Source organism: Heteronotia binoei, chromosome 15, assembly GCF_032191835.1.
Source record: "Heteronotia binoei isolate CCM8104 ecotype False Entrance Well chromosome 15, APGP_CSIRO_Hbin_v1, whole genome shotgun sequence".
NCBI lineage: Eukaryota > Metazoa > Chordata > Lepidosauria > Squamata > Gekkonidae > Heteronotia > Heteronotia binoei.
The window spans coordinates 56,918,061-56,988,289 of NC_083237.1; the positions used below are offsets into that span (position 1 = coordinate 56,918,061).

The 70,229-nt window shown below is 46.5% G+C and overlaps 1 protein-coding gene across 1 annotated transcript; it reads left to right on the top strand.

Moving 5' to 3' along the window:
• The first annotated feature begins 30,330 nt into the window (after positions 1–30,330).
• Positions 30,331–60,743, top strand: TNS4 (tensin 4). Its single transcript, XM_060256458.1, has 12 exons — positions 30,331–30,843; positions 41,051–41,492; positions 42,887–43,299; positions 44,100–44,186; positions 44,901–45,008; positions 46,824–46,919; positions 48,379–48,456; positions 53,019–53,090; positions 54,723–54,891; positions 56,307–56,375; positions 59,515–59,541; positions 60,553–60,743. Exons 1-12 carry the CDS (start codon positions 30,375–30,377, stop codon positions 60,680–60,682), a joined length of 2,160 nt encoding a protein of 719 aa, XP_060112441.1. The 5' UTR covers positions 30,331–30,374; the 3' UTR covers positions 60,683–60,743.
• Positions 60,744–70,229: the final 9,486 nt, after the last annotated feature.

The window sequence follows — 70,229 nt, forward strand, 5'->3', positions numbered from 1 at the left end:
CACAAATGACAAATAATTTCAAATAATCCTGTGCTTTGTGATATATTGCAAGCTCAATATCAGCAGGGTGGGGGGAGGGGGCGACCCGTTGGTGAGGTGGCGCCCTAGACAGCTGCCAACCTCGCCTACTCTCACGCACCAGCCATACCCCAGCAAGTGATTAAATAGAGGTGGTTGGCCATTGCCTTCCTCTGCAGTGTCTTCCTTGGTGGTTTCCATAGGGAATCATTGCATCCCCAGCAGACATTTCCCTTCCCCTACCCTGCTTTCTGATGACCCTAAATTGGGGGGAGGGCCTCCAAAATGGGGGATGCCCTGCCTCCATCTGGGGATTGAGAACCCTAACTATTATTTATGCCCCCAACGTTTGAAATCCTGGCTATAGGCCTGGGCAAGGCTGTGTAAGCAGGCAGGCTCTCTCTCCTTGCTGAGGGGTTGTTTGGAAGCAAGCACCCTTCAGTTAATACTACCCCAGGAGTTCATATGCCAGGCAGTTTGGACTAAATGTACCCAAGATGGATGCCAGGATGACAGGCTTCACATATCTCTCTAGGCAAAGCCCCTGGGAAGGTGTAAAATCCTGGTCTGACTAGGGTTGCCAAGTCCCCCGCAGCTTCTAGGCACCATAGAGTTTTCCCTCCCAAATTGCTAGAGCATCCGGGAAAACAATAGAGTTTTCCAGAAGCTCCTAGAGTGGGCAGCATGCAATGTTGCTGACACAATGATGTCACTGCGAGTGGCATCATCGCACCTGCGACATCGGGGGAGGATCCCCTCCCCCAGCCCAATGCGGATTGGCGGGTTGGGAACCTCCTTGGCGGGGGAATCCCCGCCCAGCATGGGAACTTTGCAGCCCTAGGTCTGACCATGCTCCTAACCCTCCCTTTACCCTAAGACAGGGCTTTTTGGGGGGGAGGGGGACACACGGAGGAATGGAGTTCTGGAACCTCTTTGTGGAAACAAAATTCTCAAAAAATGTTTAAAAGTTCATGGGGGCGCCCATATGTTTCTCCTTCATTTCCCTCTTGAGAGTTCCGGTGCCTCTTTTATTCAGAAGAAAAACCCTGCCCTAAGGTATACATAAACTGGAACAATAGGCTTGCCTCACCCTACAGCTAACGCTATCTACCTGGATAGTTCATCCCATCAGCCTTACATCACCTTTCCCTCTACCCACCTTTCCCTCACAATAGCATCCCTTCACACATACAGATTTCTCATCCCACACAAAAGAAGGGGCATCAAGCAATTTTTTTAAACTTCTGATTAATTTAATTAGACAACACAGAAGATAGCGATCAGAGTTTCAACTCAAACTTTGTTTTACATCAAGAAATCCTCTCAAATGTCTCGGGGGGGGGGGTTGTAGAAAAAGACCACCAGGAACTCATTTGCATATTAGGCCACAACCCCTGATGTCACCATTGTTTCACACGGTGCTTTTTTGGGTAGAAAAAGCCCACCAGGAGCTCATTTGCATATTAGGCCACACCCCTTGGTGCCACGCCAGCTGGAATTGCATTCCTGCTCAAAAAAAGCCCTGAATGTCTCCCATTTCTTTATCCATGTTGTGGGAGAAACATTAAACCCTCCTATTTCCTGCAACTTCCTGTTTTCCTGTCGGCTTGTGTGTTTGTTTTTCCAGTGTGTACCCATCCCTATATAGGTGTGCATTATTTTACTAGCATTTCCTCTTTCAACGAAACAACCTTTCTTGGTTAAGCAACCACCTGTTTATGTCTGAGAGATTCTCTAAGGGAGGAGGGCCTTGCTAGATTGCTCCCTCTTGCAAGCTCTCTGTCTCCTTGCTAATCCCACCCCCCAAACAAAACAAGAGACAGACTCCTTTTGGGCAACAAAGAGCATTTTGGGGGGGGGGGTAACAATTGGCCTGTGCCATACAAGCTTCCCTCCCTTTTTGAGAAATACATACAGTCAAATATGAAAATGCAAAATATCTAAAATCACATTTGTAAAAAAAAAAAAAAACCTCGGTAAAAACCGTCAATTGAAAACATGGGTGTAAAGGAACATTTGAGCCTGCTTCCCCCCTACCCCCAGAAGGCAAACCTTCTCTACTTAGAAGAAATTCTACCAACAGGGGGCCACCACAGAAAAGACCCTTTACCCTGTGGGCGCACAAAGAAAAGCCTCTCTGAAACACTGAGCAGAAGCTTGTCAGGAAGGCGGCTGAGAGGTGATAGGATCACCATCTTCAAGTACTTGAAAGACTGTCATATAGAGGTTGGTGTGGAATTGTTTTCTGTGGCCCCAGAAGGTAGGACCAGAACTAATGGGCTGAAATTAAATCAAAAGAGTTTCCAGCTCAACATTAGGAAGAACTTCCTGATCGTTAGAGCGGTCCCTCAGTGGAACAGGCTTCCTCATAGGGTTGCTAATCTCCAGGTGGGGACAGGGGATCCCCCCAGTTTGGAGGCCCTTCCCCCCACTTCAGGGTCATCAGAAAGCGGAGGGGGGGAGGAGGGAGGCACTTCATTATTCCCTATAGAGACCATTTCCCATAGAGTATAGTGGAGAATTGATCTGCAGGTATCTGAGGCTCTGGGGAGGCTGTTTTTGGAGGTAGAGGCACCAAATTTGCAGCATAGCATCTGGTGCTTCTCCCCAAAACACCCTTCAACTTTCAAAAAGATTGGACCAGGGAGGTCCAATTCTACGAGCTCCCAAAGAAGGTGCTCCTATCCATCACTATTTCCAATGGAGGGAAAGCATTTCAAAGGTGTGTGGTCCCTTTAGAAGTGATGGCCAGAACACCCTTTGGAGTCCAATTATGCTTGTCACAACTTTGTTCCTGGTTCCACCGCAATGTCTCCTGGCTCCACCCCCAAAGTCCCCAGATATTTCTGGGCTCTCCTTCCTTGGAGGTTTTTAAACAGAGGCTAGACGGTCATCTGACAGCAATGAAGATCCTGTGGATTTAGGGGGAGCTATTTGTGAGTTTCCTGCCTTGTGCAGGAGGTTGGACTAGATAACCCTGGAGGTTCCTTCCACCTCTATGATTCTATGAAATATCCTGGTCCCAAATCACATTGGGGTATAAATACCTTCAAAGATTCCCAGAAACTAGTTGGCAGACAGTGAAATTTTTGCAGGATTGTCATGACGCATTCTCTTCAACCAGACTCTTAAGTGGCTACTCGCATAAGTCTGACTCCCCCCTTTTCAACAGCTTTGTTTCTTCTTTCTCTCTCTTCATCCCAGTTTGGCTAGCTTCTTTCTCTCTATCTCCTTGGCTTGGGTCCTAATTGAAGACCAATGTGGGGTAAAATTATCTAAACACCAAGCACAGCACATATTCAACCTGTGCTGTGCTAGCTACTCGGGTCAGGTTCAAGGTTTTGGTATTGACCCTCAAGGCCTTGAGCAGGATTCACATATAGCAGGGGTGGCCAACGGTAGCTCTCCAGATGTTTTTTGCCTACAACTCCCATCAGCCCCAGCCAGCATGGCCAATGCTGGAGAGCTACCGTTGGCCACCCCTGACATTTAGGGTTCCCAGCCTCCTGCTGGGGGTGGGAGTTCCCCCAGTTTTGGGGACCCCCATGGAGCTGGTCCATGGAGGAATTCTCTGCCCCAAAGAGCTCCACTGGCACCTGACGTGCCCAGTGCAATGACATCACCTGGAAGTGACCTGGCATATCATGCAGAAGATGCTCTAGCATTTGGGTAAAAACTCTATGGCACCATAGAGTTTTTAATCCAAATGCTAAAGCGTCCCCCATGTGTGGTGTGCCCATTGCGATTACATCACTTCTGGATGACGTCACTGCATGGTGCGTGCTTTGTGCATGCGAGGGACATCCCCTGTTGGGAACCAAGTAAGACCTGGCAACCCTACCCACATATCTTTGGGACCGCCTGCACTGGTATCTCTCCTGAAGAACTTTACGCTCTGCTGAGATCCAACAGACAGGTGATCCACGGCCCAAAAGACCTCCAGCTGTCCTTGACCAGAGGCAGAGCTTTTTCGGTACTAGCTCCTTCCTGGTGGAACTCTCTGCCAAATGACACTCGGACCCTGCAGGACTTGATGCAGTTCTGCAGGACCTGCAAGGCAGAGATGTTCTGCCAGGCTTTTGGTTGAGGACGGCGATGGGCACCAACCTGGCTGGTAGTCCCTATCCTAGCCTTTCCCCAGTTCCTTTTCCATGTTGTCTAATACCCCCTGGCTGCTACCACCGAGTGGCACGTTGTTTGAAAACTGACATCTCAATTGGCTTATGTTAATGCTATCTGGAGAGCCAGTTTGGTGTAGTGGTTAAGTGTGCGGACTCTTATCCGGGAGAACCGGGTTTGATTCCCCACTCCTCCACTTGCACCTGCTAGCATGGCCTTGGGTCAGCCATAGCCCTGGCAGAGGTTGTCCTTGAAAGGGCCAGTGCTGTGAGAGCCCTCTCCAGCCCCACCCACCTCACAGGGTGTCTCTTGTGGGGGAGGAAGGTAAAGGAGATTGTGAGCCGCTCTGAGACTCTTTGGAGTGGAGGGCGGGATATAAATCCAATATCTTCATCTACCTCACAGAGTGTCTGTTGTGGGGGAGGAAGGTAAAGGAGATTGTGAGCCGCTCTGAGACTCTTCGGAGTGGAGGGCGGGATATAAATCCAATATCATCTTCTTCTTCTTCTTCTTCTTTTTATCTGAGAATAGTTTCAATTGAAACGGAAATGCTGTTTGTGTCTTATTGTTTGATAATTTAGCGTTTAGTTGTTCATCGCCCAGAGTCCTGAGTGGTCAGAAATCAGGCAATTCATAAATCAAATAAATCAATCAATAAATTCTAGGTGTGAACTTTTTTCTCATGCAACTGGATCAACTTCTTCAAGACTGCAACCTACACCTGAGAGATCCTTACCACCTAATTCCAGTGAAGAAGGAAAATCTCTTCCCATTCCAGTCTGAGAAAACCGCTCTTTCAGACGGTAGAGGAGATTGTAAGCCACTTTGATCACACATGCTAAAAAAAGCAGTTTCGATCCACTTTTAATGCACATTTTGTCAGTTCTCACTATAAAATCACTGGATTTTGTCAGTTCTCACTGTAAAATCCAGTTGGAAAATGCATTGAAAGTGGATTGAAACTGCGTTATTTAGCATGTGTGATTGCAGCCTGAGATTCAGAATTGGGGGGGGGGGTGTAAATCCAATTTCTTCTCCTTCTTCTCCTCCTCCTCCTTCCAGAACAGGCACCAAGAGCCCCAAGTATGAATTTTGCACCCCACCACCACCCCCAATCTGCTGTCAGGATTCTAATGCAAGTGGAGGGTGGAGAAAGGACGCTACAGCTTAGCACAGATTTCTTTCCACGCAGGACTGGAGATGGTGCTTTCAGGTTCCAGTGAAGATCTTCCTTTTAACTGCATAATTGATGGTTCTGTCAGGTGGGTACTTTTTGGAAAATGGATGTGGTTGTCTTCTTGAGGCATGGAAGACAGCCAACATCAGAGGAAGGGGTGGGCAGGGCAGAGCTTCCCACAAAATGTTTCGGGAATTAAGTCACTGACATGTCAAACCGTGGCTGGCGAAGAAAAGAGAGAGAAAAACCAGAGAAGCTTTGAAAAAATGCATTGTTTTGGGGGGACTTGCTCAGTGGGCAGCCTTACGCTGAGTCAGTTTCCTACATCCTTGACAAGAAATGATGACGCACTGGATTAACAAACCATGAAGAAGCGGAACCTGTCAGTTGTTGATTTAACTGAAAGAGCAGTTTCTCAGACCGGAGCTGAAGTTTTAGGGGCTTATTGAGCACAAACTAAGGGCGTTTTCGCACTTACCTTATGCCGGAGCGACGTCCCTCTTCACCACGCAGCGTCTGCGCGGATTTCGCACTAATTCTCCGCAGAACCTGGAAGAGCCGCAAAGTCCCGCGGCTTTTGCGTCGCAAATGTAAACCGCCAAAAACCAGTTTAGATTTGCGACACAAAAGCTGCGGGACTTTGCGGCTCTTCCGGGTTCTGCGGAGCAATTAGTGCGAAATCCGCGCAGACGCTGCGCGGTGAAGAGGGACGTCGCTCCGGCGTAAGGTAAGTGCGAAAACGCCCTAAGAGAAAGGCTGGGGGATCCACAAACAGACTTCCCCCATTTTGTTCTAAAGGGAAGGATCCAGAATAGGGTTGCCAGTTCTCTCTTGGCCAATGACAGGGGATGGGAGGGCAGGGTTGCCAAATGCAGGTTTCATTTTATTGATTTATTTTGGTAGATTTATATTCCGCACTTTCCCATAACAGGCTCAGGGCGCATTACAGACATAATAAAAACAGTTAAAATACAACAATAAAATAATAATTACAATCAAAGCAAGTACAGTTGATAAAATATAACATAGGCGGTGCGGACACATTTTGCAGATGAAAACATAAACATCGGCCTGAACATAATAATCCAGATGGTAAATCATTGTAGGGGGGGGGACAGATGGATGGTATAAACAGTAGGGTAAGGAGGCCCACTTGCCTCAACCAAAAGCCTGGCAGAAGAGCTTCGTCTCGCAGGACCTATGGAATGATAGTAAATCCATTAGGGCCCTAGTCTCTATGGGGAGCCGATTCCACCAGATCAGGGTCAGAAATGCCCAAAAGATGTTGGTTAAAAAGGTGAAGGCAGTCCCCTGTGCAAGCACCAGTCATTTCTGACTCTGGGATGACGACATTTTTCCCAGCAGACTTTTTACAGGGTGGTTTGCCATTGCCTTCCCCCAGTCCTCTACACTTCCCCCCTCCCCCAGCAAGGTGGATACTCATTTTACCGACTTCGGAAGGATGGAAGGCTGAGTCAACCTCGAGCTGGCTAGCAGATCACTGTAGTCTTCGGGGCTCATATGGGGAGAGGCGATCCCGCAGGTATGTTGGTCCCAGGCCGTGTAAGGCTTTAAAGGTCAGTACTAGAACCTTGAAGCAGATCCGGTACCCAATTGGTAGCCAGTGTAATTTGCACAGCATCAGCTGACTTCTTGCCTGTAAAGGCAATTCAGTTAACAGTCGAGCTGCCGCATTTTGAACCAGCTGAAGTTTCCAGATCAGCCCCAAGGGCAAGTTTCAGGTTGGGAAAGTCCTGGAGATATGGGGATTGGGCCTGAGGGGGACAGGGATCTCAGCTGGGTACAAGGCGATAGAGTAGGGTTGCCAGCCCTGGTTTGGAAAATGTCCATGATTTGTGGGGAGGGGAAGGAACTTCAGTGGGGTATGATGTCATAGAATCCACCCTCCAAAGCAGCCATGTTCTCCGGCACAGCTGATATCTGTAGTCTGGAGATGAGGTGTAATTCTGGAGGATCCTCAGGTCACACCTGGAGGCTGGCATCACTTAGGAGCCAGTTTGGTGTAGTGGTTAAGTGCGCGGACTCTTACCTGGGAGAACCGGGTTTTATTCCCCACTCCTCTACTTGCGCCTGCTGGAATGGCCTTGGGTCAGCCATAGCTCTGGCAGGAGTTGTCCTTGAAAGGGCAGCTTTCTGTGAGAGCCCTCTCAACCCCACCCACCTCACAGGGTGTCTGTTGTGGGGGAGGAAGGTAAAGGAGATTGTGAGCTGTTCTGAGACTCCGAGATTCGGATGCAGTAGGAACTCACAGAAGCGCAGCTCCTGAACCTTTCTGAGGGTTCCCCCTCCTTCTTCCCACCTTGCCCGTTGAATAGTAGGTGCAGCAGCATAATAATCCCTGGATGAGCTCCACCACCTATTTTTCTACAGAACGACCCCTGGGAGAGTGGAATATAAATCCAGTATCATCATCTTCTTCTTCGGCATCGCTTAGGAGATTTAGCCCTCTTCCTCATACACTTTTGCTGATCCATTCTTAACCTCTGCCACACTGTTCTGTTGTTAGCCCTTAAAGGGAAAATATACAGACACCCTCTTTACAAGATCAGGGTTAATGGAAGCTCAGCTGGGCTGGATCCTATAATAGGGCAAAGACTAACATATTGGGAACCAGGAAACGTGACAAAAAAAAAGGGCAGGCGGGTTGTTGTCTAGTCTCCCCCCGCCCCTTGCCAATCTGAAGCCCCGACAGTAGCAATGCTGCATTTGTTCAAAGCTGCGGAGAGCAAAGGCGGCAGATTGGAGGCCATACAGATGGAAGGGGGGTTGAATGGAGTGGCCTGGCCTGCCCCCTGGGCCCCGCTGTAGTAGGGTTGCCAAGTCCAATTCAAGAAATATCTGGGGACTTTGGGGGTGGAGCCAGGAGACGTTGGGGGTGGAGCCAGGAGACATTGGGGGCGGAGCCAGGAGCAAGGGTGTGACAAGCAGAATTGAACTCCAAGGGAGTTCTGGACATCACATTTAAAGGGACAGCACACCTTTTAGAATACCTTCCTTCCATAGAAAATAATGAGGGATAGGGGCACCTTCTTTTGGGGCTCATAGAATTGGACCCCCTAGTCCAATCCTTTTGAAACTTGGGAGGTATTTTGGGGAGAGGCACTAGATGCTATACAGAAAATTTGGCACCTCTACCTCAAAAAACAGCCCCTCCAGAGCCCCTGACACCTGCGGATCAATTCCCCATCATTCCCTATGGGAATCGTTCCTGGAGGTGCATAATGGCTGTGGGGGTGGAGCTTCCCCCGCCGGCCAGCTGGCTGGGGGAGGGGGGAAGCCTGTAAAACCAGGGGATCCCCCGCTGGGACCTGGGGATTGGGAAGCCTACGCTGTAGCGATGGGCCTGATTCTCAAATTTATCGAAGAGCCTCACAAAATAGAGAAGTCTTACAAACCGGACAAAAGAAAAATCAACATCAATGCTTTATCGATTTCCTTTAGGAAACCATTTCATAAGATAGAAGTCACAAGAGAAGAAGCACAAACCTCGCCAGAAATGGTATATATCTGCCAAAGATAAAAGTATCGTAAGAAAGATCTGCTGAGAAGCAATTAGTTGGTGTGCTGGTTCACGAGAGAAGAGATGGCCCTTCGGGTACGTTGGCGTCGGCTCATGGAAGGCTTCATTAGGTAAGAACCTGCACCTTAAAGTGAGCCTGAAAGCAAACTGGAAGTCCACGAAACTATTCTGAGATTGGCTGTAGATGTGTATGTCTCCTAGCTCCTACCAATAGGTGGGTGACTGTCTTTTGTATCAGTCATTGCTTTCACTTTGTCTTTCACAATCTCCTCATGCCGAGTGCTTTGCGGTAGTGCCCCAACCTAGACTTTGCAGAAACGTTGAGAAGAGCAGCCAGGTGAGTCCAGAAGAGGCAATATGTGGATGGATAAAATGCATTCAAATTACAGCAGACTCATGGGTCGTTTTCGCACTCACCTTCCGCTGGCGCGACCCCCCTCTTCACCGCGCAGGATCTGCGCGGATTTCGCACTAAACGCTGTGGAGCAGCCAGAAAAGCCGGAAGCTCCCGGCGCAAAAGCCGCTCAAGCTGAAACCGCCAAAAAGCAGTTTGGCGTTTGCGCGGCTTTTGCGACGGGAGCTTCCGGCTTTTCTGGCTGCTCCGCAGCGTTTAGTGTGAAATCCGCGCAGATCCTGCGCGGTGAAGAGGGGGGTCGCGCCGGCGGAAGGTGAGTGCGAAAACGACCATGGTGACCCCAGCAAGGTGTTTTTGACACAAGCAATTAAGGAGAGGTGGTTTGCATTGCATTTTAGATCCGCTCATTTCTGCAGTCACTCATTGATAGAATCTCATCATGGCAGGGTCAGAGAGTTCAGAAAGACCTAATATAGGATATACTTCAAGTTCTGTGCCGTCTGACTAAAGCATCCTCAGAAGATAAATGCCCAGCTTTAAGGCAGATTGTGCATAGGCTGGTACCAAAGGATACAGAAAGTAATCCATAGTAATGAATTTCTATTCAAAATATTTATCTGAATTCATTCAATCTTGTAAATTCATGCAATTTCATTCATGCAATTACTGTACATACAAATATAATGTATTTTTAAAGGCAAAGGTAAAGATAGTCTCCTGTGCAAGCACCAAGTCATTACCAACCCATGGGGTGATGTCACATCCAGAAGGTGCCCGAAGATCTCCCCAGGGCTTTTTTAAAAGCAGGAGCTCCTTTGCATATTAGGCCACACACCCCTGAGGTAGCCAATCCTCCTGGAGCTTACAGTAGGTCCTGCAATAAGAGCCCTGTAAGCTCTTAGAGGACTGGCTACATAAGAGGAGTGTGGCCTAATATGCAAAGGAGTTCCTGCTACAAAAAAAGCCCTGGATCTCCCACTACTACAACTGATGTCCAGTTGATGGAGATCTGTTACTATGGCTAAAATGGCTGTTTTCGAAGGTGGACTCTATGGCATTATTCCCCATTGAAGTCCCTGACCTCCTCAAACCCCACCCTCTTCAGGCTCCACCCCAAAACCTCCAGGAATTTCCCAACCTGGAGGAGGCAGCGCTAGGGGGTCTCCCATCCAAGTACTGACAAGATCAGGCTCTACTTTACCATTCAGCATCCTCATAAGCTTGATGGACAGGTCAAATCCTTCTTTCTGCTTTCCTCTTTTTACCTCAATTGCAAATTTTCGGGATTGACTACAAGAGATGTGTGATCTGAGATGAGCTGGGGTCCCTCAGCCTGACTTGCTGTAACACATACAATCAGGGGGCTCACCAGTAGGGCTCCCAGGCTCCCACTGAGGTTGGGGGATCCCCTGGTCTGGAGGGCCCCAACCTGCCAGCAGGAAGCAGGCCGCCCAGGGGGATCCTTGCCCCCGAAGAGGCCCGTCGCCATGTGCTGTCCCCGGCATGATGACATCACTCGGACGTAATTGTGCAGGAGACATCGTGCCCGGGACACTCTAGGACTTGCGGTTAAAACTCTATGGTACCATAGAGTTTTACCATGACTCCTAGAGCATCCTTGGCACGATGTCCCGATCATGATGACATTACTTCCAGGTGACTCAAGAGAGACAACAGTCCCCCACTGCAGTGGCAGAGGGACTTGGCTACCCTCTTCGCCGGGGCTTTTTATGAGCAGGAATGCACAGGAAAGCAGTTCCAGCTGACTTGGCATCAGGGTGTGTGACCTAATACGCAAATGAGTTCCTGCTAGGCTTTTTCTGCAAAAAAAGCCTGGTGCAAAACAATGGTGATGTCAAGGGGTGTGGCCTAATATGCAAATGAGTTCCTGCTGGGCTTTTTCTACAAAAAAAGCCCCAATTAGTGCTATTCCAATGGTTCAATAGTCTGTTCTATAAATCTGTTTATAATTCCAATGTGTGTGTAAACACCATTTGCCTCCAGTAAACTTTTTCTTCAAGGGAAACCAGTCTCACTAAGGTTGCCCTGGGGAGGGCAAAAAATATTGCTGTTTCATTGAACGGAACAGTTTCATTTCATTTCTTTCTTTAGAATATCCCACAAACTCTGAACAATCTGTTATGGACTTTTCACTGAATTTCATGAATGTGCCTTGTTTTGAATACTTGGAGCACTCTGGCTTCTTACTTTGTAATATGCGTTTCCTGTCACTTGATCTCCTATGACACGCCTCAAATAACTGATTGTAATCTTCTTCCTCTTTTTAGATCCGCTCATTTCTGCAGTCACTCATTGAGAGAATCTCATCACGGCGGGGTCAGAGAGTTCAGAAAGACCTAATATAGGATATCCTTCAAGTTCTGTGCCTTCAAGTTCTGTTACTAAAGCATCCTCAGAAGATAAATGCCCAGCTTTAAGGCAGAAATAAACGGTAGCAAGGGGAGAGTATTGTGCATAGGCTGGTACCAAAGGATACCGAAAATAATCCATAGTAATGAATTTCTATTCAAAATATTTATCTGAATTCATTCAATCTTGTAAATTCATGCAATTTCATTCACACAGTTACCGTACATGCAAATATAATGTATTTTTAAAGGCAAAGGTAAAGATAGTCTCCTGTGCAAGCACCAAGTCATTACCAACCCATGGGGTGAAGTCACATCACAACATTCTTTTGGCAAACATTTGTTCGGGCTGGTTTGCCATTGCCTTCCCCAGTAATCTACGCTTTACCCCTATCAAGCCCCTATCATTATACCGACCTCGGAAGGATGGAAGCCGAGTCGACCTTGAGCCGGCTACCTGAACCCAGCTTCCGCCGGGATCGAACTCAGTTTGTGAGCAGAGCTTGGACTGCAGAACTGCAACTTACCCCTCTGTGCCACGGGTCACTGAATGAATGCAATATGAATGAATGAAATTGCATGAATGTACAAGATCGAATGAGTTCACATAAACAGAGATTGATTATTGTGGATTGTGATCCTTTCTGTATCCTTTGATGCCAGTTTTGAGGCAGAGCAGGCTATAATATCAAATAAGTGAAATAAATGTACAAGTGAAGGACCCCACCTCCTTCCTAGGCATCTTTCAAGGACCCAGTGATAGCTCTGTCTAATCCAGAAGTGGATTGATTCACAAAGTAAATCACAGTTTAAGGATCTCAGATTATGATGGCCTTCCAAATAATAACTTTTTAAAACTAAATTTCAGTATTTAGAACAATGTGGGGTTTTGTTGTTGTTGTTGTTACTCCTATGGGACCTTTTTGTATGCGGAATGGTATAGTATAGCCCGACTTCAACAGATCTTGGAAGTTAAGGAGGGTCAGTTACTTGGACGGGGGACCACCAAGAAAGACTTTACAGAGGAAGGCAATGGCAAACCACCTCTGTTTAATCACTTGCCTTGAAAACCATATGAGGCGGGGGGGGGGGGGTTGTTTCTTTTTTCTTTTTTCTAAAGCAGGAACGCACAGGAACGCAGTTCTGACTGGCTAGGTGTCAGGGGGTGTGGCCTAATATGCAAATGAGTTCCTTCTGGGCTTTTCCTACCAAAAATCCCTGTGCAAAACAATGGTGGTGTCAGTGGGTGTGGCCTAATATGTGAATGAGTTCCCTCTGGGCTTTTTCTACAAAAAAACCAAACAAACCCTGGTATGAGGTCACCATAAGTCGACTTCAACTGGATAGCACTTTACACATACACATGGGGACTCTTAAATTTGACATAACTTAGGCCCTCATCAACTCTTAATTCAGTCCTGGCGCAGACTCCAGATCTGTCTTTGCTCTTCCCTGCAAAGGTTGAGAGGCTCCCAAGTTGTTCCAATGGCAATAACATCATTCTGGCAGCAGGTGGCAGTATCATCTGGTTGACAAACACCACCCTGCTTCCCCATTGGTCAAATGGAAGGAGGTATATTAGGTATATCCAGGGGTAGAATTCTAGCAGGTGCTCCTTTGCATATTAGGCCACACACCCCTGATGCAGCCAATCCTCCAAGAGCTGACAAAAAAGTGCTTTGTAAGCTCTTGAAGGATTGGCTACATCAGGGGTGTGTGGCCTCATAAGCAAAGGAGCTCCTGCTAGAATTCCACCCCTGGGTATATAATTGTTTTGCTTAGATATAACATTGTTTTGGGGAGGTGCCGAAGGATGAAAGGTCTGCAGGTGAAGGACTTCCCTGCTGGATTGTAGTTCTCTTATCCTTGTTCTGCAGTGTGCTTGCTACAGTTCTGAAGCATCGGACTTGCCTGTTCTCTGTCTGTCAAGTGTCCTTATCCTGTTCCCTCACCAGAAGGGTTCAGCTGTCCTGTTGGCTACAAGCCTCCTTTGTAAAAGGAGAGTGCATGCTATGTGTGAGGAAGGATATTTGGAAAAGTCATTTATCCCAGAGGCACAGAGTCTCTGACAGATCATCTTGGCAACTTTGCAAATCTGGACAAGCGTTTCATGCTTGACACTAGAAATGTTTCCAGGCTCTTCTTGTGCTGTTTGGTGATCACTTATAAGTGAGGTTAATGAGAATGCAGCCTCAAGAGAGGGTCTTCTGGATGTGGTTAGAATGTTGGACTAGGATCTAGGAAGACCCAGGCTGAATCCCCACTCTGCCTCAGAAACTTGCTAGGTCACCTTGGGCCACAGTCACATACTCTTAGCCTAAACTACCTCCAAGGGTTCTTGTGAGGATAAAAGGGAAAACAGAAGGACCATGTAAGTGGCTTTGAGTCCCTACTGGGTGAAAAAACAGGTTATAAATGAAGTAAGTAAAATAAACACACTTTCCCTGCTATGCATTTTGAACCGCGTGTGCAAGAAACACAATCTACGAGGGATAGGGCCTTCTCTGTAATGGCCCCTTCCTGGTGGAACCAGCTGCCGGAAGAGGTAAGGGCCCTGCGGGATCTTGTTCAATTCCGCAGGGCCTGTAAGACAGCCCTCTTCTGGCAGGCTTACAACTAACCGGCACTGAAATTTGAAATCGAGTGTAGTTTTATAGGACTGCGGTATGTTTTAATATTTTAATTATGTAAATTGTTTGAATTGTTTAAATTTTAATCATGTATGAAATGTTAAATTTTTATATTTTCATGTTAGATTTTAGATGTTGTAAGCCGCCCTGAGCCACCTGGTGGGAAGGGCGGGATATAAATTACAAATAAATAACTAAAATAAAAGCAAGCACCCATTTAAGCACTGAAATGCCTTTACAGAGCTTTTCTGCATTCTCATTTTCCTCGCTTGTATGTCCCCTTCGCTGGGCTGATCAGCAAAAAGGACCACACTACGTCTGTGATCAGGACATCCCATCTTTTTGTTTCAAGGTAATAACTCTCTCTCTGTGTGTAAGAAGGTATGGATGATTAGGGATAGGGCTGCCAATCTCCAGGTGGCACTTGGCGAACTCCCAGACTACTATAACTGATCTCCAGACTATAGAGATCAGTTCACCTGGAAAAAATGGCTACTTGAGAGGGTGGACTCTGTGGCATTATACCCGGTTGAGGTTCCTCCCGTTCCCCAAGTTCCACCCCCAAATCTCCAGGAATTTTCCACCATGGAATCGGCAACTGTAATAGGGGAGTGCTTCCCCACTCCATTTCCCTAGTACTTTGTTAATCCTCATCCCCTGCCCTGGGACATGAATCGCCTTTATTTCATGAATATGAGCCATTAGAACAGTTCGTATAATTCCTTCTCCCTGGTGAGGGCTGGGAGTTATAGTTCTGTGAGTGGGGAAGGAGGCTAGGGGAGGAATCTTGAGTACAGGGGTGTCAAACACACGGCCCATGGGATGGAACTGGGCCATCTAGGGCTCTTATCTGGCCAGCGAGCAGCTGGTTATTACCTTTACTGCCAGATGACAGAAGCTGTGCATGATGTCCATGTATACTATCCCAGTGCTGATGAGTAACAGGTGGTGGAAGTGAGCATATTTGTATTTTAAGTAAAAAATAATGTTGCTAATTGGGTTTGCCTGTGTCCTTTTTAAAGTTTATATCTCCTGTACCTGGCATTCAGGGCTTTTTTTTATAGCAGGAACTTCTTTGCATATTAAGCCACACATGCCTGGTGTAGCCAATCTTCTTGGAGCTTAGAGATAGCCCTGTACTAAGAGCCCTGTAAGCTATTAGAGGCTTGCTACATCAGGGGTGTACGGCCTAATATGCAAAGGAGTTCCTGCTACAAAAAAAGCCCTGCTGGCATTACATTTTATGGCACACATGGCCCGGCCCAACAAAATAACATTTATGTCAGATCTGAGCCAGTTTGATGTAGAAGAAGAAGAAGAAGAAGAAGAAGAAGAAGAAGAAGAAGAAGAAGAAGAAGAAGAAGAAGAAGAAGAAGAAGAAGAAGAAGAAGAAGAAGAAGAAGAAGAAGAAGATATTGGATTTATATCCCACCCTCCACTCCGAAGAGTCTCAGAGCGGCTCACAATCTCCTTTACCTTCCTCCCCCACAACAGACACCCTGTGAGGTAGATGAAGATATTGGATTTATATCCTGCCCTCCACTCCGAAGAGTCTCAGAGCGGCTCACAATCTCCTTTCCCTTCCTCCCCCACAACAGACACCCTGTGAGGTAGATGAAGATATTGGATTTATATCCCGCCCTCCACTCCGAAGAGTCTCAGAGCGGCTCACAGTCTCCTTTCCCTTCCTCCCCCACAACAGACACCCTGTGAGGTGGGTGGGGCTGGAGAGGGCTCTCACAGCAGCTGCCCTTTCAAGGACAACCTCTGCCAGAGCTATGGCTGACCCAAGGCCATGCCAGCAGGTGCAAGTGGAGGAGTGGGGACTCAAACCCGGTTCTCCCAGATAAGAGTCCGCACACTTAACCACTACACCAAACTGGCTCTCCGCACATGTAGTGGTTAAGTGCGCGGACTCTTATCTGGGAGAACTGAGTTTGATTCCCCACTCCTCCACTTACAACTGCTGTAATGGCCTTGGGTTAGCCATAGCTATCACAGGAGTTGAGGGCTGTGAGAGCCCTCTCAGGCCCATCCACCTCACAGGGTGTCTGTTGCGGGGGGAGACGGTATAGGAGATTGTAAGCCGCTCTGAGTCTTTGATTCAGAGAGAACGGCAGGGTATAAATCTGCCCCCACCTCACAGGGTGCCTGTTGTGGGGGGAGACGATATAGGAGATTGTAAGCTGCTCTGAGTCTCTGATTCAGAGAGAAGGGCGGGGTATAAATCTGCAGTCTTCTTCATAACAAATAAATCTGACACCTCTGCTGTGGTAAGAATTCTCAGTAAACAGAAATTCCTGGGACTGATCTCTTTATACTGTAGAAGATGTGTCTCTAGGAAAAACACCCAGAGAGAAGGCATACATTTGAACTGGATTAAAATTCAATTCAAACATGGCATCAATTCATCAGCTGGATTCAGGTAGCCGGCTCCAGGTTGACTCAGCCTTCCATCCTTCCGAGGTCGGTGAAATGAGGACCCAGCTTGCTGGGGAGGAGGTGTAGATGTCTGGGGAAGGCAACGGCAAACCACCCCATAAAAAGTCTGCTGTGAAAACTTCGTGATGCGACGTCACCCCAGAGTTGGATACAAGGTGCTGGTTATGACCTTTAAAGCCCTTTATGGCCTGGGACCTGCCTACCTTAGGGACCGTCTCTCCCCACATGTTCCCCAGCGAGTGCTGAGATCGGGGTCCCAAAACCTTCTCACAATCCCTAGGCCAAAGGAGGCCAGTCTGAAAGTGACTAGAGACAGGACCTTCTCGGTAGTAGCTCCTTGTTGGTGGAATCAGCTCCCGGAGGAGGTGAGGGCCCTGCGGAGCCTTGAACAGTTCCGCAGGGCCTGCAAAACAGCCCTCTTCCGGTTGGCATACAAGTAAATTGCTATCGGAATGCCTGAACATCTAATCTCGAACATCAGACTATCTAATATTGGAACACTGAAGAACTGATTTGAAGAATGGCAGCATAGTATATATTGATGTGAGCTCTACGAGCTTTATGTGTTTTATGTATTTTATATGTATTTTAAGTATTTTATTGTATAATTATAATTACTAATGTACTTTTAATATATTTAAATTGATTTGTTGGTTTTATGTTGTAAGCCGCCCTGAGCCCGCCTCGGTGGGGTAGGGCGGGATATAAATCGAATTAAATAAATAAATAAAAATAAAGAAAGAAAGAAAACTTGTGCTTGCACCTTTTTTAGTCTGCATATGCTCAGAGACCTGTCCCCTTCCATCCAGATACTGAAGAATCTCGTTTCATGTGCTAGTTGATCTTGTTCCAGTTAGTAAAGAGAAGATTAGTCCTCCTCACCCCCACTGCCTTTAAATGGACATATCCACTTCTCTATTTCTGCTTCTGGGGTATTGTGAAGTCCCCGTGTCTTCCTGTTAACTCAGAGCTATAAATTGCGAAGGGAGTCTGCTAAACATTCGCCTGCCTCTGTAGCCAACTTCTTCAGTTTTTTCATCGCTGCTGGACATGAGCCGAGACACACCTTACAGAATCCAGGTGTGGCTGCCATGAGATCACCTGGCTTAGGCGGGACAGAACTACTGTAAATGCAACAGGCCCCTGAAGGCACTGAGATCTGCTCACGCTTTCTCCCTTGCAGAGACTGAAGACATCAGGGAAGAAGAGCTGCAATCGAGGTAATGAGGAGAACCCTTTGCTTTTCTGCTTGCTTTTTCTCTTGTTCTCCGCTGACAAATTGCCCCCATTTTTCAGCACTGCATATTTAACGGAAGACCTGTCATTTCTGGCCTATTCGGATTTGTGATTTCTGCTGCACTCAGTGATCTTCATGGGGATTTCAGTGGGGTGAAAGATTGGAAAAGTCTTTGTAGAGGATCATTAAGGTCTACAGGTCTAGAGTACTGTGCTAAAAACTGTTGAATCTAGCCGTGCCCATGGCACTCATACTCTTCATCGTGCAAAACTTGCATCAGTTTCCTGTAGTTACATGAGGTCTCCAAACTGCTTCTTATTGTATAGATTCTACAGGTATGGGGGCAATTTTTTTTCTTGCTTTTTGTTTTTCCTTTTCAAATATCTCAATAATAGGGGAATTGTGGCGTATGTGTGTGCAGAGATGGACAGGCTGAATTCAGAGGTGAGCCCTGGACCTGCATACCCATCCGATCAAAAAAAATGACTCAGGAACAACATGAAATTTATGAGCAATTCTGGGGTGGCTTCCAGATTGTACAAGGAAAGTATCCTTGGTCGCTTGCCATTTCCCATTCTTCCAGCCACTGAAAGAACCTGAAGGATTGGGAAGTACGTAATGTTTGGAAGTAGCCTGGATTTAGGTTACGAGGGAGCACAGTGAGGAAAGAGGGAAGGAGTGAAGAAGGGGACCAAGGTAAAAAAACAAATCCAGGAAGATGCAGATGCAGCAAGAAATATAACAGGGGTGGCCAAACTTGCTTAATATAAGAGCCATAAAACATGTCATATATTTGAGAGCTGCAAGACATGAACGTCAGATGTTTGAGAGACACGAGACAGGGAGGAAGGAAGGAAGGAAGGAAGGAAGGAAGGAAGGAAGGAAGGAAGGAAGGAAGGAAGGAAGGAAGGAAGGAAGGAAGGAAGGAAGGAAGGAAGGAAGGAAGGAAGGAAGGAAGGAAGGAAAATAGATGGGGAGGGAGGAAGAGGTGGAAAGAAAGCAACTTTAAATGCATTCTCCAAGCTGCCAGGGTGGTGGGGGCTTCGAGAGCCATGCAAGGTATGTGAAAGAGCCACAGTTTGGCCACACCTGGTCAAGATACTGTAGGTAGAAAGAGCCCTTCTGTCTGTCTATTCTCATCTTGCTCTTTCTCCAAGGAGTTTGGAGCAACACACACGATGCTCCCACCTTTTTGTTCTCACTGACCACCCTGTGAGCTAAGTTAAGCTGAGAAAATGCCTGGCCCAAGGTCCCCTATGAGCATTTGAATGTAGGTCTCCCAAATGCGAATGTGACCCTGTAACTGTTGCACCGCCACACTGGTGATTGCGAAGGCAAGATAAGAAAGAACCAAGTGGGTCAGCTAGTCCACCTGCTGGCCTTGTAGCTTGGGTGGCCAATTTTTCTCTCTGTGGCATGGCTTCCGTGCATTGGCCAGACAAATTTCAGTTTAGCAGATGATGGTTTCCCCATTATTATGCTGCCCATGTTTAAAAACGCTTTCTTGGCCACTTCTCTACATATCAAGGGCTTGGGATAAACAACAATGACAACCCTGTTTGAGACTGAGTCCTTTGTGCATTGGTAACTTCTATCAGATGCTTACCCCAAAGTCTTCCCCAAGTTTTTCCCATTGGCTGAGCCGCAGCAGTTACAAAAATCCATCCTAATGGTTTAATCTAACACCCTGTTGTTTTAAAGCCAGTGATGGCTATCTTTTCTTTGATCCATAGGGTGAGCTGTTTTTCCTTTCATCGGAGATCATTTTAAAGATTTCGGGTCTGTTTTTTGTGGGGAGAGAGTAGAAAGCCCCCTCTACAGCTTATATATATATTTACTGGAATGTATTACTTCCAGCAGGCCATACTTGTGACTGACCACTGCTGGAAACAGGATGCTTGGAAAGCATAGATTATTCGTCCAATACACTACGGCTGTTGTCATGTTGTATAATACCCCTCAATACCAAGCTGCATTCCACACATATGGAAAACAGACCTGAATGTGGGAACTATGAATCCACATAGTGACTCATTGCTAAAAACGGAGGGTCATGGGGTGCCAGAAAAGGCCTGAGACAAAAATGGAGGAAATGGATACACTGGTTGGGATAGGGTTGCCAAGTCCAATTTAAGAAATATCTGGGGACTTTGGGGGTGGAGCCAGGAGACTTTGGGGGTGGCACCAGGAGACATTGGGGCGGAGCCAAGAGCAAGGGTGTGACAAGCGTAATTGAACTCCAAGGGAGTTCTGGCCATCACATTTAAAGGGACTGCACATCTTTTTAAATGCCTTCCTTCCATAGGAAATAATGAAGGATAGGGGAACTTTCTTTTGGGGCTCATAGAATTAGACCCCCTGGTCCAATATTTTTGAAACTTTGGAGGTATTTTGGGGAGAGGCACTAGATGCTATACTGAAAATTTGGTGCCTCTATCTCAAAAAACAGCCCCCCCCCCCGAGCCCCCGATACCCACGGCTCAATTCCCCATCATTCCCTATGGGAATCGTTCATGGAGGTGCATGATGGCTGTGGGGGTGGGGCTTCCCCCGCCAGCCAGCTGGCTGGGGGAGGGGGGAAGCCTGTAAAACTGGGGGATCCCTCTCTGGGACCTGGGGATTGGGAAGCCTAGGTTGGGAGCCAGTGAGTTCTGGAAATTGTTGTAGGCATGTCATGTTGACCACATCTGGGAAAAGTTTTCTTGCTGTGAATGATGGTGTTCAAGTCTGCCTCTGGCAGTTCTAATCCTTCGGTTTTCCCTCATGAAATCTGAGCTGTGGTGGCAAACAGACTTTATCAGCCTTATATCCCAGAAGTGAGGTGGAAAGGGATGGCAGGATCTGTGGATTACACATTCTTTAATCATCACTGGGTTCCATTGGGGCATGCCCAGATTAAGAGGGTGTGCCAAGGAGACTGAGGGATCCGGTCGCCATGGCCACCAGGCCCTGTTTTGTTATGACTAAATAACAACAGGCTCGGTTATCACACAAACTTAAGTTAATATGTCTCAAAAAATCATGGACTTGGGAATCTAGATGGGATAGGACCTTCTTCATATATATAAGCTGGGAACTGTAGGCTGCTTTTATGTGGGGTGTGGGTGCGTGAGCAGGGCTTTTTCTGTAGCAGGAACTCCTTTGCATATTAGGCTACACCCCTCTGATGTAGCCAATCCTTCTGGAGCTTACAGTAGCCCCTGTACTAAAAGCCCTGTAAGCTCTTGGAGGATTGGCTACATCAGGGGTGGGTGGCCTAATATGCAAAGGAGTTCCTGCTACAAAATAAAGCCCAGAGAGAGTGAGAACTCCCTGTCACGAGGGCTGGCACGCCCCTTTAGGCCTGGGGGCTGGCTCACCCCAGTAGGCCAGGTACGCGACCACCTAGGGTACTATCTGGCCTCAGGGCTGGCTGGCAGGAGCCCCCTCCCCGCACGTGCCCTGCCGCCCCCAGTGGGGTAAAAACTTTCATGTGCAAGGACACTTCTTCAGATAAATTGGAACTCGGGCTGCCAATCCCCAGATGGGGCAGGGAACAAGGTATACACCTAGGGTTGCCAAGTCCAATTCAAGAAATATCTGGGGACTTTGGGGGTGGAGCCAGGAGACTTTGGGGGTGGAGCCAGGAGACATTAGGGGTGGAGCCAAGATCAATGTTGTGACAAGCATAATTGAACTCCAAAGGGAGTTCTGGCCATCACATTTAAAGGGACGGCACACCTTTTCAATGCCTTTCTTCCATAGGAAATAATGAAGGATAGGGGCACCTTCTTTTGGGGCTCATAGAATTGGGCCCCCTGGTCTAATCTTTTTGAAACTTGGGGGGTATTTTGGGGAGAGGCACTAGATGCTATACTGAAAATTTGGTGCCTCTACCCCAAATAACAGCCCCTCCAGAGCCCCAGATACCCATGGATCAATTCTCCATGATTTTCTATGGGAATAAATCTCCATAGGGAATAATAGAGCTCCCAGCAGACATTTCCCTCCCGTCCCCCCGCTTTCTGACGACCCTGAAGCGGGGGGAGGGCCTCCAAACCGGGGGATCCCCTGCCCCCACCTGGGGATTGGCAACTCTATATACACCTCCGCGAAAAACCAACCTCAAAAACATATAACAAATGTTACAAATGTTTATAAATATAGCAACCAAACATATAAAGCGAAATTAATCATGAAATAGACAAAGACCACGTTCGCACTCAAGTCCCTTTATAGGCGAATTATCGCCAAGAAGATGAGAAGAGTAGTCCAAGTCGTGGCAACGTTGTTGTTAAGATCTTTGAAGCTCTGCTCTATTGTAAAATGTATGATGGTTTCCCAAAGCTTGTAGAAGCATGTGAGTGAAACGGGATCAAGTACGGCCCTGTTGCACTTCTTGTGCCCTGCTGCACTGGATTATTTCACCTTTAAAATTCGTGAAGATGTCCTGGAGCATTGGACTCAAATAGAAGAACCTGCCTTTGCCACAACTTGGACTACTCTTCTCATCTTCTTGGCGTTAATTCGCCTATAAAGGGGAGACTGGTTTTTCGCGGAGGTGTATACCTTGTTCCCTGCTCCATTTTCCTGCGAGTCTCTGTTGGTTGCCTAATCCCCAGATGGGGGCAGGGGATCCCCTGGTTTGGAGGCCCTCCCCTCTCTTCAGGGTCATCAGAAAGCAGGGGTGGGAGAGGAAAATGTCTGCCGGGCATTCCATTATTCCCTACGGAGACCGATTCCCATAGGAGATAATGGAAAATTGATCTGTGGCTATCTGGGGCTCATGGGGGAGATGTTTGTTGAGGCAGAGGCACCAAATTTGCAGCATAGCATCTGGTGCCTCTCCTAAAAAACACCCCCAAGTTTCAAAAAGGTTGGACGAGGGGGTCCAATTCTATGAGTCTCAAAAGAAGGTTCCCCTATCCTTCATTATTCCTAATGGAGGGAAGGCATTTAAAAGGAGCATGGTCCCTTTAAATGTGATGGCCAGAACTCCCTTCAGAGTTCAATTATGCTTGTCACACCCTTGTACCTGGCTCCATTCCCAAAGTCTCCTGGCTGCATCTCCAAAGTCCCCAGATATTTATTTAGTTGGACTTGGCAACCATAATAGAAACACATTTCCTCGAGCCTTACGAACAAAGTTTAAATTCAGTGGCACCTTTAAGATCAACGAAATTTAATTCAGGGTATAAGGATTTGTGTCCATGCACACTTCTTCAGAAGCTTATATGTGGAATTAAATGTTGTTGGTCTTAAACAGAATTAAATGTTGTCAGTCTTAAACAGAGCCTGCTTGCGGGAAAGGGTGGGGTATAAATCAAAAAATTTAATTTAATTAAAGGTGCTTCTGAACTCAAACTTTGCTCTGTTGCTTCAGACCATCACAACTGCCCACCTGGATCTATATAAGTAGGCTGTTGTGAAGATAAAATGGAGGAGAGAATATTGTATGCAGCTTGGGTCCTCACTGGGGGAAAGGTGAGGTATAAATGAAATGAGTGAATAAAGAAATAAAGTCCTCTGTACATGTTTGATACATCTGGACGGAATGTACTGCCTTTTTTCATCATGGCTTGTACTCTGTTTGTAAATCTCTATTCCCTCTTTTTCTTTCTATTGCTTTCTCCCTTCATATTCCTATGGGTCTCTTGGATTATTTTTTTTTTTATCCTCTTACTTTGTAATCTTCTGATCCAGTGGTTCCATTTCTGGTTTCCTTGCTCTCTCCCTGTTTTTCAACAGCAACTCCCCCCCTCCCCGCCAAAAAAGTGCACTATCTCTCTATTATTGCCTTTCCAAATTAAGACAGTTTGGCCTCCAGCTTCCCTTTTGTGGTTGCTTTCTTCTCCTTTCTTACTGTTAGAATGTGATTCTTCAGGCAAAATTTTTCTTTTCTTCTCGGATTTTGTGTAGTGCTTAATGTTTTAATTGCTTTGAAAATATTGCCTTGGGGGGTCTTAACCCAGCATTACCTTGACTATGTAGTCTTCCAGCAGTACCAGAAGTTGTCTGAAGAGATTTCTTGGAGCAAAGAGGTTTTCCTCATCTTTATTTCCCTACGTTCTTTAGGGTGTTCTTTAATTGTGCACACGGCCCCATATTTAGCAGATCTCACCTTGGTATTTTCCCTTTTACAAAAGGCTTGCCCTCTTGGCAGTGGTTTTTATGGAAGCCCCTTATCAGATGTTGTAAGCACACATACCATGAGTCCATCCACCATGTGTCATTGGAGTAATGCTGTGTCTGTCCTCCAGATACATGCCGTCACCAAATTGCCTGACCAGAGGCAATGCGTACATTTATTTTATACATACAGATTCAGTACATTAGATTCATTTTATACATACAGATTCAGTACATTAGATTCACATGTACCAGTGGTGTATGCACAGGGTAAATATCCATATTTCTCCTGTATGTACAACTCTTGTATAGGGGGATTGCAATTAGTGTGCATTCCCGTTACACTGAATTGATGGGTGTGTGTAATTGTACGTATGAACACATGAAGCTGCCTTGTACTCAATCAGACCCTCGGTCCATCAAAGTCAGTATTGTCTACTCAGACTTGCAGCGGCTCTCTAGGGTCTCAAGCAGAGGTTTTTCACATCTACTTGCCTGGACCCTTTTTGGTTGGAGATGGGACCTTCTGCTTACCAAGCAGATGCTCTACCACTGAGATGCTCTACCACTGAGCCACCATCCCTCCCCAAACAACTGAGAAACCTAGAGTGGGCTGTTAATGAATGGAAGGAGATGCTAGGAAAGAGGATTGTGAAAAGTTCCAAGCAAGGGCAGAATCCTGAAGCACATGTTCTCTTCCCACCACCCCAGATGTAGATGATGAAGAAGACGAAGACTGCAGATTTATACCCTGCCCTTCTCTCTGAATCAGAGACTCAGAGCGGCTTACAATCTCCTCTATCTTCTCCCCCCACAACAGACACCCTGTGAGGTGGGGGCAGATTTATACCCTGCCCTTCTCTCTGAATCAGAGACTCAGAGCGGCTTACAATCTCCTCTATCTTCTCCCCCTACAACAGACACCCTGTGAGGTGGGGGCAGATTTATACCCCGCCCTTTTCTCTGAATCAGAGACTCAGAGCGGCTCACAATCTCCTCTATCTTCTCCCCCCACAACAGACACCCTGTGAGGTGGGTGGGGCTGGAGAGGGCTCTCTCAGCAGCTGCCCTTTCAAGGACAACCTCTGCCAGAGCTATGGCTGACCCAAGGCCATTCCAGCAGCTGCAAGTGGAAGAGCGGGGAATCACACTCTGTTCTCTCAGATAAGAGTCTGTGCACTTCACCGCTACACCAAGCTGGCTCATGTATGGAATGACCTTGGCAGAGTTTCCTCACTAATGCCCATTGGCGCTGTGAAGCATCCCATCATCGTTCCAACTCAATTTGGAAAGGGGAGGGGGGAATTGCCACTTATTAAGGATGTTATAATATGTTTGACTAAACATTAGGAAGAACTTCCTGAGAGCAGTTCCTCAGTGGAACAGGCTTCCATGAGAGGTGGTGGGTTCTCCTTCTGTGGAGGTTTTCAAACAGAGGCTAGATGGCCACCTGACAGCAATGCTGATTCTCAGGGTTTTGGGGGTTTTTTTAAGCAGGAACGCAAAGGAACGCAGTTGTGGCTGGCTTGGCATCAGTGGGTGCGGCCTAATATGCAAATGAGTTCCTTTTGGGCTTTTTCTACAAAAAAGCTTTGCTGATTCTGTGAGGGAGATTATGAGAGGGAGGGCAGGAAGGGTTGTATCAGAGCTGTGTTTTGTTTTTGGATTTTTTGCCATCTTCTAGGCATGGAGCAAGGATAACTGGGGGTGTGGGGGCTTGGACTAGATGACCCCGGAGGTCCCTTATGATTCTATGATAGCTGCCTGTGTGTGGTTCTAGAATGGTCAACAGAACCTCTCTTCGTACCAGTATTGGGGTACAGGTAAAACAGTGTGCAAATATGATCTGACTTCTGTTTTGTACCTCTAAGTCCTCCCTAAAAATGGAGAGAACAACCCAACCAAAAGGACACTTATTGAAAAGCTTTGGCTAAGATTATCGCTCTTTTTTGGACAGGGACAGAAAGGAGTCATTTGTTCAAGTCCAATAGTTATATAACATCTAGAGAATCGTGTCCTGGCTGGTTTTCAAGGCTTCTTTTCTGTCTGCCTCTCCCACCAGCCTTCAGGGCAGTTAGTCAATGCTTGCGAGACATGACGTATGCTGTGCCCATTGCAAGCCTTGCCTCCTCCACCCTGACCCAGAGCTATGAATTGTCCGAGAGACCGATTAGTCTGTTCCTGAAAGGTATGCTCCAATAGCTGATAAAACTCTTTAATGAACCTTAAGTACACTTCTGTTAAACTGACAGTGGGGTGTGTGCCTGAGATCAACAGGAAAGCTAGGTAAACAAATGCGCGCTGTACAAACTCAGCTTATTTTATTTTGGTATATTTTGTATTTGTGCGTGTGGCTGCGTGTGTGTGTGCGTGCATGGATGTCATGGTGACTTCTGGTGACCCTTCCTGGGGCCTGGAAGACATTTGGAGAAGTGGCTTGATATAGTCTACCTCTGCCTCCCACACTTGGTATTCCAAAGAGGTCTCCCTTCCAGAAAAGAGCCTCCCACACAGAAAATTTCCAGGTATGCAATAGTCCTAGCGCAAGCAGAAGCAATAAAATTACTCTTCGCTCGGTGCTTGCACTAAGTCAACGTAGGGTAATCAGGTCCCCTTTGGCCACCAGTAGGGGATGGGGGAATAGGGTTGCCAGATTCAGGCCCGGAAACTCCTGGAGATTTGGGGAATGGAGCCTGGAAAGGATAGAAACCTCAGTAGAGTACAATGCCCCAGAGTCCACCCTCCAAAGCATCCATTTTCTCCAGGGGAACTGATCTCTGTAGCCTGGAAATGAGCTGTAATTCCAGGAGATCCCGAGGTCCTACCTGGAGGCTGGCATCCCTAAGTGATTGTATCCCCCTGATCTTTCCTGTGTGCACAAGACAGAGCGCACAGTATTTCTTTTGATACCAGTTCAACAGCAACTGGAATAAAACCATGTCAGATGCGTCTGGTACACTCTGTAAGCACATTGTAACGTCATTAAAAATTATACTGAAGTGCTCTTTGTTGCTGTGGCCCTTGTGCGAGCTGCACTATGCTAAATTCTTTCTGCTCATGCATTGTCACACGATCCCACCCCTGTCCAGATAACGAGTATGGCTTCACGTATCTGACTTTCAGCTACTCTGCAACCTGGTCTGTTGTGAAATTAAGCACACTGTTGCATAGTCATCCCTTTTGCAAAAAAAGGAAATGGTTATGCTTCAAAAGTCAGTGCAATACAGGCCATGCAATGCAAAGCCCATGCTGAATTGGGTAGAAGAGAGCGTGCATTCAGCGATGTATCATAACATGTAGGGCAGGAGTCCTTGATAGGGTAATGGGACTTTCCAAGTTTACAAGTCCCTGTCTTCATCTACTGGATGTTGGTTGGCATGCCGCATCTTTGGGGAATCCTTCTTTGGGCTTGATTCCCCACTCCTCCACTTGCACCTGCTGGAATGGCCTTGGGTCAGCCATAACTTTCACAGGAGTTGTCCTTTCTGTAAAAAGCTCTCTCAGTCTCACCTACCTCACAGGGTATCTGTTCTGTAGGGGGGAAAGTAGAGGTGATTGTGACTGCTCTGAGTCTCTGATTCAGAGTATAGGGTGGGATATAAATCCAATATCATCATCTTCTTCTTTTCATCATCATCATCATCATCATTCTTCCTTCTGTCTCACTCTCCTTTTCAGACCATCACTGCAAAGGGAGACCCAGGGGGCCATCCTCCCTCTGAATCTCTTCACTGACTCCTAGGGTTGCCAGCCTCCAGGTGGGGCCTGGAGATCTCCCACTTTTCCAACTGATCTCCAGCTGGCAGAGATCAGCTCCTCTGGAGAAAATGGCTGCTTTGAAGGGTGAACTCTGTGGCATTGTACCATGCTGAGGCTCCTCCCCTTCCCGAACCCCACCATCTCCCAGATCCATCCCCATAGCCTCCAGGTATTTTCCAACACAGAACTGGCAACCTTACTGACTCCTTGTCTACATCACTTGCAAGGTTTTCTAATCCTCATTAGGGATGCTTGAATACCCCCCATTCAGTTCATATCCTGTTCACCAGCTGTGATCAGGCAGCTGATTTTTCGACACAGTGTTCATTTGCTCATCAACCTATTTGTGGCTGTTCAGCTTGTTGTTTCAACATATCCCTTCCTAACGGTACAGTTCAACTTTATTGTGCCTGCATGTTCTACAATAATACAATACAATACAATACAATACAATACAATAGCTTTTATTGGCATGATATGGCAAGGAACCAATCCATCCATCAAATGGCAAATTGCAAATACATTAAGCGCCTTCTAGATGCTAAATATAAAAATTTTGCAACAGTTTTAATTACCAATTGGTTCCAAGTTGACATCAGGAAGACAACTTCAGGGCTTTTTTTTTTAAGCAGGAGCGCACAGAAACGCAGTTCTGGCTGGCTTGGTATCAGTGGGTGTAGCCTAGTATGCAAATGAGTTCCTGCTGGGCTTTTTCTACAAAAAGCCCTGTGTGAAACAATGGTGGTGTCACGGTGTGCGGCCTAATATGCAAATGAGTTCTTGCTGGGCTTTTTCTACTAAAAAAGCCCTGGATAACTTTAAATTTGTTGGGCTTCACTGTTTGCTCACTCAGACAGGGTCGATGAGTATGGAGCGCAGGTCAGAGTAAAAAGTACAGTTTAGGAACACATGTTCTAAAGTGTTTATCTCTGCATGTTCTCACACAGACTGACAGAATTGTACTTCTTCTCATTCTTGCTGCATCTCTGCTTTGTTCAGTCTGCAATACTTAAAAAAATTAAATCAGTCATAAATCTTATACCTCAGTCATTACAAAGTGTTTAAAAACAATGGTATTGCTTGGTGTGCATCTAAGTTTGAAGGCCCCAGTGTGGTTTCCATGGATGCCATGGTGTCTACCATGTACTTTTAGACAGTGGGAGGAGCTATGTGGGATATTTGCCCAGGAGGGCTTCTGATTGGCTGTTGGAGATTGGATGAGCTGTGGAGATTTTTGAAAACGTTGTTTTGGTAGCAGCTGCCACAACAGCACAAGGATCTTCACTATGTGACTGAAGGCAAGCCATGGTGGCCATTTTGTGGCTGGCTCCGCCTCCTTCAACAGCCATTTTAAGGCTGTACCAACTGGCCTGTGAGTTTCGAATGTGCCCACAGGCTGGAAGAGGCTGCAGGAAGACTGATTTAAGTAGTCGGTGACACTAATAGTTTCCAATCTCTTTGGTTGACCACCATTTTTGCACATAGACAGTTTTGTGAAAGCCCAGTGTAAACCTGTTTGGCAGAAGTTCAAGTCATCTGGTGCCAAACCAAAGCCAAACCAGTGACTGGTTCATAGGGTTGCCAATCTCCAGGTGGGGGCAGGGGATCCCCCCGCTTCAGGGTCATCAGGTAAAATAAATAAAAAATAAAAACATGTTTGCAACCAGAATCAGTGCACCCCTCGCTCTCAGTGCCAAAAGATTACCCTTTCTTCTTCAGCCAGGCTGGCTCTGCCGCTAGGCGAACTAGGTGGCTACCTAGGGCGCTGGCTTTCTGGGGGTGCCAAATTGGGTCCTCCCCCCATGTGACTTGGTGACATTATCAGTTCCAGGGGGGGAACTGATAACCTTGCCTAGGGTGCTGGGCAGTCTAGGACTGGCCCTGTCTCCAGTAGGGTTGCCAATCCCCAGGTGAGAGTAGCAGATCCCCTGGGTTGGAGACCCTCCCCCTGCTCCAGGGTCGTCAGAAAGCGGGGGAGGGGAGGGAAATGTCTGCTGGGAACTCTATTATTCCCTATGGAGATTTATTCCCATAGAAAATCATGGAGAATTGATCTGCGAGTATCTTGGGCTCTGGGGGGGGCTGTTTTTTGGGGTAGAGGCACAAAATTTTTAGTATAGCATCTAGTGTCTCTCCCCAAAATACCCACCAAGTTTCAAAAAGATTGGACCAGGGGGTCCAATTCTATGAGCCCCAAAAGAAGGTGCCCCTATCCTTCATTATTTCCTATGGAAGGAAGGAATTGAAAAGGTGTGCCGTCCCTTTAAATGTGATGGCCAGAACTCCCTTTGGAGTTCAATTATGCTTGTCACAGCCTTGATCTTGGCTCCACCTCTAATGTCTCCTGGCTCCACCCCAAAAGTCTCCCAGCTCCACCCCCAAAGTCCCCAGATATTTCTTGAATTGGACTTGGCAACCCTAGTCTCCAGCCATTACATACGACTGTGAGGCCACAGGTCATTCTTGATCGTTCCTAACCATTTGTTCTATTCATTCTTTTAAAGATTCTGTTTCCATGGCTGTTCCAATTTAAAGCAGATCCAAGGGGAAAAAATTTTTTTTTGCAAGCTTGGTGAAATCTTTCTCTAGCAAAGGCCAAGAAGAATACTTGAACGCAGGATGTCGAAGGTCATCCCCAGCCATGTGGTACGGGTTGGACAGACAATATGTGTTTCATCCCAGGAAGAGCAGTGCTTGCATAAGCATGGGTGCTTGCCCTCTCACACGTTGCCCACAAAGTACTTTTATTACTCAATGGAAAGTTTGGACAGACAGAGCTCACTTGCCCAAACCAAAGGATGCTCATTGCCCAAGACTGAACTCTTTGGCTCTTGGAAGCCTCGAACAGAGACCATGCCCATGACAATGTCTCCAGCCCCAGAAGATGAATGTCTGCAAGAGGAACCATTAGGCACAACCAGTGACACCTGCCCGTTCTCTCCTACTTTGGATATATCCATTGAGAACCTGAACCGTCTGATCCTGGAGATCGATCCCACTTTCCAGCCTCTTCAGCTCAAGTCAGGCCCAACCCAGATGCCTGCACAAGTTATCCCGTGTGAGCAAAAGCATGCCCCAGATTCCCCAGGTGAGTTTTGACATTCATCGGTCTTAGGGCTAAGTTTGTGGAGCGAAAGAATGGCAAAATTGCCAAGAGTGGCCCTTTCTTTTGTGGATGGGTTGTCTATGAATGAGCAAACACGCCGGCCCTTCTGAAAACTGGTCCTTAGAAGAAGACTGCAGGTTTATACCCCGCCCTTCTCTCTGAATCAGCGGCTCAGAGCGGCTTACAATCTCCTATATCTTCTCCCCTCACAACAGACACCGTGTAAGGTGGGTGGGGCTGAGAGGGCTCTCACAGCAGCTGCCTTTTCAAGGACAACTCCTGGGATAGCTATGGCTGAGCCAAGGCCATTCCAGCAGCTGCAAGTGGAGGAGTGGGGAATCAATCCCTGTTCTTCCAGGTAAGAGTCCGCACACTTAACCACTTAAGCGGTTAGCTTAGCTGGCTCTTAACTGGCTCTTAGATCCTCTGTTCCTCAATAACGGTGGGAGCAACCACAAAGACTGGTTGTGCAAATCCCGTCCCAGGAGTTAAGTCCTGGTGAATTTGCCAGACAGGGTGTGACCACTATTGCACTAATGTCTTCCTAAGTCAATGTGTCTTCCTCCCAAAAAGTATATTATATTCTGCACAAAATGTTACTAGTTGCCAGCTTGGGGTTGGGAAATACTTGGAGATTTGGGGAGTGGAGCCTGAGGAGGGATGGGGCTTGGGGAGGGGAGGGACCTCAGCAGGGTGCAAAGCCATAGAGCCCCCCCCCCCCAAAGCAGTCATTTTCTCCAAGGGAACTGATCTCTGTTGTCTGGAGATCAGTTGTAATAATAGTGGGATATCTTCAGGCCTCACCTGGAGGTTGGCAACACTAGGCACCTGAGTGGCCAGGATGCTGGTCTAGGTGCTCTTTCGGCCTAGTCTAGCTGGACTTTTCTTATCTACATACATTGTTGTATTTAGTTCCACTTTGGAAGATCAGGACCGATTTCCCACTCGCCTTACGCCGCTCTCACGCTCCTCTTCTCAGCGGGGCTTCCGTCGGATTTCACATTGTCTTCCCCGGGGCTGCAACTCGCTCCGCCTCTTTCACGCAGCAGACAAGATCCTCTAAAAACCAGTTTCTATTTGCTGGACGAAAAAGCTGAAGCGAGTTGCAGCCCCGGCCGGGTAAATAGTGTGAAATCAGACAGAAGCCCTGCTGAGGAGCATGAGAAAGGCGTAAGGCGAGTGGGAAATTGGTTCAGTTCTTTTAAGCATCAGTTCATATCCTCCAGGGGTTTGGGGCATGGAGCAGGAGTCACTGGGGGCATGGGGGGAAGTGTTTGTGAATTTCCTGCATCGTTAGGGTTGCCAAGTCCAATTTAAGAAATATCTGGGGACTTTAGGGGTGGAGCCGGGAGATTTTGGGGGTGGAGCCAATATCAAGGCTGTGACAAGCATCATTGAACTCCAAAGGGAGTTCTGGCCATCGCATTTAAAGGGACGGCACACCTTTTCAATGGCTTCCTTCCATAGGAAATAATGAAGGATAGGGGCACCTTCTTTTGGGGCTCATAGAATTGGACCCCTTGGTTCAATCTTTTTGAAACTTGGGGGGTATTTTGGGGAGAGACAGTAGATGCTGTACTGAAAATTTGGTGCCTCTACCCCAAAAAACAGCCCCCCCAGAGCCCCAGATACCCGCGGATCAATTCTCATTATTTTCTACGGGAATAAATCTCCATAGGGAATAACAGAGTTCCCATCAGACATTTCCCTCCCCTCCCCCCGCTTTCTGATGACCCTGAAGCGGGGGGAGGGTCTCCAAACAGGGGGATCCCCTGCCCCCACCTGGGGATTGGCAACCCTATTTGGAGCATGGAGCAGGAGTCACTGGGGGCGTGGGGGGAAGTGTTTGTGAATTTCCTGCATCGTGCAGGGGATTGGACCAGATGACCCTCGAGGTTCCTTCCAACTCCATGATTCTGCATGATCATTCAGTGCAGCACACCTGACTGTTTTTTCCAAACGATAAGCAGATTAAATGTGCCAGTTAAATGCAGCATCATTTTTGGTACTTTGCCCACCATGGGCTTGGCATGATGCTTGTTCAGACACATCCACTTACTAATTGTACAATCCCCAAGATGCCTCAGAGGGTGTTCCATGTGATGACTGCCAAAAAGCAACACCGGATTAACATTACCCGCAACCCCCCCCCCCCCCAATCTCTGAACAGCAAGTACTGGAGCATCTCAAGAATCTCAGTGTCTTTTATAAAACAGACCTCCCCATCCTACACGCTCCTTTTGTATTAGTTAAAGGCTTCTGCACAGAGCAGATAAACCATTTACGTAAATCCTTCCTGAAATGGGAATGTGGCAGGTAATGTCTTGGCCCACACGTCACAAGAGTTCCTGGACGTTATCCCAGAATGCACTGGGCAATATCCAGGAATCACAAATATAGATGTTTCATCAAGAAAATGTGAGAAACGTCATGACCGGGCCTCAGATTCAGCAGGAGCTCACAGGAGCTCAGCTCCTAAACCTTTCTGAGGGTTCCCGCTCTTCCTCCCCACCTACCTTGTCCATTGAATAGTAGGTGCAGCTGCATAACAATCCCTGGATTAGGAGTGTGGGCAGCCAGCCAGCCACCAGGGGATTTGCCACACCCCCAGCAGCCCTCATTAACCCCTGGAGAAGCCCATGCCACCCTTTCTCCACTTCTTATGTGATTTTGGGCAGTAGGTGGCTTGCTAGCCTTTTGACCCACACATGAATCTCTAGCCAGCCCAAGCAGGCCTCGCTCACCTGGGGCTCTCCTTTCTTGCATTGGGTTGCTTTTGGCTGGGGGTTGGCATATGGTAATGAGTTATGTTAATGAGCTCCACCACCTATTTTTCTACAAAACGACCCCTGGTGATGACCAAGCACCTTTCTAATGGGATATGCTATTCAGCAGTGACCATAAATACAACTGAAAGTAAACTATATAAGATAACCACTGGAAGCAACGAAACTTTCACGCCAAGCGTATAAATATGTGTTTTTAGTGAAAATTAAACAAAAACAGAACTAAGGAAGCCTGGATATTCTTGAAATTTTCCCAAAGTCTCTCAACAATCTTAGAAAATGATTGCTCTTCAAATAGGACTTAATGAAGATGTGGGTGAAGTCGTTAATTTCTTAGTGTTCCACTTGTGATGATACGGAGAGAATAAGGAACTGCTTTTAAAAGAGCCGGTAGCAGCAGATCAGAGCATGTGTTGATCCATGTTGTAAAGAGTAGAGCTGTGGCTCCGTGTAACGTCAGGAGAAAGAGGCTGAGGAAGAACTAACAAGTGAAACCGTGAGAAGTCCTTTTAAAAGCGGTTCCTTATTCTCTCCAAATCATCACGAGTGGAACACTAAGAAATTAAAGACTTCACCCATGTCTTTATTAAGTCCTATTTGAAGAGACAATCATTTTCTAAGACTGTTGAGAGACTTGGTGGGAAAATTTCAAGAATATCCAGTGTTCTGTTTTTGTTTAATTTTCACTAAAAATGCATATTTACACACTTTGCGTGAAAGTTTCGTTGCTTCCGGTGGTTATCTTACATAACATTCAACAGTGGCCAGCTGTATGCCTCTTGGAAATTCATACGCTTAAGAAAATAGCCCTCCCTAGTTGATTTCCAGTGCCCGATATTTGGAGATGTGCTATCTTGGTCAACGCTGAAGCTCTGTCACTATCATAACATTGTTCCTGATAGGTCAGAAGTGTCAAACTCATTTGTTATGAGGACCGGATCTGACATAAATGAGACCTTGTCGGGCTGGGCCATGTGCATCATAAAATGTAATGCCAGATAGCAGAGGTATAAACTTTATAAAGCACACAGACAAACACAATTAAAGATTTTTTTTAAAAAAAAAAAACCCTTAAAATAAAACATGATTACAACATTAGCACTTGTCAATCTTAGAGGTGCTTTCTTTGTCTCTCTCCTGTAGGATCCAGGGAGCTGGGCAAAGGAAGCTCCGGCTCTTTCCTTCCTTCCCCTGGGGACCCAGAGGGGGAGGAGCCTTAGTCAATAGAAGGAAGTGAGGCTTGGCTCAGTAGCTCTGCTGTGCGACTGAGCAAGCCTGGCAAAGCAAGCTGTAATGCAGAAGGAAGCAAGAGAGAGGGCGAAGGAAACAGATGACAGCCAGTTGCTTGGGGGCCTGATAGGAACCCTCGAGGGGCCCGATTTGGCCCCCGGTTTGCATGTTTGACACCCCTGCAATAGGTCTCTCTCTCCTGTGAATTTGGCTCATCCATTTTTGGAACCACCTAGGCACATGTCTGTCACCACATTTGCAGTGATCATTGCATCTCCGCATAGGGTTGCCAATCCCCAGGTGGGGGCAGGGGATCCCCCGGTTTGAAGGCCCTCCCCCTGCTTCAGGGTCATCAGAAAATGGGGGGAGGGGAGGGAAATGTCTGCTGGGAACTCTATTATTCCCTATGGAGACTTATTCCCATAGGAAATAATGGAAAATTGATCCACGGGTATCTGGGGCTCTGGGGGGGGTGCTGTATCTTGAGGTAGAGACACCACATTTTCAGTATAGCATCCAGTGCCTCTCCACAAAATACCCCCCAAGTTTCAAAAAGATTGGACCAGGGGGTCCAATTCTATGAGTCCTTATTCTTCATTATTTCCTATGGAAGGAAGGCATTTAAAAGGTGTGCTGTCCCTTTAAATGTGATGGCCAGAACTCCCTTTGGAGTTCAGCTATGCTTGTCACACCCTTGCTCCTGGCTCCACCCCCAAAGTCCCCAGATATTTCTTGAATTGGACTTGGCAACCCTAGCTCTACAGAGTGTCTTGCTTTATATCTGTCCTGAACCGACTTCGTTGGATGGCCAATCATGATTTCTCATATTACAAGATGGGGAGAAAAGTCTTTCTTTCAAACTACCAGTCTTTTCCTCATTTTCATTCCCAAAACCCTTAAAAGAAGCAAGATCAAGTATCCCTCTTGGGTAGTGGCTAGGGTTGCCAAATTCCAGGTAGGTCTGGAGGTCTCCTGAAATTACAACCAACCTCCTGAGGTCAACAGAGGTGATTTCCTCTGGAGAAAGGGCTGTTTTGGAGGGTGAACCCTATGGCATTATACTCCACTGAGGTCCCTCTCCTCCCCAAATCCCACTCTCTTCAGGCTGTATCACAAAATCTTCAGGGGAAGTACTCAACGAGTGGTGGGAGAAGACCCTAGAGCAGGGACAGCCAAACTTGCTTAATGGAAGAGCCACATAGAATAAACACCAGATGTCTGAGAGCTGCAAGACATGAATGTCAGATGTTTGAGAGCCGCAAGACAGGAAGGAAGAGAGGGAGGGAGGCAAAAGGGAGGAGGGAAAAGTAGAAAGAAAGCAACTTTAACTTTAAATGCATTCTCCAAGCTGCCACCTGGCTTGGCTTGGACAAGTGATTTAATGCCTTCTCCAAGCTGGCCAATGAAACAGTGGAGGTTTTAAGAGTCACACAATATGTGTGAAAGAGCCACATGTGGCTCCCAAGCCACAGTAACCTGGAGATCTGCTGTAATTCTGGGAAATCCCTAGCTACCACCTGGAGACTGGCAAACCTTTGACTTTCTTTTTTCCATGTCCAGCCTCCCAAAGATTACCAGGGGTTCCAGGCATGCACATAGCCAGTTCGGTGCAGTGATTAAGTGCGTGGACTCTTATCTGAGAGAACCGGGTTTGGTTCCCCACGCCTCCACTTGCAGCTGCTGGAATGGCCTTGGGTCACCCATAGCTCTCGTAGGAGTTGTCTTTGAAAGGGCAGTTACTGTAAGAGCTCTCTCAGTCCTGCCTACCTCACAGGATGTCTGTTGTGGGGGGTGGGGAAGGTAAAGGAGATTGTGACCACTCTGAGATTCTGAGATTCAGCATATAGGGCAAGATATAAATCCAATATCTTCTTCTTCACCAGCACAGTCAATGCCCCCTTCCTCTCTATGGGAAAAGAGCACGTACACAGATATACAGGATGGAGGAATGAAGTGGAAGTGTTTTGAAATGAACTCTATACATGCAGTTAATCTTTGTGGTATACAGACTCCAAGCTCTTTTAAAAAAAAATACTTGTGATAAAGTATAAAATACTTGTGTCTTGAATTATTCTTCAGAAGCATTCCCTGCTAATTTGCGGATGACCATGAAGTCCTTATTAAAATAGTTTGGCATGGTAGTCAGAGCCACAGAACATACTAAGTATAATTTATTTGTCTCACACATATTTCAATCTAGGCGGGAAACAAAGCACATGAATTGGCATTTCAACCTTGCCAGTTCCATGCCAAAGACCAAAACGATCTGTTCCACCATATGATTACAGGCCATTCGCTTTTACCACAGTAGTGTTGGACGAACAAGCAGAGACGAGACTTCTGTGGCACTAATTTAGTGTTTAGCAGACTTCTTACAAATGTATTATACGTAAATTCAATCTTTCCAAATTAAATAGATAACAATAATAAAAGAGATAACAATGCTTAGAAATACAGCCTCTCTCTTTCTGGGACAGGGATCCTCTGTATTCTTGGTGCTTGGGGGGAGCAACAGTGGGAGGGCTTTTAGTGTCCTGGCCCCACTGGTGGACCCCCTGATGGCACCTGGTTTTTTGGCCACTGTGTGACGCAGAGTGTTGGCTTGATCCAACATGGCTTCTCTTATGTTCTTTAGCCAAAAGGGTAATCATGATACTTTTTATTATTTCCTATGGAAGAAAGGCATTTAAAAAGGTGTGCAGTCCCTTTAAATGTGATGGGCAGAACTCCCTTTGGAGTTTAGTTACGCTTGTGCTCCTGCTTTATCTCACGAATGCATGAAGCTACTTTATACTGAGTTAAACCAGTGGTATATTGAGGTCTACTCTGGCAACAACAGTAGACCTATTCACAAGTTGCAGGGAACACACATGTGCAATGTCTTTATACAGGTATTGAGTAATTACCATGTTATATTCAGGACACGAGCAGCAACTGAATACGGGATTTATCACACATTTATCCAGGGTAGTAGTTTCATTTGTAAAATGGATGTGTGTTGACTCTATCTTGCAAATAGATGTACACAATTTACATGCAGGATCTACATGCTTTTATTGTAACCAGGGCTTTTTTTTGTAGCAGGAGCTCCTTTGCATATTAGGTCACACTCCCCTGATGTAGCCAATCCCCCGAGAGCTTACAAGGCTCTTAGTACAGGGCCTATTGTAAGCTCCAGGAGGATTGGCCCTGGGCAAAATAATAGTGACATCAGGGGTGTGGCTTAATATGCAAAAGAATTCCTGCTGGGCTTTTTCTACCCAAAAAGTCCTGGTTTTAGCATTGGTTGAAATCCTGAATAAACATCTCGATGCTGTAATAGTAGAAAAGAGCAAGAGTCCAGTAGCTCCTTGAAGACTGTAACAAAATTTGTGGCAGGGGATGAGCTTCCATGAGTCACCGCTCACTTCACAAAAGCTCCTACCCTGCCACACATTTTGTTAGTCTTTAAGGTGCTACTGGTCTCTAACAACAGCTCGATGCTGTGATGTGTAAGACCCCCTTTAGAATGTGCATATGCGGGCCTCGGATTCAGCGGAAGCTCACAGGAGCACAGCTCCTGAACCTTTCTGAGGGTTCCCCCTCCTCATCCCCACCTTGTCTATTGAACAGTAGGTGCAGCTGCATAACAATCCCTGGATGAGCTCCACCACCTATTTTTCTACAAAACGTCCCCTGGGTGTATCTATCTAGGGAAAGATCAGTGTAAGGTCACTGCCTTGCTGCAGCCAAACGGCACTGAGGTTTGGCATTGCGCAATCTCCTTGCACTTGCCTCTGGTGTGCTCCTTGGGAGTCGCCAGGTGCTTCTCTTCTGGAGTCAGGTACAGACAGGACCGTTGTGGGAAGGAAATGAAGCGTGTGCCTCACCCTTTCCTGCGGGTGCCAACAAGCAGTGGGTTCCAAAAAGACCACAGGGAGGAATCGACAGAGCAGGCCATGTTTGCCTTCTGGATCAAGGAGAGGCTTATTGAAGAGAATGAGGAACAAGGCTTTCCCAAGCCTTGTACTTTCAGATCCCCCGTCACTGGACTTGCCAGAGACTGAACCTGGGGATCATCTTGCATGCAAACCATGTGCAGAGCAATCTGCCTTCCACATTGTCCATTTGATAGCTATCACATTTTTATCCTACTCTTCCTCTAAAGAACTCTGGGCAACTGTAGTGTATTGGGAATTTCAAAGGAAGAGGCTCCTTGCAGCTGCATTCAGAGTGGCCGCCCTTGCTGAGCCAGCCAATTAGGTAATATCCATTTGAATGAAGCCCACTGTTGGAGAGGCTCCTTGCAGCTGCATTCAGAGTGGCCGCCCTTGCTGAGCCAGCCAATTAGGTAATATCCATTTGAACTAAGCCCACTGTTGGAGAGGCTCCTTGCAGCTGCATTCAGAGTGGCCGCCCTTGCTGAGCCAGCCAATTAGGTAATATCCATTTGAATGAAGCCCACTGTTGGAGAGGCTCCTTGCAGCTGCATTCAGAGTGGCTACCCTTGCTGAGCAAGCCAATCAGATCATTTGAATGAAGTCCATTGTTTGAGAGGCTCTTTGCAGCTAGACTGGCCGCCCTTGCTGAGGCAGCCAATTAGGTAATATCCATTTGAATGAAGGCCATGCAAATGAGGGTACTGAGCGCCTGTTTTTCTGTTGGGTTGTTTATTGCTGGAGGTGTGTTTTGGGTGGAGTTTCTGTGCATATAGTGGCGCGTGTGTTTTCAGTTGGGTTTTCGCTAATAAAAGAGCTATGCTGGAATCACTATAGCGTTGGGCCCTCTCGTGGGGAGAGGAAGGGTAGAAGATTATAAGCTGATCTGTGACTCCTTAAAGTAGAAAAAAGTGGGGTATAAAGACCTACTCTTCTTCTGATTAAGGAACTGAACCCAGAACTTCATGCTCATAGTCCAGCACCATTACCTACTCCTCCTTTTATTTTTGCTTTTTAAACATTTTGTATTTTTCTACAAACCTAGGTGTTCCTCATGTTTGAAGAAATTTGTACCGTAGCCAGGTGTGGCCCTGTGTCAAGGATTTTTCAATCTGCACAGATGTAGACACAGTTGGGTGTACAGGATATAATGCTGTTATAACATGTGCCACTTCAGAAACACTGTGTGGTGTAGTTGTTAGCATATTGGACTGAGAACTGGAAGACTTAGGTTCAAATCCACCACCACCTTCCACAGCCATGAAATTCATCAGGTGACCCTGAGTCAGTCACTCTCCCCCCTCCCTTAGCCTAACCTTCCTCACAGGATTGTTGTGAGAATAAAGGGGTGAACCACACACCCTGTCCTGAGCCTTTTAGAGGAAGGGTGGGATAAATACGTGCTGGGTAGGTATCACTTTTGTTCATACGTTACTTATTTGTAAGAGTCAACATACATTCAACTTTACAAATGAAACCAGAGATCAGTACCTGGGAAAATGTGCAGTTTAAGACATACATTCAGCTGAATGTGTGTAGAATGCAACTTAACAATTACTCAACAAATGTATAAAGAAAAATCTATTGTCTCCTGTACCTGGATTATATGTACATTCGCTGTAACTTGTGAACAGGGCTCATTATGAAAGCGGTCTAGCGTTGACCCTTGATTAGTATGTAGAAAGAGAGACTGCTGAATTGCAACTGATAATGAAGCTCGAGACAATGCATCCACCTGAACTGAATCCAGACCTAGTTTTCCTGTCTCATTTCCAATGCTGATTTCTTCATGCCTACACCATCGCTGAATATCACACCTAATCTGATTGCACCTTCTGTTTGTAATTTGCCTGTTAATGTCATTTGGCGTCTGAAATCACTCCACTTTCCAACAGTGTTCCCTCTAAGCTGAGCTAGTGTGAGCTAGCTCACAGTTTTTTAGCCTATGTCTCACATGTTTTTGTCTTAGCTCAGGAAAAATGGCCCCAGAGTAAACTAATGCTCGCCAAAGCTCACAGTTTTAATACCAGCAGCTCACAAAGTAGAATTTTTGCTCACAAGACTCCACAGCTTAGAGGGAATACGGCTTTCCAATATACAGGGCTCATATTCCAGCTGTATCCAAAGAAGTGGATATTCACAAAAGCTCCTACCCCACACATTTTGTTAGTCTTCAAGGTGCTACGGGACTTTTACTTTTCTACTGTTAATGTTCTGCTTCTGAGTTTATTTTTATTTCTGTTTTTCTTTAATCAGACATAAAATACATCGAAATGTCACCCACCAGAACGAATTGCACGGAGTTCTTGCAGAATTCAGCAAGCCCTTCTAGAACTCCACTCTCGGTATCTCCCCCAAACCATGTCCGACTACTGCCACATAGAGAAAGCCCCGGAGATAACTCCAGCCTTAGAGACCACACTACTTTTTTATGCAGTAACAACCCCAGAGGCACCCAACGCTTCCTACCCACAGAGAGACAAGCGCCAATGTCCTTCCAAGCATCCGCGAGCATCTCCATTCCAAAGCGGGAAGAGAACGGCACTACCACCAGCGGGTCAAATTCTCTTCTGGCCACCTCGCCAGGCTTTGAGAACTTCCTGAAGCCTTTGCCACATGGGAAGATTCAGCAGTGGTCCAGTGAAGCATCTGTACTTTCAACAAGTCCTGGGTCGGATACCAGTTACATTCTGGGAAGGTAAGCATTTGTGTTTGGGGCTCATTTGAGGATTCTGACTAGGGTTGCCAAGTCCAATTCAAGAAATATCTGGGGACTTTGGGGGTGGAGCCAGGAGACTTTGGGGGTAGAGCCAGTAGGGGTGGAGCCAAGATCAAGGCTGTTACAAGCATAATGGAACTCCAAGGGAGTTCTGGCCATCACATTTAAAGGGGCGGCACACCTTTTCAATTCCTTTCTTCCATAGGAAATAATGAAGGATAGGGGCACCTTCTTTTGGGGCTCATAGAATTGGACCTCCTAGTCCAATCTTTTTGAAACTTGGGGGGTATTTGGGGAGAGGCACTAGATGCTATACTGAAAATTTGGTGCCTCTACCCCAAAAAACAGCCCCCCCCCAGAGCCCCAGATACCCGCGGATCAATTCTCCATGATTTTCTATGGGGATAAATCTCCATAGGGAATAATAGAGTTCCCAGCAGACATTTCCCTCCCCTCCCCCTGATTTCTAATGACCCTGAAGCGGGGAGAGGGTCTCCAAACCGGGGGATCCCCTGCCCCCACCTGGGGATTGGCAACCCTAATTCTGACTTGTGCTCCTGGAAGTTAAGACCCTATTTCCCCCTTCTTTAAGACCTTATTTCCCCTTTCATAGTGCCTGGAGTATGGGCAGCAGCTGGGGTCAGAGAATGAAGGGAAGCAGGGGTCAGTTTGGTGTAGTGGTTAAATGGTTAAGTGCATGGACTCTTGTCTGTGAGAACCAGGTTTGATTCCCCACTCCTCCACTTGCAGCTGCTGGCATGGCCTTGGGTCAGCCATAGCTCTCACAGAGCTGTCCTTGAAAGGGCAGCTTCTTGAGGAGCTCTCTCAGCCCCACATACCACACAGGGTGTCTGTTGTAGGGGAGGAAGGTAAAGGAGATGAGCCACTCTGAGACTCTGAGATTCGGAGTGGAGGGCAGGATATAAATCCAATATCATCTTCTTCTTCTTCTTCTCCTTCTTCTTCTTCTCCTCCTCCCCCTCTCAGCAAGCAGCCACTGAGTCCGTTAACCTGTCTGAGTGCCTCCACTGCAGGCCTGATCAGCAAAAGACAGCATGGTGTAGTGGTTAAAGTGTCAGACTAGGATCTGAGAAATCCAGGTTCCAAATCCCCGCTGGTGCCCTGGAAGCTTCCTGGGTGACCTTGAGCTAGTCACATGCTGTCAACCTAACTTACCTCACAGGGTTGTTGTTATGACAAATTGGAGGAGAGGAGAATGATTTAAGCTACTTTTGGTCTCTACTGGGGGGAAAGGTGGGCTATCCATAAAGGAAATAAATACTGTAAATGTTTGTTCTGATTGAATATTTAGCATTCAGTTATCATACCGATCTCCCTTCAGTCTTGTGCTTTACTTTTCTCTTCTGCTGCAGCACTCAGTCGTTGCCTAGCAATGAACCGGACACCCCTCCAGCCAGGTCAACAGGAAGTCACTCTTCTGTGGGCTCCATGAGTGGCTCTTCCATTGGCCAACAAGGCCTGGAGGCCATCAATTCCACTGTCACTTCCTCCCTGAAAGTGAATTCTCCGCTACCCCCATCATTCCAGAAGGGACAGTCCCCACCTGCTCCTCTATCTCCCCTTGCAAACTCCACATTCCCTATCCCCATTTTGCTTGTCAATGGTTGTCTGGAACGCAGTGAGATGTCTGCAAAACCTTCCAAGGTTCGCCAGGGATCTTTCAAACAGAAGGTATCCCCACCAAGTTCTGGCACTGTTTCGAGTGTTGGCAGTTCCAGCAAGACCTCTTCTGAGAGCTCACTTACATCGTTGTCATCTGGGGAGAGTAAGTCACTCCTTCGCTGTGGTTAGAAATGCTACCTTTGTTTCAAAACAAGTGTATCACCCGTTTTTGCAAACCACATTATATGAGCAAAGTGGGAGGAGGGGAGAGAACAAAACTGTGAGCTATTTATTAAAGAAAACTGTGAGCAAATAGTAGTGGTGGTGGTGGATCAGGCTAATAATAATAGTGCACCAAGTTTGCACCAGTGTGTAAGACCCAATGGTACATTGTCCAAGGCAGTACAATGTGCAAAAACAAGAAAGGTAACTAGCTATCTTTTACTGGAGTCCTAACACAGTTGGTTCTTGAAGCAAAGAGTACTAAAGGAATGTTCACAGAGAGGGCAAGAGGGCAGTATTCTTTAACACATACATTCCCTCCTTTGACTTTTATCTATCATTTCTTACCGTTTCCATCTTTGAACATGGAAGTTGCACTTCTAGCTGTTGTAGATAATAGACATCTTTGAACATACTAATCATATTCACTTCTAACTTTATAGAAGCCCATTTATACCATATCACTTCTTAAAACCACAAGATCCACCAGTTAATTGTGTGTTATCCTGAAGAACTGCCTTCTGGTCCGCTTTGCACACATTCGCTTGGGTTGACTTTGAGAGCAAATAACTTTTACGTTATCTCCTTTTCCTTCCTGTGTGGTGCCAGTTTAGCCGCCATCCCCCCATCCCAAGAGTAAAACTCACTGCCCCAAAGGAATAGGATTTGTCTCTTTGATAATTCTAGTTACTTTTTTCATTACCTTCTCCCTCTTCAATGCTCTATAACTTTTTCTTTCAGGCTATCCCAGAGAGGCCCAGACAACCATGAAATTTGTGCTGGATACCTCCAAATATTGGTTCAAACCAAGCATCACACGGGACCAAGGTAAAATGAGGCAGAAGGACCAATTGGGGTGGAGACAGTATGTCTAGACCAGGGGTGGCCAAACTGCAGCTCAGGAACCACATATGGCTCTTTCATACATATTGTGTGGCTCTCAAAGCCCCCACTGCCTCATTGGCCAACTTGGAGAAGGCATCTCTCTCTTTAAATCACTTCTCCAAGCCAAGCCAGCTGTCAACTCCAAGAATGCATGCAAAGTTGCTTTCTTTCCACCTCTCCCTCCCCCAACTATTTTCCTTCCTTCCTTCCTTCCTTCCTTCCTTCCTTCCTTCCTTCCTTCCTTCCTTCCTTCCTTCCTTCCTTCCTTCCTTCCTTAACTTTGAATGCATTCTCCAAGCCACTGGCTGACTTGGTAAAGTGATTTAAAGAGAGAAATGCCTTCTTCAAGCCAGTCAATGGGTCGGTGGGGCTTTGAGGACCACATCATATGTGTGAAAGAGCCACATGTGGCTCTCAAGTTGCAGTTTGGCCACCCCTATGGGAAAGCAGCCTTTGGGGACAGGAGCAGGTGTCTGAAAGGCCTTTTGCCACATGCTAACTTTACTCCTGGACCTCCACAAGGGATTCTAGTCACATGTCTGCTTCCCCCTCGGCTCCTACTCATTGAACTGATTGTTCTCCCATATCAGGGAGATAAAAAAATGACATCCTTCTTTGAATAATATTTTTTCTCCTCACAATGTGTTTTTCCAATAGCTGTTCAGCTGCTGCTGGATGAACCCCCTGGTACTTTCATCATGCGGGATAGCACCTCTTTCCGCGGCTCCTTTGGCTTGGCCATGAAGGTCTCCAGCAGCAAAACAGGTACAGAGAATTCTCTTGGTGAGGAGGGAATCATCTCTTCTCAGGGAGCCTCTACTGCAAAAACAGTCAGAGCTTGAATTCCCAGCTGAATAGCTTTGTATATGTTGAAGGCGTCTGTGCTTGAAGGTTCACAGTTGCGGTGTTAAGAAAGGAGAGGGATGGACAAAAAGCAATATTAAAATGTACAGGAGTATCCCAGTTTATGGGCTTTCTTGCATTCTAATTTTCCTCACTTGTAAATTCCTGTTTCTTTCTTTGGGGGGGGGGGGGTGTATTCTGTTCCACATGTGTTTTGCTCCCTCTAGTGGTCAATTTGATGTTGCACCAGTTTATGTCTGGCATATCCCCCTGCAGTTTAAATCTGCAGGGAGATATGCTGGACAGAAACCAGTGTCAAATCCAATTAACCACTAGAGGGAGGAAAACACATGAAAAATAGAAACCCCCTGCCCCAAAGATCAAGGAATTTAAAAGCAAGGAAAATATGGGAAAGCCCTAGGATCCCTGATGCAAATAGCTCCCCCCCCCCCCCCGAATTAAAATTAGAGGCATGCCTCACTCTTACACCTCAAAAGTTGGAATTTTTAAAATCCATCCTCCAAAGAACTCATTGCCTGTGAACTTCTATATGTTCTGGGCATGTCTTTTGCTAGGACATAAGTACTCCTAGCACAGTTCCTTCTGCAGAAGACAGTAATTGTGTCCGTGCGTCAGGGTTACAGTCCGTCTACACATTATGAAGTCCTTGTGTTCAGTGGGGAACAACGCAAGGACTTTACATTAGATGTATGATGGATGGGAATTTATTTAATATCTTATTTTATTTATTTAATACTCCACACCATAAGAACATAAGAGCCCTGGTGGATCAGACCAGTGGTGCATCTAGTCCACCATCCTAACTGACACAGGAGCCAACCTCTGGGTGGCCAACAACAAGGCATAGAGGCTGAGGTCTTCCCCTGATGTTGCCTCCTGGCTTTGGAACTCAGCGTGGAGGTTCTCCTCAGCCACCATGGCTAGTAACCATTGACAGACATCCTCCATTAATCCATCTAATCCCCTTTGAAAGCTGTTTATTCCTGAGGCCTTCGCTACATCCTCTGACAGCAAATCCCACCATCTCCCCACACGGAACTGAGGGTAGCTTCCAACATTTAAAAGTACAATAAATACAGAAAACAATATAAACACAAATAAATTCAATAAGTCCAGAGCAATAAAACCAGTTAAAGTGTCAGCCTAACGGCAAATAACTCTGAAGAAATGAAAACCACTGGCCAGCTCCCCAGTTCATAACAGTAACCAAGGGGCACATGAAATAAAGAGTTGTCAGCTATAGCCTCCCACACACATTCCAGCTATTTTCTGCTTTGGACCAAAGCAGCTAGGCAGAAAGAGTTTTAGCCTCTTCCCCCTGTTGTTTTTGCATTTTCCCAAACCACCTGGTTGAGCTGCTATGAGCTCCATTGTAGCCAGTGGTCGTTTTGTAGAAAAATAGGTGGCGGAGCGCATTAGCATAACTCACTAGCATTAGAGGATTACATACTTTTTTTAAAAAAAGAAAACTTATTACACCACCGCCCCGTTGGAGGAACAGACAGTGCTCCATGATTGCTCCTTAAGTTTTTAAATATTTAAAACATGAAATCGCTGCCTGCAAAGCTAAATCAAGAAAGGCTAAGGAGCGCAAGGATATAAAAGGAGCGCCAGCTTTTCAAGTCACTTAAAAATTGAATTTTGCAGAACCTCAGTTGTGAAGCGCCTGCGCATCTATGTTTGAAAGTTTCACCTCCGGGTGTTTCTCTTTTAAAGGGGAGGACTGCGGCCCTGATTCCATCAGACACTTCCTCATCGAGTCTTCCACCAGAGGAGTTCATCTTAAAGGGGCTGATGAAGAACCCTATTTCGGTAAAAGACGGTTGTGCCAAGACTGCTTTATAAAGTTCTGACCCAGTTCCCAGCCTCCCAGCGAGGGCAGGGGTTTCCCCAGTTTCGGGCTCTCAACTCACTACTATGCAACTAGCTGGCAGGGGAGCCCCGCCCCTGAACCGCACCAACGTGCTGCAACATGCCTGGCATGATGACATCACCAGAAGTGATGTTATTATGCTGGCCACATTGCTGCCTGGGCGGGGGGACACTCTATCACTTGAGGATAAAACTCTATGGTTAGTAATAGAGTGCCCCTCAGCATGTGCACAGCGCAAGAATGTCACTTCCAGGTGTAAACCTCCATTAGGGTTGCCAAGTCCAATTCAAGAAATATCTGGGGACTTTGGGGGTGGAGCCAGGAGACATTAGGGGTGGAGCTAAGATCAAGGCTGTGACAAGCATCATTGAACTCCGAAGGGAGTTCTGGCCCTCACATTTAAAGGGACGGCACATCTTTTCAATTCCTTCCTTCCATAGGAAATAATGAAGGATAGGGGCACCTTCTTTTGGGGCTCATAGAATTGGACCCCCTGGTCCAATCTTTTTGAAACTTGGGGGGTATTTTGGGGAGAGACACTAGATGCTATACTGAAAATTTGGTGCCTCTACCTCAAACAACAGCCCGCCCAGAGCCCCAGATACCCGCAGATCAATTCTCCATGATTTTCTATGGGAATAAATCTGCATAGGGAATAACAGAGTTCCCAGCAGACATTTCCCTCCCCTCCCCCTGCTTTCTGATGACCCTGAAGCGGGGGGAGGGTCTTCAAACCAGGGGATCCCCTGCCCCCACCTGGGGATTGGCAACCCTAACCTCCATCATGTTCCCCCTTAGTCAGCGTAGTTTTGGTTTTCAGTGGCCCCCAACGAGGGCTTTTTTTGAGCGGGAACACACAGAAACACAGTTCTGGCTGGCTTGGGATCAGGGGGCGTGGCCTAATATACAAATGAGTTCCTGTTGGACTTTTTCTACAAAACCCCCGATGTGAAATAATGGTGATGTCAGGAGGTGTGGCCTAATATGCAAATGAGTTCCTGCTGGGCTTTTTCTACCCAAAAAACCCTATGTGAGACAATGGCGCTGTCAGGAGGTGTGGCCTAATATGCAAATGATTTTCTTGCTAGGCTTTTTTTTTGTAGAAAAAGCCCTGGTTATTGTTATATTCTGGTCACGGATTGTAATAAATGTTGATTGATCGATGATGCTCTTATGTCTCTGGGCTTTTTTCTAAAAAAAATAAAGGCTCTTGTTTATTTTTATATTAACAAGTGGTTTTAATTGTAAGCCCCCTCGAGCAGGCTTCTGGAGGGATGGCATAAAAATCTCATGTGTTCTTTCAAAGCCGTTCTTAATTTGAACAGTCAAGGAAGGCTCTTGAGGTTTATAAATGCTTGTGTCCAACCCCCTTCCTCTCGTGTGGTCTCTTCACTGCAGGAAGCCTCTCCGCGTTTGTCTATCAACACACCATCATGCCTTTAGCATTACCCTGCAAACTGGTGATCCCCAGCCAAGGTACGTGGGTGAAGTAAAGCAACTAATGGCATTTATGTTATTGCATTTATATTCTGTCCTTCCCACAAGCAGGCTTAGGGTTACCAAATCCAATTCAAGAAATATCTGGGGACTTTGGGGGTGGAGCCAGGAGACTTTGGGGGTGGAGCCAAGATCAAGGCTGTGACAGGCATAATTGTACTCCAAAGGGAGTTCTGGCCATCACATTTAAAGGGACGGCACACCTTTTCAATTCCTTCCTTCCATAGGAAATCATGAAGGATAGGGGCACCTTCTTTTGGGGCTCATAGAATTGGACCCCCTGGTTTAATCTTTTTGAAACTTGGGGGGTATTTTGGGGAGAGGCACTAGATGCTATACTGAATATTTGGTGCCTCTACCCAAAAAAACAGCCCCCCCAGAGCCCCAGATACCCGCAGATCAATTCTCCATGATTTTCTATGGGAATAAATCTCCATAGGGAATAACAGAGTTCCCAGCAGACATTTCCCTCCCCTCCCCCCGCTTTCTGATGACCCTGAAGCGGGGGGGGGGGGGCTCCAAACCGGGGGATCCCCTGCCCCCACCTGGGGATTGGCAACCCTAAGCAGGCTCAGGGCGGGTAACCTCAAGTTTTAAAACATTAAAATCAGTTTTCACAACAAGAATAAAAACAACAAAAGCAGTAAATATCCCGGTAGCAAACCTCTAAAACATTTTATAAGATGAAGAAGATATTGGATAGATATCCTGCCCTCCAGTCCAAATCTCAGAGTAGCTCACAATCTCCTTTACCTTCCTCCCCCACAACAGAGGTAGGTGGGGCTGAGAGGACTCTCCCGGAAGCTGCCCTTTCAAGGACAACCTCTGCCAGAGCTATGGCTGACCCAAGGCTATTCCAGCAGCTGCAAGTGGAGGAATGGGGAATCATATCCAGTTTTCCCAGATAAGAGTCCACGCATTTAACCACTACACCAAACTGGCTCTTTTGGTCATAGGACACATTTCCCTGCTGTCTGAATGGCCAGGCATGCGCTGCACTCAGCCAGCATGCTCATGAGTGGTCGGAATGCTCCTCTTGCGTGTGTGCGGCCTGTGCCTCTCCCAGCAGCAGGGCGGGGGCTGTGTGAATGCCGTGGCATGGTTCAAAGAGAACCAACTTTTTCAGAGCAGGAACACAGAGGAACACAGTTCCAGCTGGCTTGGCATCAGAGGGTGTGGCCTAAGATGCAAATAAGTTCCTGCTGAACTTTTTCTACAAAAAAAAGCCCCGACCAGGATAATGCTGTGCCAAATCTCTTGTGTGATCACACCCTCAGTGTCCCACTGTGGCCAATACCCAGGTGCCGTCAGGAGGTCCACCAGTGAGGACAGAAAGGTTAACAACTTAGTTTTGTTTTATTCCTCAAAGCTAGGTGGGAAGTGGAAGGATTCAAGAGAGTTGCCAGCGGGGGTCATTTTGTAGAAAAATGGGTGGTGAAGCTCATTAGCATAACTCATTAGCTTATGCCCCCACCACCAACCAAAAGCAACCCGATTCCAATCCAATCCAAATACCTTTATTGGCATAGAAATAAAAAGTACAGCATAGCAAATTAACATGGAGTTTCAGCTATAAAAACCAGTCAAACATCAAGAAGGGGAGCTAGTCTTTTGCTCCCTGATTGTTATGGCACCCGAAAGGTACTTTGCAACCAGGCTTGTGATTTGGGAACATTGGTCAGATAGTAGAAAAAAAAACTAACTTCGCTTCAGGTAATCCATAAAAATTAGACAGAATAGGTTTGGTTATACAGTCCCGCACTTCCCCATAAAAATCACAATAAAGTAAGACATGGGCGACCGTTTCAAGGTGCCTTCCATTACATGGGCAGACTCTATCCTGATAAGGACTGTTGGCAAACCTCCCAGACAATACCGCTGAGGGTAGAACATCAAGTCTTGCTAACATAAAAGAGCAGTGTAATTGGGGTGAAGTAATCTGGGAAAGGTAGGCAGCAGGCAGCCCAGGATCTGGGAAGATACCAAATGCTAAAGGGGAACAAGTTTTATGTCCAGAAGAACGAAGGGACTGTTTCTCAATATCTAAGATCCTCTGTCTCAGGATTCTGAATGCCAGTGTTTCACTTAGCATATAGAGGTTGTCCAAAGGTACACCTATGGAATGTATTTTCTTCTGGATCTGACTATACCAAATGGAAACGAAGGAATCCGCTAGCATCATATGGATATAACTAGCAGGGCCTGTCCCAAAGTGTAGGCGTTGCCAAAACTTTATAGTTAGTAGCCATGCCCTTGTCTCAGTCAAATGGATTCCAGTCTCTAGGCACATTGTAGCTTAGCTGACACAGTTGGGGACCCCTAAAATACGACGTAAAAATGCTGCCTGAATTTGCTCAAGTTTGAAATGGAGGGCAGCAAACGCAAATGGGGATCCCACGTAACACCTGAGAAACTGTTTTAGCATTAAAAACATGAATGGCATCTGGGACAAATTGGTTGCCGTTCTTGTAAAAAAATCTAACCACCGCAGATGAACTACACCTTGCTGAGATGACTGCTTGCTTGCGTTGTACTGTCCAGTTATGATTATATTGGAAAAAGACCCCCAAGTATTTGAAAGATTTCACCTGTTCAATATTATTCCCCTTGAGGCACCAGCTTTGTGGTTTCCAGGACTTTGAAAAAAACTAAAAATTTGGATTTTACATAGTTCATAGACAGGAAATTTGTCTCGCAGTATGAAGTAAAAGCGAGTAACAGGTGCCTGAGGCCCTTCTGTGAACGTGGCAGTACAACTGCATCGTCGGCGTAGAGCAATAAAGGGATAACGGATGGCCCAAGTTTGGGGAAGTGACTATCGATGCAAGAAAGAAGAGCCCCGAGCAAGTGAGGTATGCTTGGGCTGGCTAGAGATCCAGCCAGCCCAAGCAGGCCTCGCTCACCTGGGTTTCTCCTGGGCTGCCCCCCCACCCATCAAAAGGCCAGCAAGCCACCCGCTGCCCAAAATCACATAAGAAGTGGAGAAAGGGTGGCATGGGCTTCTCCAGGGGTTCATGAGGGCTTCTGGGGGCGTGGCAAAGCCCCTGGTGGCTGTCTGGCTGCCCGTTCTCCTAATCCAGGGATTGCTATGCAGCTGCACGTACTATCCAATGGACAAGGTAGGTGGGGAGGAAGAGGGGGAACCCTCAGAAAGGTTCAGGAGCTGCGGTCCTGTGAGCTCCTGCTGAATCTGAGGCCTGGTTGCCAGCAACGTGGAGTTTAATAGAAGCTTTTCTTTGGCTGTCAAATCACAGTGTGGTGACCTCATAGAGTTGGCAAGAGACATTCGGGGCCAGTTTGCCAATGCCTGCCTTTGCATCACAACCCTAGTATTCCTTGGAGAGCTCCCATCCCAATACTAGCCAAGGCCCACTCTGCTTAGCTTCCAAGATCTGACAAGGTCAGGCTAGCCTGGGCTATCCAGGTCAGCTTAATGGTATTTTATTTAGCAAGTGGTGTTATTGACTTCTCTGCCATGAAAAGCTTCAGCTGCCCATTTCCACGCATCAAGCCTCTGTTCAAAGGGACAGAACATTTTCTTCTGGCCTATTAATCCACATCTAAGCCATTCTTTCCCCTGAACTGTAGCCCCAGTCTAAATGAGGGCTCCACACAACAGCCATTTTCAGAACGTTGAGAAGATCTTGGATCTTCCAGCATTTAATCTATCATGGCTCACAGTGTGTTTCCCCACATTCTTGTTTTCCTCGCTTGTGTGTTCCTTTTGCTTTGGGGGAAAGGTGTTTTGCTCCCTCTAGTGGCTGATTCTATATTACATCACTTTAAAAGGTAAAGGCAGTCCCCTGTGCAAGCACCAGTTGGGGTGACGTCGCATCACGATGTTTTCATGGTAGACTTTTTACGGGCTGTTTTGCCATTGGCTTCCCCAGTCATCTACACTTTACCCCCAGCAAGCTGGGTACTCATTTTACCGACCTCAGAAGGATGGAAGGCTGAGTCAACCTTGAGCCAGCTACCTGAACCCAGCTTCTGCCAGGATCAAACTCAGGTTGTGAGTAGAGCTTGGACTGCAGTACTGCATCTTACCACTCCACACCAAGGGATTCCCAGACGAAAAGTCTTCAAATCTGAATAACAACATTGGAGACATCGTTGAATATAAAAGAATGGTGACTATTTAATTCTAGAGCTCGGACTGCAGTACACCACTCTGCACCACGGGGCTCCTATCACTTTATGTATGTATTAAAAACCTGTGGTTTAAATCTTCAAGGAGATAAGGTAGACATAGAGTGATGTACTATCAAATCAGCCACTAGAGGGAACAAAACATGTGTAGGACACAACTCTCTCCCCCCCACCACCAAGCAACAGGAACACACAAGCGAGGAAAATAAAAATGTGGCAAAGCCCAGTTACAGGGGGATTTTATTTTCCCAGAAATTCCCCACCACAACCATAATTCAGTTGTTGTTGTTTTTTGAAATGTGGGTTGTAAATTACTTGTAACTGGTGGATGGTTGTCTTCAGACAGGTGAGTTTCCTAGTGTGATTTCTCCCCCCTTTTGTCTCTGATTCAGATTTCATTGGTGGGGAGGAAAATCTCGCCATGAGCTCAGAAGCCACTGTTCCCCTTCCAAATAAAGCAGCTGGTGAGTGACCCAAAACTTTGCCTGTTTCTTTCAAGGGTCTGTTTTATAAATGGTTCTATTGTATTCTTGTTGCTTGATGTTTGATGATGTCATTCTTGATCTGAAAGCCATGATTTAGATCAGGGATTTGTAAATGCTATATTTTTAAAAAAATTAAATGAGGGATGGTGAACTCATTTGTTACAAGGACTGAATTTGACATAAATGGAACCTATTGGGCCCAGGCCGTGTGTGCCATAAAACGTAATGCCAGGTAGCGGAGATATAAACTTTATAAAGGATACAGACAAACACAATTAAATATATATAGTTTTACTTAAAAGTTAGCCTTGCCTGGGTGCCAGAGTCTAACGGTGGCTCTGTGGAAGTGGGTAAAACAGCTCTTTAGAAGCCAATGCAAGTAACCTTTTTTTAAAAAAAAGAAAAAAGATTCACAAACCTTCATTTTAATGGTACATAAAACCGAGCACTTTTCTTCCGTCCTTCTGAAGTTTGGCAGAGAAGATCCTTTGCCTGAGGGCTAGAGCCTTTGAATGTTTCATCCCAGCTGGACAGGCAACCTACAGGTTACAGCCAGAAATGTGTTTCCTATTGAATACAGTGGACAGATGACAATGAACGTGTCTAATAAAAAATAAGAAGAAAAAAATGAACAAACAACGATTTTGAAACACATGAACGTGGAAAGAAATTGGACATCTCTATCCTGACCTGTATTTTAAAAAAAAAATGGGGCAAAACTTGTTTGCTAAGAGACTTTACCTGCAACCTTGGTGGAGCTTACCCTGACAAGACAGTAAAGATATGTCAGCCTATTCCTCCTTTACTCCTCCCCCACAGCATATGTAGGGTTGCCGAGTCCAATTCAAGAAATATCTGGGGACTTTGGAGGTGGAGCCAAGAGACATTGGGGGTGGAGCCAGGAGCAAGGCTGTGACAAGCATGACTGAACTCCACAGGGAGTTCTGGCCATCACATTTAAAGGGATCACGCTCCTTTTAAATGCCTTCCCTCCATTGGAAATAATGGAGGATAGGGGCATCTTCTTTTGGGGCTCATAGAACTGGACCCCCTTGTCCAATCTTTTTGAAACTTGAAGACTGTTTTGAGGAGAGGCACCGAATGCTATGCCACAGATTTGGTGCAGCTACCTCAAAAAACAGCCCCCCCACTCGAGCCCCAGATACCTGCAGATCAATTCTCCATTATACCCCATGGGAATCAGTCTCCGTAGGGAATCATGGATTGCCTAGCAGACATTGCCTTCCTTCCCCCCCACACACACTTTCTGATAACCCTGAAACGGGGGGAGGGCCTCCAAACAGGGGGATCCCCTGCCACACCTGGGGATTGGCAGCCCTAAGCATACATGATCCTTTAACAATCAGTTTATTTTTAAACAAAATATTGCACAGCTTTAGTGCAGAAAGGTATATCCAGCTGTGTCTCTTTTGAAAATGGGAAATCCCATCAAGGCCGACCCTTCAGCCACCCACTGCAGCAGCGTTTCACTGAGTGCCTTTTCTTTACTTCTGTTTTCATTTCTAAAGGCCAGTGGTTAGATCACGACCACCACAATTCATCAGTAATTCTCTCCTCTTCCTCCTCTTCTTCCTCCTTCTTCACTGGCAGTTTGCAATCTCTTGTACCTGCACTCTGTGACCATGGAGACGCTCACAGGCAAAGCAGCAGTTCAGAAAGCCGTGTCTTCCGTTTTTGAACTGGAGACTCCACCCACACCCACCGTTGTCCATTTCAAAGTCACCAAGCAAGGAATTACTTTGACAGACATCCAGAGAAAGTAAGGAAACTGGTTTTGGGGTGCATTGTTGTTCCACTGGGGTGAACAGTTTGAGATGAGAAAGATAAAAACGTTTGCGATGGGAATTGTCTGGGATGGGAAACATTTCTCAAATGAAAACAGAGATTGTCTTACATACTTGTAACACCCCCTATTTTTGCATCTTTGCCTGAAGGCCCATTCACACAGCTGTGTGGTATAGGGGCCCCTTCCTTTTTTTCCTGGCTATGTGCTTTTATTCTAAAATAGCCTCCCCAGCACTGGACTGTTCCACATTCTCATTTTCATTGCTTGTATGCAATGTTCCCGCTAGAGTCTTGTGAGCAAAAATTCTACTTTGTGAGCTACTGGTATTAAAGTTGTAAGCTACTGGCATTAAAGTTGTGAGCTACCGGCATTAAAGTTGTGAGCTACTTCATAAATTATTGTGCTTTGGGGCCATTTTCCTGAGCTAAGACAAAAACGTGTGAGCTGGAGGCTAAAAATCTGTGAGCTAGCTCATGCTAACTCATCGGAGAGGGAACACTGCTTGTATGTCCCTTTTGCTGCTGTGTGTGTTTGGAGGGGTGTCTTTTCCACATGTATTTTGCCCCCTCTACTGGTCGATTTGATATTACATTGCTGTACGTTCAGCATATGTCCCTACAGATTCAAAGCACTTTTTAAATGCCAGACATAAAGCAATGTAATTTTGGATTGACCACTAGAGGCAGCAAAACATATGCTTAAAGAGGGGGGGAAAGTAAGATGCACACAAATAACAAAAATGAGAACGCGCAGGAGCACACTGAGTTGTGAAGCTCACCAGTTTTTCTAGAGGTAGGCAAGGGAAGATTGGCCCCTGCGTAGACCCAGGAAGCCAGGAGCAGTGGGGAAGAGGTGCCCAGCAGCACCCCTGCAGGTCAGGGGGGCACCCTAGACAGCCACCTACCTGGCCTACTCTTATACACTGGCCCTGAATGTATCTGGACTAGCAACTCACTATAGGAAGTTACATTAAGAAAACTGCAACATGTGTTCACACTAACAATTTTGTCCAAAGGAGAAAATAGAATCAGTGACTTATCAGGGACAAGAATCAGGATACTGGTGAATAGGGACAGTTAGAATATATGAGATAGTACCGGAGATGAAATAATGCTGTGGTCCTATGGATTCTTGCACTCAATGCAATTTACTTCGGAGTAAACATGTATAGGATTGGGCTGCCTGGGTTGCTAAAGCAAAGATGGTGTAAATCAAACCAAATCACCAGAAGACTTTGGTGAAAGAGTGGAATAAATGCACTAGACAGGCAGAAAAATGCAGGCTATAATGCTTAACACAAGGTCAACATGGTTCTTAGTAATAGATCTTACTAAAGAATTTCTGGTTTCCTCCATCCTCTGATATTTAGCAATGCATTATCTCTGCAGGGTTTTTTTCAGACGGCACTACCCATTGGCTACCATCAGCTTTTGTGACCTGGATCCAGAAAAAAGGAAGTAAGTGTCAAAACACATCTAGTGGGCCCATGAGATTGAGCCCTGGAATAACCTTTAATAGGTCAACATTCCCAGTATTTCTTTGCCTCCCTTGATTTTCCCCAACAGCTCACTGTTTTAGTATCCCCTCCCCCAACAGAGTTGCTGGCTGTAGTGGTGGAAAGTAGCATCAAGTTACAGTTGAGAGCCAGTTTGGTGTAGTGGTGAAGTGCACGGACTCTTATCTGGGAGAACTGGGTTTGATTCCTCCACTTGCAGCTGCTGGAATGGCCTTGGATCAGCCATAGCTCTGGCAGAGGTTGTCCTTGAAAGGGCAGCTGCTGTGAGAGCCCTCTCAGCCCCAGCCACCTCACAGGGTGTCTGCTGTGGGGGGAGAAGATATAGGAGATTGTAAGCCACTCTGAGACTCTGATTCAGAGAAAAGGGCGGGGTATAAATCTGCAGTCTTCTTCTCATGGCAACCCATAGGGTTTTCAAGGCAAGAGACGCTCAGAGGTGGCTTGCCATTACCTGCCTCTCAGTTGCAACCCTGGACTTCCTTGGAGGTCTCTCATCCAAATAGTAGCAAGGGCTGACCCTGCTTAGCTTCTGAGATTTGGCAAGATTGGACTCATCTGGGCTATCCAGATCAGGGCTGTTGCTGTTCTGTATTTTCCAAATGAGGAAGCACTTGCCTGTTGCCTAGCTACAACTCCATGAGCTGTTCTCCTGCATTCAGGAACATTTTATGTGGTCTTTTTGGTCACGGGCTGCTTTCTCCGCTTAATTCCAAACTAGAAGCAAAGCAGCTGCTGTTGGGTTTTGGCCAGGAGAACTCTAGCCTGTTCCTGGAGGTTTTCAACCCTATGTGCAGCTGCAGTGATATAATGAGACCTGGGTTCAAATCCTCACCCTCATGAAGTTTCCTGGGAGACCCTGGGTCATTCACTCTTCTCCACATAGCCAACTTCACAGGGTTATTGTAAGAATAAAACAGGGGAGGAAGGAATTATGTTCATTGGCTCTGAGCACCTTCAAGAAAGGATGGGATACGAATGTGTTAAAGGTAAAGCTAGTCCCCCGTGCAAGCACCAGTCGTTTCCGACTCTGGGGTGACATTGGTTTCACAACATTTTCACAGCAGACTTTTTACGGGGTGCTTTGCCATTGCCTTCCCCAGTCATCTAAGCTGGGTACTCATTTTACCGACCTCAGGAGGGTGGATGGCTGAGTTAACCTGGAGCCGGCTACTTGAACCCAGCTTCCACTGGGATCTAACTCAGGTCATGAGCAGAGAGCTCGGACTGCAGTACTGCAGCTTTACCACTCTGCACCACAGGGTTGCTGTTACAAATGTGCTAGACAGATATAAGATCTGAATCTTTATGGTCGCTAATCAATGGGGGCAAAATTAGACTAGGCTGCGCTATCCAGATCAGGGCTACTGCTGCTGACTATATTTTCCAAATGAGGAATCACTTGCTTAGCTACTCCATGAACTGTTCTCCTGCATTCAAGAACATTCAGGAACATGGAGCTCTCTGTCTGGGGCAGTGATGCTCTGTGTTCTTGGTGCTTGGGGGGGGGGGGGGGGAGCAAAGTGGAAGGACTTCTAGACCCACTTGTGAACCTCCTGGTGGCACTGGGGGGGGGGAGTTGGCCACTGTGTGACACAGAGTGTTGGACTGGATGGGCCATTGGCCTGATCCAACATGGCTTCTCTTATGTTCTTCTGTGACACAGAGTGTTGGACTGGAGGGGCCACTGGCCTGATCCAACATGGCTTCTCTTATGTTCTTCTGTGACACAGAGTGTTGGACTGGATGGGCCATTGACCTGATCCAACATGGCTTCTCTTACGTTCTTCTGTGACACAGAGTGTTGGACTGGATGGGCCACTGGCCTGATCCAACATGGCTTCTCTTATGTTCTTCTGTGACACAGAGTGTTGGACTGGATGGGCCACTGGCCTGATCCAACATGGCTTCTCTTACGTTCTTCTGTGACACAGAGTGTTGGACTGGATGGGCCACTGGCCTGATCCAACATGGCTTCTCTTACGTTCTTCTGTGACACAGAGTGTTGGACTGGATGGGCCACTGGCCTGATCCAACACGGCTTCTCTTACGTTCTTCTGTGACACAGAGTGTTGGACTGGATGGGCCACTGGCCTGATCCAACATGGCTTCTCTTATGTTCTTCTGTGACACAGAGTGTTGGACTGGATGGGCCATTGACCTGATCCAACATGGCTTCTCTTATGTTCTTCTGTGACACAGAGTGTTGGACTGGAGGGGCCACTGGCCTGATCCAACATGGCTTCTCTTATGTTCTTCTGTGACACAGAGTGTTGGACTGGATGGGCCATTGACCTGTTCCAACATGGCTTCTTTTATGTTCTTCTGTGGCACAGAGTGTTGGACTGGATGGGCCATTGGCCTGATCCAACATGGCTTCTCTTCTGTTCTTCTGTGACACAGAGTGTTGGACTGGATGGGCCATTGGCCTGATCCAACATGGCTTCTCTTATGTTCTTCTGTGACACAGAGTGTTGGACTGGATGGGCCACTGGCCTGATCCAACAGGGCTTCTCTTATGTTCTTATTTTATAGTAGCAGGATCTGAAACCATTTCAGAAGCTGTTCGTCACAAAACTCAGCCTTTTTGTTTGCATACTTAGCTAGGCTGATGCGTCAGATTTTCAGCAAAGATTCTGCTGTGCTTCTGGGCAACGTATTAGGGCTGCAGAATTTGGAGTGCCATGGGTATCTTGACAGGTGGGCTTGATGAGAGGAAAGGCACTTGGCACATGAATCCACATATTTGTAATGCACATTTTTCGAACTAAGGTTTGTGGGGAAAGTTTCTGAATGTCCCAGGATTGCAAAAAGAGACCAAGACTGCCCTAGAAGGACAGAACGTTTGCTAGACAACAATTAGGTACCTCTGGGTACAGCTGCAAAGGTATGCCTTACTGCAAAACTGCATTTCAAAAAGAAATGTTTAAAATGCAAGGTTTACTAAAAGAGCCTTCTTCAAAGCTACTAGTTATTTTGCCTAGGCCGAGAGATCATTTTTTGTCCTTCCTTTAGTGATGTATGAAGTATGCTATGATAATGTCTTAACTTCCCCCTCTTTCTTTTTTCCCCCCCCAAAAAAGATGGCAAAAATTTTCCAGGACTTCAAGGTAAGCAAAATGGGGGAGCTGATTGATCCATGATGGGGCTGCCGCAAGCTACAGAGGGCAGTGCAAGGGCAGGAGAAAGTGGTAAAAGCCAGCCACAGGACATCGTTCCAGAGTATTCACTGAAAACAACCAAGCTGCTGCGGTGGCTTCATAAAAAAAAAAAAAATAGGCATAGGGTTGCCAAACTCCAGGTGGTGACTAGACATCTCCTGGGATTGTAGCTGATCTCCAGAGATCAGTTCACCTGGAGAAAATGGCTGCTTTGGAAGGTGAACTCTATGGCATTATAGCCCATGGAAGTCCCTCTCCTCCCCAAACCTCCACAGACTCCACTCCACTCAGACTCCACTCCAGGTATTTCCCAACTGGGAGCTGGCACCCCTAGTGGACTGAACAGGGACAGCAGATGGTCTCCTGTTTTTATCCATTATCCTTATTCATTTTTGTAGTTATGTGTTGATATTCATGAATCACTGAGCTTTATACTGAATCTTTTTACACCCTTTTTGATGTTTTTTGCATTCAGCGGGGCTTGCTTTGAGCAGGAGTGCACAGGAACACAGTTCCGGCTGGCTTGGCGTCGGGGGTGTGGCCTGATATGCAAATGAGTTCCTGCTGAGCTTTTTTTACCAAAAAGCCCTGGCTTTAAGCACCTTTGAACTTCTCTGCACATAATAGGCACATCAATCTGAGCATTTCTTTCTCCCATCCTTTGGAGATTATCATTTCAAATTAGATGGCACTAGGCTGGGGTGGGGGGGATAAAATGGAAACTGGAATAAAACACCCTGTGAGGAGAATAAAAAACAAAGAAAACGGGCCTCCCCTATCTTCCTTGCCTACCAGAGGCAGATTAAATCACACAAAACAAGCATATGGAAAATGGCTTAATTTAACCCCAGAGTCACGCCCTGCCCTGTCTGCCCGTTTTCCATAGCCCCGCTCTTTATCAGTCATGGGTGTAAGCGTATCCCGTCAGGATGTGTGTTCCTCTCCCGTTTCTCACCGCAGGATCTTTGGTGTTGTCGCCAAGAGCCCAGCCGACGCCGAGAACATTTGCCACATCTTTGCAGAGTATGACCCCGTCCATCCAGCTTCTCACATTGTTGACTTCGTGAAGAAAATCCTACCTGCTGCTTAAGGACGCCTGGACACTGAGCACCGCCTTTCCCAGCTGTCTCCTCACCCCCACCCCATGCAGACCCCCAATGCACCCCCCTCCCCTTCACTTTTGAAGCTGCCCTTTGAGGCTACAGACCAGTATCAGCTGTCCTGGTGCAGAGATGTGATTGTGGGACAGGGGGACGGTTTACTGGAAGATCTGGCATGCCGACTCATGCTCTGCTCTGTCGTGGAGAAGGGCCAGAAATGTAATTTCTCGTCTTCCCCCCAAAAAAATTTTTTTTGTTTTAATCTATGCTTTTTTGGACTATTTCAAAAAGAAACATCAAGATTCTGCTTGCAGAAATGACCGTCCCGTCACACGCAAGATTGCACGGTTTGCTGGGATAGTGGCAAGGACACAGAATGCGCTTGCCAACAATAACGCTGCCTGATGGCGACGCCTGAACTATTGAAATACTGTCTGTAACCAAGACCTTTGATGTCAGTTATCTATTTCTACCCTTCATTGTTTGGAATAGGATGACACAATAAACTCCGGGTTTGCAAGGTTTGTTTTCTTTGTAACGAAAATGCAGCTCCCCAAACACAAATCAAACGCAGCTGCATTGGTGTGTTATGTACTTACTGGCTATTTCATGTAGATAGATTCAAGTGGGCAGCCATGTTGGTCTGAAGCGGTAGAACAAAGCAGGAGTCAAGTTGCACCATTAAGACCAACAAAGTCTCATTCAGAATGTCAGTTTTCGTGTACTAGAAGCACACTTCATCAGTCAATAGGATGGAATGGCAAGCAGTCCTAAATAGAAGAAGAAGAAGAAGAAGAAGAAGAAGAAGATATTGGATTTATATCCCGCCCTCCACTCCGAGGAGTCTCAGAGCGGCTCACAGTCTCCTTTACCTTCCTCCCCCACAACAGACACCCTGTGAGGTAGATGAAGATATTGGATTTATATCCCGCCCTCCACTCCAAAGAGTCTCAGAGCGGCTCACAATCTCCTTTATCTCCCTCCCCCACAACAGACACCCTGTGAGGTGGGTGGGGCTGGAGAGGGCTCTCACAGCAGCTGCCCTTTCAAGGACAACCTCTGTCAGAGCTATGGCTGACCCAAGGCCATTCCAGCAGGTGCAAGTGGAGGAGTGGGGAATCAAACCCGGTTCTCCCAGATAAGAGTCCCAGATAAATATAGAGAAAGTGGGCAGTGAGTGATTTTGCATACTAACTCACTGCCCACTTTCTCTATATTTAAGACTGCTTGCCGTTCCATCCTATTGTTTGATATATAATGGTTGGTGACTCTGTTTCACATGTATCTGAAAAAGTGTGAATGCACATGAAAGCTTATACCCAGAATGGTCTTAATGGTCATTGGTCTTAAAGGTGCCGTTGGACTCAAGTTTCTTCACTGTCCAACTTTCGCATCCATACATACTAATAAGGAATACTATGGCATGCGTTAACTTGATTTTTCAGTATTAGCAGTTAACATTTTACGAATGTTGAAAGAGAGAAGGTTGATCTTGTGCTCATGTCCTCTCTGCTGGAGATGTTTATGGGCAGGCAGCTAGTGAAATTATGCTGTAGTTCTTCCTCGTTTTCCATTTTCAGATGGTAAAAGAACTTGACTATGGAGTCTGTAATGACTAATCCTGAGCCACAGGGGGTGCCAGCGAGTCAGCTTGCAGACACATTTCACTTTTGCACACCACCAGTCGGAAGTTTAGCAAAACCTATCGGGCTGGTTAACACGGTCCTGTTTGACTAAAGCAAAAAAGTAACTGCGCTTGTTAATGTTCTATTTGCTTTTTATTTTCCCTTAATTTTTTTTTTTCTGGCACATTGCAAGCTGTGTCTCTGAGGGCTCTGGAAAGCTTCTTATGCAATCTACGAACAAGTTCTGCTTTTTCATTTGGGCATGTTTATGGCCATTGCATCCCATGAAAACACATTTATAATCACAAAGGGGGCTATGAAGATGCAAGCAATTTGGCTTTCCCACCGACAAAAGAATCGGCCACTTTCTAGACTGGCTGCTTTCCATCTCGTTTTGGTCATTTTTTTATGACTTGAATTTGGGTTTCTTTTCCCTTTGTTGAACTCTCCGGCGCTATCCCAGAATTGCAGGGGAGGGGAATTTGGCATTTATTTTCAGCTGCAGAGGAGGGGTGAATATGGAGGTATGGACTGCTCCTCAGTGTGTTGAGCAACATTTTGCTCGTAAAATCGGAACTGTAAAACACAACATAAGGACTTGAAACGAGGATTCGTCCTCTTAAATCGCGGGCCAGATTTTAATAGTAGCATTTATAGATAGGCCTTCTCTCTTCCAAGCACTTCATGTATGTAATCTCAGCCATCTCTGCAAAAGAAAAAGAAAAGGCTGTCTATGCACGCCAAGATTACCGTCTCCTGATTGCAGATTAGTTGCAAGGGTGTGTCCGCTTGTGTTTATGTGTTGCTGCAGGAAAGCAGAGAGGGCCGATTGCTTTAGGCCACCCTGCAAGCTCAGAGCTGGGAAAGCAACCCAGATGCTACAACAGGCTGACTAGATCCTACCAGCAGTTATGGTTAGATTGCAATTTGCAGGGCTTTTTTTTTTTTTAAAGCAGGAATGCACAGGAACACAGTTCCGGCTGGCTTGGTTGGTGTCAGGGGGTGTGACCTAATATGCAGATGAGTTCCTGCTGAGCCTTTTCTACATAAAAGGCCTGTGTGAAACAATGGTGACATCAGGGGGTGTGGCCTAATATGCAAATTAGTTCCTGCTGGGGCTTTTAAAAAAAAGCCCTGGCAATTTGAATTGAAACTCTGATAGGAAAGGCAAGAGGGGGACCAAACCTCTCCTTCTCCCACTCAGTGATTTCAAAATCACTGCTTGTTGTGTGAAGTGGGGGAAGGGGCACCCTGACTTTGGGCCTTTCCACATTCTCATTTTCTTCATTTGCTTTGGGGAAAAGGGGTTCTGTTCGCCATGTCTTTTGCTCCCTCTACTGTTGATTTGTTATTACATCACTTCATGTCCAGTATGAAAACCTGTAATTTAAAGCTGTAGGGAGATATGCCAGATACAAACCAATGTAATATCCAATTGACCGCTAGAGGGAGCAAAACACATGCAGAACAGAAAAAGAAAACAGAGAAACTGGAACACAGGTAAGAGAGGAGGAAGAGGAAGAAGAGTGCTTATACACGAAAGCTTATACCTGGAATAAAATGTTGTTGGTCTTAAAGCTGTTTTTTCTCTTTCTTTTTCTCCCCCCCTCCCACCCTTCCCCCCAAAAAGAGGAAAGCAGCTCTGGAAAAAGAAGCAGAAGCGCTCTCGCTCTCTGAGAGAGAAAGAGACCGAGAGGGAGAGAGAGCTTCTGCTTCTTTCTCCAGGGCTGCTTTCCTCTTTCACTCAGAGGCACAGAGAGCTACATGACAAAGACATGCCTCTCTGTGCCTCTGAGTGAGTGTGTGTGTGTGTGAAAGGGAGGGAGGGAAGGACGAAAGGAGAGGGAGGCAAGAGGCAGGAAGCAAAGAGCTACTGAGGAAGCTGGGGAAAAGCAAGCTATGTGGCCCTGGAAAAAGGAAGCAAGAGAAGGAAGTTGCTCAGGGGCTGGATTGGAGACCTGTGAAGGCCAGATGTATCCTACAGGCTGCATGTTTGATACCCCCTTGCCATAAGGTATGATTGAGAATCAAGTAATAAAGGGACATGGTGCCTTTAAATGTGATGGCCAGAACTCCTTTTAGAGTTCAATCATTCTTGTCACAATCTTACTCCTGGTTCCACTCCTCCTGGATCAATCAGCAAAATCCCCAGATATTTCCTGAGTTGGACCTGGCAACCCTAATTCAAATTGGGGACCTCAACCATAACATTGTACCCTTAAACAAAACCTGAACATCTGATTGTGGTCATATCTGGCTTAGAAGAGTTTAAACTACGGACACCCTAGTTCTTAAATTATGTGGCAGCAACAGTGACAGTTGTCCCAGGGGCTCTACAGACCACAGGGCTTGCATCCATACACTTCCTGCCTGCTGATTGCTCTTTGTTAGTTAAGGTTGCCAATCCCCAGGTGGGGGCAGGGGATCCCCCAGTTTGGAAGCCCTCCCCCCGCTTCAGGGTCGTCAGAAAGCGGGGGGAGGAGAGGGAAATGTTTGCAGGGAACTCTATTATTCCCAATGAGATTTATTCTCATAGAAAATCATGGAGAATTGATCCGTGGGTATCTGGAACCACGGGGGGGGGGTATTTTTTGGGTTAGAGGCACCAAATTTTCAGTATAGCATCTAGTACCTCTCCCCAAAATACCCCCAAAGTTTCAAAAAGATTGGACCAGGGGGTCCAATTCTACGAGCCCCCAAAGAAGGTGCCCCTATCCTTCATTATTTCCTATGGAAGGAAGGCATTGAAAAGGTGTGCCGTTGCCACTTTAAATGTGAGGGCCAGAACTCCCTTTGGAGTTCAATGATGCTTGTCACAGCCTTGATCCTGGCTCCACCCCTAATGTCTCCTGGCTCCACCCCCAAAGACTCCTGGCTCCACCCCCAAAGTCCCCAGATATTTCTTGAATTGGACTTGTCAGCCCTATTGTTAGTTATAGATATAAAAGCCAGTTTTCAGTCTGTCTCTTTGTCACACGCTTGCATGACCGGGAAATAAGAACATAAGAAGAGCCCTACTGGATCAGACCAGCTGGCCATCTAGTCCAGCATCCTACTTCACTTGGGGTCAACCAGTTACTCTGAAGGCACGCCCAAAAAGGCACAGAGGCCAAGGCCTTCCCCTGAAGTTGCCTTCTGGCACTGGGATTCAGAGATTTGCTTCCTCTGAATTTGGGGGTTCCCTTTTGTAATGTACTGAGTTGCGAGACAGTTTGAAGGCAACACGCTTTATTCAGTGGTACATTACAAGAGAGGCAACATGCGGGCCGGGTCCCGCTTATATACATTCCCCGGAACTGCCCCCCCAGTCTGACCAGTCCAATCCTGGTCAGTCAAACTTCCCGCCACAGATCTTGATGGGCGGGGCGTCTAGCGAGCTACATCCGGGGACCCGTGGGGTCGCCTCTGTAGCGATCGCCATGTGGTACATCGCTTATGTTTCAAGACATAACACCTTTACTCACCATGGCTATGTAAGAACATAAGAGATGGCCCATCCAGTCCAACACTCTCACAAAGTGGCCAAAAAAACCCCAGGTGCCATCAGGAGGTCCACTAGTGGGGCCAGGACACTAGAAACCCTCCCATTCCCCCCACCCAAGCAGCAATGGCTAGTAGCCATTGCTGGATCTCTTCTCCTTGAATCTGTCTAATCCCCTTTTAAAGCTGTCTATGCTTGTGGCCATCAGTGTGTAAGGAAGTTATTTCCTTTTGATAGTTCTGAATCTACTTCCCTCCGGCTCACATTCCAGCATATCAGGAGAGGGAGAAAAAGATCTCTCTGCCCACTCTCTCTACCCCAGGCATAATTTTGTAAACCTCCATCATGTTCCCCCTTAGTCAGGGTGCATAAGAACATAAGAAAAGCCATGTTGGATCAGGCCAATGGCCCATCCAGTCCAACACTCTGTGTCACACAGTGGCCATAAAAACCAAGTGCCATCAGGAGGTCCACCAGTCGAGCCAGGACACTAGCAGCCCTCCCACTGTGCCCCCCCAAGCACCCAGAATACAGAGCATCACTGCCCCAGGCAGAGTTCCAACAATATGCTGTGGCTAATAGCCACTGATGGACCTCTGCTCCATATGTTTATCCAGTCCCCTCTTGAAGCTGTCTATGCTTGTAGCCACCACCACCTCCCGTGGCAGTGAATTGTGTTAGTCACTCTTTGGGTGAAGGACTTCCTTTTATCCATTCTAACCTCACTGCTGAGCAATTTCATGGCGTGCCCATGAGTTCTTGTATTGTGAGAAAGGGAGAAAAATACTTCTTTCTCTACCTTCTCTATCCCATGCATAATCTTGTAAACCTCTATCATGTCACTCCTCAGTCGACGTTTCTGGTTTTCAGTGGCTCCCAATCAGGCTTTTTTTTTTTTTTTTAGCAGGAATGCACAGGAAAGCAGTTCCGGCTGACTTGGTATCAGGGGGTGTGGCCTAATAGGCAAATAAGTTCCTGCTGGGCTTTTTCTACAAAAAAAGCCCTGCTCCCAACTACAGAACAAAGAAAGCAGGCTATATTTGGCAAGTGAAAAGGCATGAAGCAATCAGACTTTTTGGTGAGGCTGAGCCGCAAAATTGGGGCAGGAACTTGGAAGGGGTTCCAGTTTTTCAGGGCAGACTGATATTTTTCCAGGCCTTCACTGACCGGTTCTTGGCAACCTTTGCATTGGCATCCTAATTTTCTTTTTCCCTCCCGCGCCCCCCAATTAACAGCATGCTTACTGAAAAGCCAAAACAAAATAATACGCATTCACACCGTAAGTATTATACCTAATTTGGTCAAAAATCCCTGTTTTGTTGTTCCATATTTTCAATCTTTTATGTATTTTTCTCTTTTCAAGTTAAAACAAACAAAACAAAACAAAATGGCAACCCAGCACAGTAATATTTATGGGTCTGCTAGGCAAGCTGTTCCAGCTGCTTATTTTAGAAGATTTAAGAGACAGATAAGGATCTCGGGATGTGTGGGAGAAGAGTTTGCAATAATGGAGTTTGTATCTTGGCTAGTGATCTAGTCTCTACTGTTAGTTTCTGTATTTGCTATAAAAGCGAATAAAACATTAATAGACAGCGAAGGACTGGATTCCAAGTCATACTCAATTGCAAATGTCTTGCCCAGGGGACCTGACCTATTAAAAATCTGGGTTCATTTCTGGTTCAGATTCAGTAGTATTTTCTAACTCTTTGGTTCTGTTGCGATTTAAACATTGACGTTCCTTCCGCGTTAATTATAGGGTTGCGAATCCCCAGGAGGAGGCAGGGGAATCCCCCAGTTTGGAGGCCCTCCCCCACTTCAGGGTCATCAGAAAGCAGGAGTGGGGAGGGAAATGTCTTCTGGGCACCCCATTATTCCCTATGGAGACCGATTCCCATAGGGTATAATGGAGAATAGATCCACTGGTATCTGGGGCTCTGGGGGGCTGTTTGTTGAGCTAAAGGCACCAATTTTTCAGCATAGCATCCAGTGCCTCTCCTCAAAACACCCTCCAAGTTTCAAAAAGATTGGACCAGGGGGTCCAATTCTATGAGCCCCCAAAGAAGGTCCCCCTATTTATTATTTCCAATGGAGGGAAGCCATTGAAAAGGTGTGCAGTCCCTTTAAATGTGATGACCAGAAATGTGATGGCTTGTCACAACCTATCTCCTGGCTCCACCCCCAATGACTCCCAGCTCCACCCCCAAAGTCCCCAGATATTTCTTGAATTGGACTTGGCAACCCTACTAAGGTATAATGCTATAATGATGCAACGTGCATTGATTTTTGTAAAGCCCTCTGTTGGTGGAAGGAATGGTCCCTGAGTGGGAGCTGGGGTGGGGAAAATGAAGAAATCCCAGTGTCTGGATCCTCTGTTGCCCCTGCTAACATCTCTGATGGAGAGTCACATGGTAGCAGCAGCAACCCAGGTTTAAAAAACAAAATAAGAATACTGCAGATTTATACCCCGCTCTTCTCTCTGAATCAGAGATTCAGAGCTGCTTACAATCTCCTATATCTCCTTCTCCCACAACAGACACCCTGTGAGGTGGGTGGGACTGAGAGGGCTCTCACAGCAGCTGCCCTTTCAAGGACAACTCCTGCAATAGCTATGGCTAACCCAGGGCCATTCCAGCAGGTGCAAGTGGAGGAGTGGGGAATCAAACCCGGTTCTCCCAGATAAGATTAAGCACACTTAACCACTACAACAAACTTTGTATGTTAGCTCAAGGCCTCTTTGGGTCTATATTTTCCCCGTGACCACTGTAACTGGAGACGTTTCCTCACCAGGGTTTTTTTTTTTTTTACAAAAAGCCCAGCAGGAACTCATTAGCCTATTAGGCCACACTCCCTGCTATCATCTTTTTTTTGCACAGGGCTTTTTGTAGAAAAAGCCCAGCAGGAACTCATTTGCATATTAGGCCACACCTCCTGACACCAAGCCAGCCGGAAGTGCGTCCCCGTGTGTTCCTGCTCAAAAAAACCCCTGCTGTCTATCCTACATGACAAAAAGAATGGTGATGTGTCTCACGTACGTTAAGTGCCATTCATCTGCTTCCAATTTATGGCAACCATATTATTGAATGTCCTTCAAAACATCCTGTAATTAACAGCTTTACTCAGGTCTTGCAAACGGAGGGCCGTGGCTTCTTGGATCAAGCCAATCCATCTCAGTTTGGGTCTTCCCAGGAGTGGAATTCTAGCAGGAGCTCCTTTGCATATGAGGCCACACCCCCTGGTGCAGCCAATTCTTCAAAAGCTTACAAGGCTCTTTTTTGTAAGCTCTTGGAGGATTGGCTACATTAAAGGGGTGCGGCCTAATATGCAAAGGAGCTCCTGCTAGAATTCCACCCCTAGGTCTTCCTCTTTTCTTGCTCCGCTCAACTTTTCCTAGCAGTAGAACAAAGCAGTAGACAACTTGAACCTTTAAGACCAACTAAGTTTTCTTCAGAATGTAAGCTTTCCTAGCAGGTCTGTCTTTTCACAATGTGACCAAAGTTACAATAGCCTCAGTTTAGTCATTTTAGCTTCTAGGGAGAGTTCAGGCTTAATTTGATCTAGAATCTACTGTTATTTTTCTTTTTGGCAGTCCACAGTATCCATAAAACTCTCCTCTAACACCCCATTTCAAATGAATCAACTTTCGCTTCTCAGCTTTCTTAGTGCTCCAACTTTCATACCCATGCATAGCAATTGGGAAATACTATGGCATGAATTAACTTGATCTTGGTAGCCTTACGCTCAAGATCTTTTCTAGCTCCTTCATGGCTCTCCTTCCCAGTCTCATAGATCCAAGTCAGCAGCTGTGTTGATTTGAAGCAATAGAACAAAGCAGTAGACAAGTTTTACCTTTAAGACCAACTAAGTTTTCTTCAGAATGTAAGCTCTCGTATGCTTAGAGGAGTCTGCTTAGAGCATACGAAAGCTTACATTCTGAATAAAATTTAGTTGGTTTTAAAGGTAAAACTTGTCTACTGCTTTCTTCCCAGTCTCAGTCTCCTTCTTCTGATTTCTTGGTTGCAGTTTCCCTTTGGGTTGTTGTGGGAGCCAAAGAAGAGAATCAATGCTCCCTCCAAGCTGTGGATTTAATGGCATTAAAGTTGCAAGTGAGCAATTTGGCAACTGCTGTGGATTTAATGGCATTAAAGTTGCAAGTGAGCGATTTGGCGACTGCATAAATCAGTGTGCTCTGGGACCATCCTTCCTGAGCTAAGACAAAAATGTGTGAGCCAGAAGCTAAACAACTGTGAGCTAACTCACACTAACTCAGCTTAGAGGGAACACTGAAGAGAATCTGTCTTCAGAATGTAATAGGTCAGGTACCCAGCAGGGTTTGAAGAAGGTGAGCCCACCCTCCCAGCTGAAGGAACAGGACAGGTATATGTCTTTGTGGAAAGAAAGCACAGCTTAGATCAGGGCACTCCAACCTTTTTG

Bases quoted from the DNA above. Each gene is read 5' to 3' on its own strand.
- TNS4 (XM_060256458.1), top strand. From the start codon at position 30,375: ATGTCGAAGGTCATCCCCAGCCATGTGGTACGGGTTGGACAGACAATA. The intron at 44,187-44,900 runs GTAAAATGAGGC...TTTTTCCAATAG, and splicing joins AAGCATCACACGGGACCAAG to CTGTTCAGCTGCTGCTGGAT. The intron at 54,892-56,306 runs GTAAGGAAACTG...TTATCTCTGCAG, and splicing joins TTGACAGACATCCAGAGAAA to GGTTTTTTTCAGACGGCACT.